This window comes from Cryptomeria japonica, chromosome 6 (assembly GCF_030272615.1).
Source record: "Cryptomeria japonica chromosome 6, Sugi_1.0, whole genome shotgun sequence".
NCBI lineage: Eukaryota > Viridiplantae > Streptophyta > Pinopsida > Cupressales > Cupressaceae > Cryptomeria > Cryptomeria japonica.
In genome coordinates, this window is record NC_081410.1 from 665172657 (window position 1) to 665244745 (window position 72089).

Genomic DNA, 72089 nt, shown 5'->3' on the forward strand with positions numbered 1-72089 from the left:
GATGTGATTGGATGCTTTTCTTAGTTTTAAAGGAAATTGAACTAAAATTAAGATAAAATCAGAAAAACCTAATTTGTTCTCTATTTCATTCAATTTTAATATTTAATTATTTTAATTGCTTTCTTTGAGATTATTTATCAATTTATAATTTGTTTTTTCAAGATTATCTCCAATTGATTTCTTTTCTCAGATTTTTAATTCTTTCTTGGTCAATTAATTCCTTTTTGATGATTTATTTCCTTTTTTGAAGATTTGATGTCAAATCGATTTATTTAATTAAATATGCTAGGATATTCAATTAAAATAAATAAGATAATTGTTTAAAATGATTTACTTGGAATGATTTAATTAATTAAATAAATATTTAATTAATATTGGTTGATTAATTTTGCCATGTGACATTTGATGATTAAAGAATTAATTCTGTGCTCAAGATTTATTTAATTGCCTTTGGTTAGGACCTTGGTGATGTTGTCGAGATTAGGGGCTCATAGTTTAGATGACCATTTTAGGGTATTACATGAACTAGTGATTACAATCTTATCGAGCAACTCAAGGTTACTCCTGCTAGTGATGAGATTTGCTCCAAATTGCTTCGGTGTATTAAGATATGCAACAGGAAGCCTTGCAAAAGATCTTGTTTCCTTCTTCTGTGAGACTAGCGGATGTGAATGCGTTGATGGATCATATTCGTGCGGATTCATCCAATATTACTTTTTATCCCCATGAACTTCCACCTCTAGAAGTGATAAATTTGGCAGATCCTTTAATGATAATTATTCATGTGATGGTGTTGGTATTAGACGAACACTTGTTGTTACATGTTCTATACTTAATGTTTGTGGCTTGGATTTGTTGCCAAAAATCAAGGTGGACCCAAACTCTTTGCAACCTCCTCCTTGTTTATTCGAGGATTCGACAATAGTGGTAAAATTGATGTGGGGACCGTCATATTGTCCTTAAAGGTTGGGCCTGTTACTATCCCAACCCTTGTGCATGTGATGTTAGGTCTTCTTTCCTATAACCTCCTTTTGGGAAGACCATGACTTCATACTTTGGGAGGTGTATTGTCTATGCTTCATGGATCTATGATGTTTGTAGCTAACAACCAAATTGTCACAATCAATGCCAACCCTGAGGCTATGGGTCTATGTCAGATAGCAGTAGTGAGTCAAGCCTCAGTTGCACCTTAATTTCAAAATTATATGCCTACTCTATCTTCTTCGGTGATGAATTCTACTCTTTTCATCCCCTAAAAAGGAAGAACAAAAGGAGGAAGTCCCTAGAAAGCAATATTTCATGGAGGAGAAATCACCTAGGGAGCAAGATTCTCTAAAAGAAGACTCCCTGAAGGTAGATCTCCTCAAGGTAAAAACACTTGATTCTACTTCTGTTAAGTCTTCTCCAGTTAAATTACCTTCTCCATCAAAGGAAAATGCATGCTTGGGTGATGATTAAGGCTCCTTATATTTTACCGACTCTCATGTTGGTGAATACAAGGTTGATCCTATCCATTTGAATTTTTCTAAGATCTCATTCACCTTGGCTACAAAAGATGACTATGCGTCCATAAAGGCAAGTGATGCTTATCATGTTGATCACCTTTTCTACATAAAACCTCCTTCATTTAAGGAATTGCAAGACATTTATGGTCCTAGATACAAGCTTGTATCACAACTTGGCTATGACAGGAATGGTTGTGGACCTAATGAGTAAGCTATTCAAATTCCTTTAGAAGCCAAACCTTGTCACCACAACACCGGATTAGGATATCACCCTATAGGTCGAAAGACGAAACCATGGTTAATTGTTAACATAATTTCAGCCAACCCTCTTCCTGTTAAACTTGTTCATTCAAAACTTATTGATAATACTCCTTTGCTTAATGAAATTCCATTGGACCTTTTTCCTTGAGAAGAGTCCTTGAAGGAGTTTCTAGGCGCGTATGATATTTTTCCCTCTTATCACCATAAATGTTGATTCCCTTATTTCTTGAATACCCAAGCATATTTTGGGGAATCCATTGAACAGGGGTAACCTCCTCTTCTAATGAGGAGCATATACTCATGTCTCATCCGGAAGACTATAGTGAACTCCTTAGTGGTGAAACTATTGATGTCATTATGAGTGATAAAACTCCTGACAAAGCGATTTAAGTCAGGAAGTTCTTATCTTTTGAGGAGTTTAAGGAATATTCTAATCTTCTACGTCAATTCCTTGACATCTTTGCTTGGTCTCATGAAGAAATGTCAGGCATTTATGAGTCAATTTTGGTACATAATAGATCACTAAGAGGGGGGTGAATCAGTGACTTAAACAATTTTATTTTAAACAGAGCTATACCGATTTGATATGAAACAAATAATATACAAACTGGTTACCAAAGCAATGCAATCAAGGTGTGCAAGAGAAATACCTAAAAGATTAATACTTCACACACATGAATATGCAACACATAACACAAGATGTATGAGGAAAACCCAATGTGGGAAAAACCTCAGTGAGAATAGTTGTTGAAGATCTTCTGCTCCAATCCAGCCTCACAATGTAAAAGATATAATTATAGTTTTTAGGGCACCAACCCAAGGAGCACTAACTCAAAGGAGAACCAAACCCTACACTGGTTATAGGCTACAACCCCTGCACTAAGCACCAACTTAGTGGAAACAATATAAGATTCATTTATACAAATGAAATCCCTATTACAAACAAAGTTTTACAACCTTACAATATACTGCTTTGTCGATTTCAACCTTACCGGTATGTGTTCTCTCCACGCACTCTACAACTCTTCTTTACTAATAAATTTTCTAAGTCTCCTCTCATAATGTCTTCACTCTTCAACTCACACTTGATCACTCTTTTTCAGGTTCAGCTTTTGTTGGTTTGTCACGTTTGTGTTCTTTGCTTCCTCCACCAGTTTGTTCCTTACACTGGTTTACTTTGCTTGTCCTTACCGGTACAATATTCACTCATAAACACATCAATTTTTTATCTCTTCAGCTCTCAAACAACAATTTCACATTTGCCTTCACACTTCAGCAACAAAAATCACAGTCTCAAGTCATCATATTTAAACTTGAGCTTTCTCACCAAGAATCAATTCAAAACTAAGGGCGGTTAGGGTTTCCTTCTTCTAACAAAATCTTCATCTAATCTATTCCGATCCATCTTGGATTGATCACCTGCATTGGAGGAATGCATCTGTATGCATATTCCAACATCCAATTCATATTTGCTAAAGATAGTAATCTCATCCACAATTTTCAGCCTTGAAATCTGTCGACTCATTTAAAGCCCAATTGTTTCCTTCTTGAGGTCTTCTTGCAGTCTAATTTCTTTTCTTCGATCTAGGCACCAACTACTCCCTAACCTTTCTCTGTCATTCTTTCTTCCTCAAGTCATATAAATCTGTTATTATCCCATGATTTGTGGCTATTTCATTAATGTTGACTATCTGTTTCAACAACCATGTCGATGGAAACTTCACCAACCTCTGCATGCTTGCCACCTCATCTCCACATGACATACCAATGGTCATACACTCAGCTCACCAACACAAGGTTGGTTTACACTTGAACATTCAACAAACTCATATCAACACAAGCTCTTACCAATGAGACCTTCTCCTCTTGCTAACCGATAGTGCACACTACACCGATAGCACATCTTCACCTCGGGTGGTTTGTGATCATTTTTAACATTCTGCCTCTTCATCATAAACAAGAAGCCATCCTCCAAACTGGTTCATGGTCTACTGGTTATCACTCAACATGCTAACACACATATGCATCTCACCACATACCGATGAAGTCACTGATAGTCTTAATAACTACTTGTCTTCCACCATACCGGTTGACATGCCTTCATGTTAATCTTCCTTATGCCGGTTCAATCTTCTTCATACCGGTTTGACATACTTCTACCGGTAGCCTACAATACTATTTGACATCAATGACAACTCAATGCCAACAATTATCACCATAAACATTGATTCCCTTATTGCTTGAATACCCAAACATATTTTGGGGAATCCATTGAATAGGGGACACCCTCCTTTTATAGTGAGGAGCATATACCCATGTCTCATGCGGAAGATTGTAGTGAACTCCTTAGTGGTGAAACTATTGATGTCATTATGAGTGATAAAACTCCTAACAAAGCCATTAAAGTCAGGAAGTTCTTATCTTGTGAGGAGTTTAAGGAATATTTTGATCTTCTACATCAATTCCATGACATCTTTGCTTGGTCTCATGAAGAAATGTCAAGCATTGGTGAGTCAATTGTGGTACATAATATTGCAATTAGTCTTGTTGCTAAACCGGTGAAACAAAAGACTCAAAAAATCAATCCTAAGGTGGCATTATTAGTTAAGACAAAGATAGAAAAGATTTTAAAATCTCATTTTATTTGTCCTATCGACTATTTGCCTTCGATCTCAAACATTTTTCCTATTAGCAAACCTGATGGTCGAATCCGCATCTGCATTGACTTCCAAGATGTGAATGAAGCTTCCCTTAAGGATGACTTTCCACTCCCAAATATTGACATGATCATAGATTCAACCATAGGTTATGCTTTGCTCTCTTTCATGGATGGTTTCTCAAGGTACAACCAAATTCGTATTAATATAGAAGATCAATATTAAATTTCCTTGACAACTCCTTGGGGAACCTTTTACTATGTTATTATGTCGTTTGGGTTGAAAAATGAAGGAACAACCTATCAACAAGCCATGACCCTAATATTTCACGATTTCATCCATAAGATCTTGGAAGAATATGTTGATGATATCTTAGTAAAGTCTATCGTGCACCAAATGCATATTAAAAATATTTTGTTCGTCTTTGAAAGACTTCGGTTATACAAAATGAGATTGAATCCCCTTAAATGTGTTTTTGGTGTTGATGTCACAAAAATTTTAGGATTTATTATCTCTCGTCGAGGAATCGAGATAGATCCACTGATAAAATTGATGCAATTGTAAACATACCTCCACATAGAAATATTTCTCATCTTCATAGTTTGCAAGGGAAGGTTCAAGCCATTTGTAGATTCATGGCGTAATTGGTTGATCGTACCCTTCCTTTCATGCAACTGTTAAAGAAATATGTTCATTTCAAATGGAATGAGGGATGCCACAAACCTTTCAATTCTATTAAGAGTTAATTGTCTAATCCTCCCATTCTAATGCTAGCTATGTCTGATAAACCTTTCTTTCTTTACATATTTGCCTCGTCTCATGCTCTAGCAACCCTGCTAGCCCAACGCAATGATGAAGGCTAAGAAAGAGAAGTCTACTATAGTAGTCACACTTTGATAGAATATGGGACTCAATATTATGCTATGAAAAAATAATGTCTAGCTCCCATTTTTTCAACACAGAAGTTAAGGCATTACATCCTCCATGCAAGAACTTGAGTTATAGCTAGAAATGATATCCTTAAGCATCTCTTTTCAAAATTTGATCTTTTAGAAAGGTTGGCTAAGTGGGTGATGTTGTTCTCTGAGTTTGACTTAAAGTTCATAACCCAAAATTCAATTAAAGAGCAGATCAAAACTAATCAGTTGGCCAATGCCCCATCTGTAAAATCTTTTCCTACCTTGGATCTTTTTCCTGATGAAGATGTATTAGTCACTGATCATGAATTTGTATGGGACATGTATTTTGACAGATCGAGATGCAAGACTGATTCAGGAGTAGGTGTGGTCTTGGTCTCACCCAAAGGAAAATTAGTCCCTCTCTCATTTCATTCAGAATTTCATTGCACTCACAAAATCATTGAGTACGAATCCCTGAATGTGGGGTTACGTACCATGATTGCCATGGATGTGAAAAACATCTACATCTATGGGGACTCTAAGCTTATTGTAAACTAGGTTACAGGTTCTTATTGTGTTAAACAACTGAAATTATCTTAGTATAAGGATTTGGTCACAACCATGCTGAAATATTTCACTACTTACACAATCGACAATATTTTATGAACAAAAAACCATTATGCAAATCCAATGGCAAGAGTTGCTTCCTCTCTCTTGGCCCCTGTGTCCTCTGTAGCCACCCCTCATGTCACCCTATCCGGATAGAGGAAACCATTGATAACTCCTGCCAACACTACTGGTAGTGCTAATCATGTTTGTGTCATCATGTCCCATGCCACATGTCCAACCCTCATCTCTAGTCCTGGATCCTGAAACACTTGTCTCAGGGCCTCCCTATCTCCATCTCGATCATACGGAATCAACTCCCCATCGATCGGTATCCATAGAATCCTGTATACATCCTCTAGGGTGATTGTCATCTCCCCCATCGGCAAATGAAAAGTGCAAGTCATAGAGTGCCACCTCTCCTCCAGTGCAGTCAACAATCCCATGTTCACCCGAAACTTAGGCACATACAGAATATGTCTCAATCCCATAGCCTCAATCATAGCTCGATCCTCGGTTGTCAACTCAGGTCGCAACCTCTAAGTCGACGAGAATCTCTCTCATGACTCTAGCATAGGCAAATACTCCTGTAGTCACACAAATCAATCATCTCAGTCCTAGTGACACTCACTATTCATCACAAAGTGTTACTTCTATCCTAGTGGTACTCCCTGTTCATCACAAAGTACTACATGTTTGGCACTCCCTGTTCATCACAAAGTGCTGCTCATATTTTAGTACTCCCTGTTCATCACAAAGTGCTGCTCATATCTTGGTACTCACTGTTCATCACAAAGTGCCTTGATCTATCTTATCCTAGGGCCTATGCTTGAGTGACTCCTCTTGAGTAGTTTCCTAATTGGCAATGTATGTTCTATCACAGAATTGTCAATCCTAGCCCTATTTGTTATCCTAGTCTTCCCTAGAGGACCTACTTGAGTGTATCCTCTCAGCAGCTTATCCAATCGATAGCGTATGTTCATCACAGAACTGCCGATTTGACCTAGAAGACACAAATTCACATTTTTGGACACAAACATGCTTTCATGACATAAATGCTCTTTTAGACCGCATAAACGTGCCTGGCACCAATGCAGACACGCCTACACATTTTTGACATTTTTTGGACCCTATTATAAGTGCATTTATTACTCTACCTAGCATGCATTAATGACAACAATAAATGCATCAAAGTACAAGGAGGTTTTGTGGTACTTACTGGCTCTCCTGCCTCTGTTGGCCTCTAAAATCGATGAACGCGATCGAATCTATGAGCCATTTCCATCGCTGCTGATTGCTACTGCTCTATCTTGCTCTGCACTCTGATCTCTTGGATGTGTGGATGTTTTCCCCTCGTGGTCTATCTTATAGACTACCCTAGCCCTAGTCTCCTGTGTCAGTCTTCATTATCCCATGACTCTGTCACTTTATTTGGTCAGTCCATTCTAGCCTTTCTTTCTTATCGAGAGATTGTCTATGGTCTTTTCACACATTTTCATCCAATCTCTCAAGGGGGCATATCATTCCCATCTTGGGGCAACTTTGTATCAGTTCATCTTATCTTCTTTGAAACAACGCGACAAGCCGTATTGTTTCAAAGAGGGGCAAAATGTAGACACCTAAAATTGTCCAGTCTAATTAAATAAATATTTTTATTTATTTAATTATTTTAGCCTAATTCATCTATTAATTAAATAAATCTTTATTTATTTAATTAATTCATTTATCCTCTTCTAGCCTTATTTCTCATTTAAATAAATACATTTATTTATTTAAATTATCCTTTTCCTAAATTAAATAAATATCTTATTTATTTAATTGAACCCTATTCTTCTATTAATTAAATAAATCTTTATTTATTTAATTAATTCATTAACCTTTTCTACCCATGACACATGTCATTCATCTCTTAATTCATACACTACCTACCCCTTTCATTATTTTATTATTTCCTTTACCTACCCTCTAATCATAGCTGACCTCCTTTTACACCTCTCAATCTTATCCCTCCATTTCTTATAGTGTCTTCTATATAAAGAGATGCTTCCTTCATTATCAACCCTAATCAATCATTCTAATCAATCTATGCATCTTAATCAATTGATTACATTCACTATGCATTCAGCCCCCCGTTGACTACTTGACTACAATACACTTTTGAACATAGGCGATCCTACTTGCAACCACATTTCATTCTTTGTTGAGCTCTTGTGCACATAAAATCTGAGAGCAAATATATCAAGCAAGATCAATGGAGATAGGAAGAATGGAGATCCAAACCCTATTGGACATGTGATGGTATAATCTTTGTGATTTCATTTGATTTGCATTGTCTTAGGTAATCTTCATATGTTATGGTGGATCTTTGTTGTTGTTAGGCTAGGGTTTTGTGGTTGAATTCATTTAGCCTTTCAATATCATTATTATTGTTATCCACTTTCACCATATATAGGCCCGAACTTTGGTCAAGACAAATATCATTTTGTGGTACAATTCCTTCGCTCTCTAGGTGTGACTGATCAAACCCAATTTGACAGCTTAATGTGTGCTCATATCGATTCTAGAGAATGGTTTACACACATCTATAATTACCTCAAAACTGGAAACTTTCCCAATGATGCCAACAAAAACTCACGTGTGTGAATTTGGAAGCTGTCCACTTGCTACATTATTTTATCTAATATGCTTTATAGAAGATCTTATAATGGTCTTCTTTTGCATTGTTTGACAAAAGCTGAGATACCCCTTGCCCTTTTGAAGACCCATTCAGGCCTTGGAGGTGGGCACTTTGGGGGAATATCTTTGATCCACAAACCAATTCACATGGGGTATTATTGGAAAATAATGGAACAAGATTTCTTTGCCTTTGTCAAGAAGCACCCCCAATTTCAACAACAGAGTAATTTGATTCGAGCCTCCGCACACGAGCTCCAAACTCAATCTTCTCCATGGCCTTTTTAGACATGGGGTTTGGATATCATTGGCAAGATATCTCCCCCTTTGTCTAAAGGTCATGTCTTTATTATTACTGCTACAAATTATTTCATCATGTGGGTTGAAGCTATACCATTGAGATCCACCATCGCTGACATGATTTGTGGCTTCATCATTTCCTGTTTTGGCTTACCTTCTACCCTTGTTTCTAATAATGGTATGCCATTTAAGAACAAAGAGGTTAAGCATTTCCTTGAGAAGTTTCACATCCGACATCATTTCTCTACACCTTATTATCCTCAATCTAATGGTCAAGCGAAAGCATCTAACAATACTATTGAATAGATTTTACATAAAACCGTTACTAAATATGCCAAAGACTGGTATATTTAGTTAGTATATGCATTATTGACCTATCACATGAGTGTTTGTATGGCTACCAAGATGACGCCTTATAACCTCATGTATGGCACTGATACTATCATGCCCCTTGAGTTGGAGATTCCATCACTGCGCATCTCCCTGAAAGGGGTTATCGATGATGATTCTTATTATACTCTTTGTCTTAATCAGCTTGAGTTGTTGGATGAACTTCATTTAAAGGCCCTTCAACACCTTCAAGCTTATCAATTAAATTCCTTATCTAAGAAATAAAACTAGAGTGTGCTACACTGAGCCTTTAAGATAGGTGAGTTGGTTCTTTGTGAGAATTAGAGAAATATCAATGCATCTCTTGACAAAAGAGGAAAATTTAGCCCAAATTGGTTAGGGCCATATATTGTCACCTTTGTTTATGGGTTGAGAGCCTATGGCTTATCTTAAATGGATGGTACACCCCTCAAAGAACCTATCAACACTGCGCATCTGTGTTGATATTATGCATAGAAAATAAGTTGTATGTATCATGTGCCTAACGGTATGTATATCTTCATCAACACAACATTTTCTCATTTTTGTGTTATGAAGTGACTGTGCATATTTAGGTCTCTGTGTGTGTGTGCGTATAGGTATATACGCATTCTATCTATATCTCAGCAACATCATGCAATTTAATTACAACACTATTAAATCATGATGTACATCTAATCTAAACCATCCACCACATGAGCATGTATACAATGAGCATATAAGATAAAAAGTTCATCCATCCATAACAACACAAGATAAGATCAGAATGATGAATATTTTATATATATGTTTATGGATAATGTCAATGTCAATGTCAATGTACATGTATCACATCACTACAAAAATATGTGATGCTAGCATACGTATCTATGAAATACAAATACATCCATATATACATCAAAATAATTCTATACATCCGATGAATAAAAACCATGGAAGAATCTCTACAAAAATATCTCACGACCTCAGTGGTGGACGGGTCCCTAAAGTCACAGGTGTTAGAGGATCCTGATCTCAGCATGAGGGTTGTCTCACTAAGGTGGAATGGGATCTCATAGTAGTGGTGCTCCATGAGCACAAGCCCCTCAACTCCCCTCGCAGCTCCACCATAGTCTCCCACTGCATCATGAGTTCCTCTTGTTAGTAGCAAGTAGGAAGGAAGACTAAGGAGGGGGGGGGGTGAATCAGTCTTCATTGGAATACCAAACTTAAACAAAAAACACAGATTTGATAAACTGCACTAATAAGACAGATAAGAAATTTGAAAGCACAACACACAACACCAAGATTTTGATGTGGAAAACTTGGTTAAGGGAAAAACCACAATGGGAACCTACCAACATTAAAATGATACTCTGCAGTAGTATGTAAAAATATTATAATGGGGAATGTACTTGCATTCAGGAACACTTCCTAGAGCTCATTGCTCAAATGATAATGTCCTGGAAGGCTACAACCCTTAGGGAAGTCTCACTAAATTACAATAAGATTTAGACTACAATCCGGAAGAAATGAATTGAAAGAATAACATCTCCAAATGCCAGATTACAGTTCCAGTTAAGCACAGTTTTCTACTCTGCAACACCAAACTCATCTCAATCTCAACATCAAAGGATAAATAACTTGTCTGCACATAAACCTCTCTTTGATAATGCTGACTTAACATTAACAGCTAAATTACATGAATATATCACCTATATATATATATATAAATCATCAACCTTGATAACAAGGTTAGCTAAACCCTCAACCCTCAATTAAAAAATTACATCACACAATACAAAGATTAGCCACTAGACCAATTAAATGGTTTACATAGAATAACATAGTCCTAAAAAAAACTCCCAAATGCACGATGCCATCAGAAATCACACCAAGATCAACCACAACACGCTACACCACCAAGTAAACCGCATAACATGAAATTCATCACCGATTTATAGAAACCATCAAAAGCTCAAATAATGATCAATGCGGATCACCAAAACAAATAGGACATGAATATGAAACACCAACAAAAATATTAGAATCATCAATAACAACTGCATCAAAACCACTTGTCAAATCTTGATTGATCAATATTTGAAAGCTCAAGAACACAAGGAATCGGTAACTATCACGACGAAAGATAACTTGCACGATCCATCTGAAATGAAGATACATAAGACCATCCCAAGCAATATCCCAAAAAATCACAAGATCTGGTCACACCAGAATATATCAGAGGATATAACAAGCTCTACAAAATAGTGATCAACAAAAAAAAACAACAAACTAGATCATAAGATCTTCCCAATCTGCAATCTCACCAGAGTAATACATAGGAATATGTTGACATCAATGACAACAACATATCCTAGCAGCAACAATGACCAACAATATCCAACAATCTCCTCATTTGGCATTGATGACAACATAGGAATGTGAAAAATAGTCAATGCAAAGAAAGAAGATATCTCCAGCAAACTGCCCCTAAGATCAAGATATATAAATTAGTTTCACATGTTCTCTCTCCCCCTTTGACAAAAATTCCAAAGAACAAAAAACCAAAATCACTTCCTTAGAATATGAAACATAAATCTCTCTCCCCAAAATACAGACTAATCCAGCAGAGGAGCAACACCAACTCACTAATCTAGATAAAAGGATAAGACTTCTGAAGTCCACTAGATTGATGCAACTCAATGCATCTAGTTCTCATTAGGAGGGGTGGATACCCCTAACTTTTCTCTCAAATAGATAAATATATTTGTAGGCAAAGGCTTAGTAAAAATATCAACTATTTGTTCCTTTGTAGATACACATTCCAACTTCTCCTTCTCTTCACTGACTTGGTCTTTGAAGTACTGATATTTGATTGACACATGCTTAGTCTTTAAATGTTGCATGAAATTATTTGACATGTTGATAGCACTGGAATTATCACAATATATAATTATAAAGTGGAAAATTGAACACTAGTGATTCCCCACCTAGGAGAGAGAAAGGAAATCACTATGATGATTTTCACTTGGGAGATACTTTATATTCAAAAGAGGGGTTGAGTCCACTAGATCCAAATACAAGGGAAACAAGGATGTGAATTTTAAGTGGATTGAAAGTGTTGGAATGCAATTTTCCCTCTTTTGTAAGTCGAAGAGTTGACTTGTTGACTATGTAGAAAAGAGAGATAAAATGAGTGAAATGAGGAGCTACCGGTTCGGGATCACATTGTAACTTTGGATCTGAGATACTTAGACTGATACATATATGCTCTATAGATCTGGAGAAAATTCATCAGGACCATGTTGAAAGTGCACACGGTCCTCTGAAAAATCTGCAAAACGAAAAGGGTTTTTCTGTCTCTGCAAATGAAGCCCACACCTGCAATTATAGTTGCACACCTACAACCTACACACATAAAAGAAGGGAAGAAGGGTTGTGGATAGGGGTTTTCTTTAGTCAAACCCTAGTTGAGGAATCAACTTTGAAAGAAAGTAACTGCAAATGCTTAAATGTAAATAATGGAAATGTATACCTTTTAGATCTACAATTTGTTGATGATGATTGCTTTGCTTCTTGAATGTAATCACAAGTGTTGCATTAAATGACATGTAACATGACAAAACCCTAACTCACACACATGCTTGCAAATGAATGTTGTAATGTTTCTCCAATGGATGAATGAAGAAGACACATGAAGGAGATGTTTTAAGATTTGAACACTTGAACACTTGATGATGTATATTATCACCTATGCTTATTTATGATCAAATTCACTTATGCAAATGAGAGGACTAGATCCCCTTTTATACCTAGCTCAGAGGATTCATTTTCATCTCATTGAGGGATGACATTGGAGGATTTAAGTCCCCAAGAAGCAAATTAGGTCCAAGGGTTAGATGGACCCATCTTAGGACCACCCTAGAAGGGAGGGTAGGGGTGCCACACCCCTGTCCAATGGGGTCCTACCCTATTTTGGGGCTTGGATAGGGTCTCAAGGTGATGCAGGGCCTGGAATAGGAGAAGATTTGAATGATGATTTAGAGAGGGGTCCCAATTAAGTAGGGGAATGCAGTCACAAAGGTGAGGGCCTAAAATATGGTCAAAATTGTAAGGGTCACAATTTTATGATGCTACAATAACAGTAGGCTCGTCATGAATAATTTTGATATCTTTCAACATTTGCTTCATCCAAACAATTTGAGTGCAATTACTAGTAGCAACAATGTACTCAACTTCAGTAGTAGATAAGGATATTGAATCTTGTTTCTTGCTAGCCCATGAAACCAGTTTCTTACCCAAAAAGAATGCTCCACTGGTATTGCTCTTGCGATCATCTACATCACCAGCCCAATAAGCATCAGTGTAAGCACACAACATAAAATCATCATTCTTCGGATACCATAGTCCATAATCCATAGTTCCCTTCAGATATCTGAATATCCTCTTCATGGTAGTGACATGACTCTCTTTTAGATCAGCTTGATATCTAGAAGCCATACACACATCATGCAAAATGTCTAGCCTAGTCTGTGTAAGATATAGCAGCCCACCAACCATAGATATGTACAAACTTTGATTAGCTTTTAGAGATTCATCATTCTTAGACAATTTACAACTAGTCACCATAGGAGTTCCAACCGGTTTGGAGTCATCTAACCCAAACTTCTTCAACAATTCCTTCACATACTTATTTTGAGATATGAATATACTTTTTCCAGTTTGTGAAATTTGCAAACCTAAGAAATATTTCATTTCACCAATCATAGACATCTCAAATTATTTTTGCATATCACCGACCAACTTCTTGCTCAAGTCATCATCATCTCCAAAGATAATATCATGAACAAAGACTTCAACAATCAATTCCTTCTTTCTGAGAAGTCTCCTCATAATCAATTCCTTCTTTCTGAGAATAACATTTTTATCCTTAGGTCTAGGCACAAGTTCCCAAGTATTGTTCTTCTCATTCTGATATAGTTCTTCTTCCATAGCTCTCATCCAATTTTCATCTTTGCAAGCTTTGACAACATCTTTAGGTTCAACTTTAGAAATCAAACATACTTCTTCAGTAGCTAACCTTCTTCTAGTCATTACACCTTTATTCTTGTCACCAATGATCTAATTTTTCAGAATGATTTAGTCTTACATACCTTTGAGTCTTCTGATTGTTCTGATTATCAAGTTCCTGCACTCCTTCACCAACAAAAACAATATATGGGTTAACTATCTCTACTAGATCATTCTGTTTAGGTTCTTTAGTCTGAATAGGCATTAAAACAATATGTTGATCATCATCATAACCACATGCTCAGATCTCTTTTCCAGGGTTCTCAACCACCTTCACATTTGCAATTTCCACTATCTTTCTAAGTCTCTTATTGTAGCACCTGTAGGTTGTTCTCTTTGTAGAATATCCCAAGAAAATTCCTTCATCACTTCTAGCATCAAACTTTCCTATATCCTCATCTCTCTTGATATTAAATTTTGTACCAAATACTTTGAAATATCTCACAGTAGGAACATTACCAAACCATAGCTCATAAGGGGTCTTACCAGTATCACCTTTGATGTGAACTTTGTTGAATGTGTAAATTGCTAATGGCTTCTTTCTAGTAGATCTTTAGAACATTTCCTTCAATCACCATAGTCCTTGCAACATCCAAAATAGTTATGTTCTTCCTCTCAACAACTCCATTCCACTAAGGGGTTCTAGGAGCAGATAATTGTCTTCTAATCGCATGCTTCTCACATAATGAATTGAACTCACCTAAATAGAATTCTCCACCTCTATCAGATCTGAGACACTTCACCTTCAATCCAGACTCAGTCTCAACCTTTTCTTTGAATATCTTCAATTTGTTCAATGGTTCTGATTTCTCCTTCAAAAAGATAACCCACATCATCCTAGAATAATCATCAATTAGTAGCATAAAATAAATATCACCCTGAACACTTCTAACCTTTGTAGGTCCAAATAGGTTAGTATGCACATGATCTAGTAATCCTTCTGATGTATACTGTTTTCTCTTGAAAGAAATCCTTATTTTCTTACCCAACTGACATTCCTTACATACTGGATTAGAAGGATTGACAATCTTAGGCATATCTCTAATAGCATTTGTAGAACTAATCTTAATCATTGATGACATATTCTACTATGCCACAGCCAAATCTGGTCAATTTGAGCAATCAAACAACTTTTCTCACTAGAATTCAAATGAAAAATGTTACCTTCAGTCTTAGTTCCAGATGCAATCTCTATATTGGAAGCATTTAAGATTTTGCATTTTCCATCCTTGAATTGTAGATCATAACCTTTATCAACCATCTGTCCAACACTTAAAAGATTATGATTCAAACCTTCAACATACAAGACATCATCACTATTATTCTTAGCATCAAAAGAAATAGAACATCTCCCATAGATCACACAGGCTTTGTCATATCCAAATATAATTATTCCACCATCATATCTTTCCATACTTACAAATTTTCTTTTATCATCGGCCATATGATGTGAACAACCACTGTCAATTACCCATTCATATTTCTCTTCAACTTTAGTAGCCATAGATTTCTCCTCAATAGTGCAACTATTGGAATCAACAGGTATAGGTCCATCTTCCTTAATGGCAATAAATACAACTTCATCTCCTTTTGATTCTTCATCTGTAATGCCTTCATCAATGACATAGTAATAGTTCTTCTGATTTTCTATACTTTTGGTTAGGCTTGTAAGGATTATCATACTTCTCATGCTTTTCATATCTATCATTCCTATCATTCTTATCAAACTTATCATTCCTATCATACTTAGCAATTCTCTTTGGGCATATAGAAGAAAAATGTCCTATCTTATTATAAGAGAAACATTTCAAAGGCAACTTTCCATCATACTTACCAACACCTTTAGGCAATATCTAGGCAATCAGTGCTTCAAGTTCATCCAACTCCCTTTCTTTCTCTTCCATCTCTTTTCTCTCTCTTTCATGTCTATATATTCTGCATTCATTAGGATCATACCTCTGCTTACCAGATATAGATGCAAATTATTTAAATGTTGTTTCTGACTTTCCATGTGATTCTCCAAACCCACTCAGCTCAAATTCAACAAACTTTCCAACCAACATATCTCTTGTCAATGTAGTCACACTTCGGATCTCATTATTAGTAGAAACCTTATGTTTATAGGCATGAGGCAAATATTTCATAACCTTAGCAATAATTTCATCTTCCTCAATGGTTCCATAGGCACATCTGATACCTAAGACAAGGTCATTCACCTTAGCCATAAAATATTGTATGTTCTCATCATCTCCCATCTTTAATGTCTCATACTTTCCTTTCAAACTCTGCAACTTAGCAACCTTCACATTTTTATCACCTTCATAGAGAATCTCAAGCTTCACCGAGCTCATGTGTGGTTTGTAGTCCCATTACATCTATCATCTCCGAATCAGTCAGGGCACTAAGCAATGCTTCCTTTACTCTAATATTATGTTCAACTTCCTTGATCTCATCAGGAGTAGATGGTCCATTCGAAGGAACAGTGTAGGCATTCTTTGTAATCTTCCAATAATCTTCACCAAGACATTTCAAGTGCACTTCAATCCGGTCCTCCCATATAGCATAGTTACTTCCATCAAATCTCGGATTGTCCTTCTTAAAGATAACACCTTGAGCTTCCACCCCTAATATCCTCAAGAGATTGGAATACCAACAACCATGAAGGAAGACTGAGAGGGGTGGGGGGTGAACTAGTCTTCATTGGAATACCAAACTTAAACACAAAACACAAATCTAATAAATTGCAATAATAAGACATATAAGCAATTTGAAAGCACAACACACAACACTAGGATTTTGATGTCGAAAACCCAGTTAAGGGAAAAACCATGGTGGGAACCTACCCACAATAAGATGATACTCTACAGTAGTATGTGAAAATATTACAATGGGGAATGCACATGCATTCAGGCACATTGCCTAGAGCTCACTACTCAAATGATAATGGCCCAAAAGGCTACAACCCTTAGGGAAGTTTCACTAACCTACAATAAGATTCAGACCACAATCATGAAGAAATGAACTAAAAGAATATCATCTCCAAATGCCAGATTACAGTTCCAGTTAAGCACAGTTGTCTGCTCTGCAACACCAGACTCGCCTCAATATCAACACCAAAGGATAAGTCACTTGTTCACACATAAACCTCTCTTTGATAATGTAGAATTAACATCGACACCTAAATTACATGAATATATCACCTATATATAAAAATAATCAACCTTGATAACAAGCTCGGCTAAACCCTCAACCCTCAATTACAAATTTCATCACATGATACAAAGATTGAGCACCAGACCAATATAATTGTTTACATAGCATAACACAGTCCTAAAACAAATTCCCAAATGCACAACACCACTGAAAAATCATGCCAAGATCAACCACAACACATTACACCACCAGGAAAACCATATAACATGAAAAATCATCACCAGTTCATAGAAACTGTAGCGTCGTAAATTGTACGCACTTGCTAGGGTGGTACAATTTCACACCTAGTTTAGCACCCGCCTTGGCGCATTTTGCATTTTGCATTGCATTTCCCCTTTAGCACTTAATTAATCAAATTAATTAGGTCTAAGGTTCTATTTTATCATCTCCCACATCATAAAGTTGGGCCCTCTCATTAAAGTGTGCCCTTTTCATTTTATTCCTCCTATACATCATTTAATCAAAAACCCTAATTAGGTCCTATTTTGAACTTGGGGGCTTGATTTCGGGGGTCAAAACATCTCGAAATCACCTATAACTTCGGGATTCTCTCTAAAATCATCATATCCGACGGCCCTGAAAATTTGGTGAAAAGTTGTCGGGACCATGGCGCCCGGAGTGCACATGGTCCCGGACATTTTTCCCAAAATTTTAGGAGCGCGATCCAATCATAAAATAAAGCTTAACCCCAAGAAATTGGCGGGATATTCAATCTCTAGGTCAGCCAAAAGTTGAAATTAAGACCTAGGGTTTCATATATAAGAGCTCTCTTTCTTCATTTGAAAGGATCCGAATTTTGGCTTTGGAGGACCTCATATGCAGTGAAAGAGAAGATCTTTGAAGACTTCAACAACATTCAACATTCCTCTATCAAGCACTTATCAAATTCATTCATCCATTTAGGGCTTGGAAGACATTGAAGAACAATAGGAGATTACCGACTGAAGATTGTCTTGTACTCCTCCCTTGAGGGTTGGGTATGATTTCATGTTGTTTTCATGTCTTTGCATAAGCTTCAATATATCCTTTATTCATGCTTTAGATCACTTTGCATCTTGATTTAGAGCATTTACATTATCATTTACAAGCAATTAGGGTTTACTTTCTAGGTTGCTCTAGTTTGCTTTCTTGCATTTTAGGACCTTGCACACACACTAGGTCTGCACACACAATACATTTTACAATACAAATTGGTTATGCGTGGAGGTGGAAATCACCGAAGTGGGGGTTTGACTAAGGCAAAACCCTATATAGCCGCCCAAACACCTTTTTAGATATAAGTGCAGGTTTCGGGACTCAGACGACGTCGCAAGTTACAGATCCGGAAGAAGTAGACGGAGACCGAACTTCACACCAAATCTCAGAGAAAAAGACCAGGACAGGGGCATGGGGCACCCTAGTCCTGCCAGGATAGGGGCACTGGGCACCCTGGTCCCTGGGATAGGGGCGCTGGGCGCCCTGGTCCTCCTGACAGCAGCTTTCAGCATTTTTGACAGCTTTGCAAAACAGCAGTTTCAGGGGCAGAATCAGGACAGTGGCGCCCGCGCCCCCGTCCTGAACATTTTTAGTCAGATTTTAACTCTGAGTACACATTTGCATTCTTTTCTTATCCTTGTGTTTACAGCTTTCCATTGTTTAAGTTCAATTCTGCAATCTTACTTGCACTTTGGGGTTAGGGATTGAACTTGCATCATTCTATCTATCATTTACAACAAAGGAATAGAAATCCTAATAGGTAGCCCGTGGCTCTCTCTTCCACAAAAAGAAGTAGCCAATTGTGTGATACCTCTAGGCTCTTTCGTATTCCACAAGTGTGTGGTTGAAAGTGAGATTAGGGCCTGTTTGCTTAGTGTCACTTTTTCTCCTACACATTTTGGTGAACCCGACGTGAATTCCAATCTTCTCTAATTCTGATTTAGGTTTTCAAATTTGAGTGTTTATGCTATTTCAAATTCAAATTTGTATTCACAAGCTTTAATTTCTTGCAAGATTCAAAAAATTTAGAGGAAATTTTTGCTAAAACCCTAATTTTTCAATTCAAAGTTGAACTTGTGGATAGCTTAATTGGGATCACTAATTTCAAATCTGATTTAGGAACTCATTTGAATCATAAATTTCATTTTCTAAATCTACATTCTAAGTGCTTGCATTGGTTAAAATTGAACATTTCCTTCTATTTTGCATGTGTTATCATTTGAAAAAGGAAAATTGTTGTCATGATGCATTCATTTCATAGATGTGATAATGGGTTAGCTTCCCTTGTTTCAATTTTTCCTTCTCCTAAAGAACCTCCCCCCATCTATAACAACACTTTAGTGCCTAAAAGATTTGCTACCAATCCCTTTGAGACTCTCCCATGCTCTAAGGATGAAGACTTTAAGAGTGATCTTGACAATTCTCCTAAAATGTGCCCTTCCTATTTAGCTATCCTAGAGGAAGAGAATGATATCATAAACACCTTTCTTAATGTTACTTCACCTTCCTTCCATGATGCCTCTCTAAGTGAAAAGGTATTGATGGACATTGACTTATTTTCTCCTAAAGTTGGTCCTTCCAATGGGGGCATGTTAGTGCAACAAGAGGTTATGAACACTTCTTTCAAAGATCTCCTTCCTAAGCATGAATCTTTGGAGAAATATGTTCATGTTCCTCCTAAAAAACACTCCCTTCATGAGGATCCTTTTGTGCAAGAAGATGACATTATCCCTACATTTCCTAGTGATGGCATTTCCTTTTCCAACAAAATTCCCACTAGAGATGATGAATTAATGATAAATGCTTACCCTTCTCCTAAAGTTTGTCTTACCCATAAGCATCCCTTAGAGAAAGAAGATGAAATAATAAGCAATTTCCTTAATTCTCTCTCCCCTAAAGATCATATTGAACATATTTTGAGGAAAGAGGATGAGTTTAACACATCTATTGATGCTCTTCCTCCTAAGGATGAGGAATTAATAAACAAAGTTATCTCCTCTCCCGAAATTGACAATACTTCAAACATTCCTTTCAACCACTTCACTATTTGGGATGAACCATTAGAAGAAGGTGTAGATTATTCTCTCTCCCTTGATAATTCCTCACCTTCCTTGAATCTCAATTATTCTCCCTCTAAAAATAAAGCATCTCCCTCTCCTCAACTTGGTTCTACTCATAAGGATACCCTAGTTCAAAGAAAGATGATTAACATCTCTTTCAAAGATCTCCCTCTCAAAAGTGAGACTTTAGAGAGTAATGTTGATCCTTCTCCTAGAGAGTTTATTCCCCATGTAGATCATTTGATGATAGAGGATGATATGACCTTTCCTCTTCCTACTAGAACATCAATGCCTACCCCTTGTCTCTCTCCTAAAATTGATTTAATCCGTGATGAGATTTTGGTGCAAGAGAAGACCATCAACAATTCTTCCAACATTTTTTTTCATTCCTCTAAACCATCCGCAATCAATTTGATACATGTGAATGAGACACCTAACAAACTCTCTTCACTATCCAAGGTGCTTGTCCTTCTCAAAATTCTCAACCTTTAAATAAGCCTATCTTAGTGGTTCAAGGTGGTTATGCTAATGATTCTTTTTGCACTCCTAAGAAACCTGTTATTACTGTGCAAGGAGGTTATTCCTCTAAGAGCCCTTATGAGTATGCTAAGCAATTGACTAGAGAGAGTTATCATGCGGTTGCCCATACTTATAATACTAGAAACAATAGGCAACCTAATCTTCCTCCAGTTATCCCAACTTCACTTCCTCCTTCCCAACCTATTCTTCCCCAAGCTCCACGTATTTCACAAGTTCTTGGTAAGGAATATGATCTCATAGAACAACTTAAAGCTACCCCTGCTAAGATATCCCTTTGGGATTTGATCCAAACTTCTTCCGCTCATCATGGAATGTTACAAGATGCCTTGAAAGATTTGAATGTTCCTCCACCTAATACATCTAGTAATATAGTGTCTTTGGTTAATTCTGTGATGAATCCTAAAGCTCAAATTGTGTTTACTCAAGATGAGTTGCCTACTAGTGAAATTCAACATCAATATGATCCCTTGATGATTGTGGTTATCATAAATGACACTGCTATAAGACGAACACTGGTAGATAATGGCTCTAGCCTTAATGTGTGTAGCATTAATCTATTGCATAAGATGAATGTGGATACATCTCTTATTGAGCCTGACTCTCGTCCCATTCGAGGCTTTGATAATGTGGCTAAGTCTTCATTAGGTATTATCACCTTACCCATCACAGTGGGACCTCTGACTTTGCCTACTCCTATCCGTGTTATGTCAGGAAATCTAACATACAACTTGTTATTAGGGAGACCTTGGATTCACGGTATACAAGCTGTCCCCTCTACATTGCATAGACAAGTTAAATTCATTTATAACAATAAGACATATACCTTGATAGGTGATACTAATTTTCAAGCTTGTTTGCAAACATCTAAGCCTTCCTCTTCTAGTAATGACTCTTTGAACAAGATACCTATGGATGAATCCTTACCCTCTGATAATCAAAATTCTTTGGATGAGTCTGAAGCTCCTGAAGAAGATCCTTCTCGACTTGAATATACACATAAAAAGGCTTTTGATCCTGAGAAGGTTCTCGCAGAAGACGATTGGGGATCTCTTGATTTTAATCCCACCTTTGTAGGTGAGTATAGGGTTCCTCCTAGAGAGTTTAAAGTTAAAAAGAAGGAAGAAACTAAAAATCAATCAATCTTACCTGAACCTATGAGCAATAATTTTGTGGCCGCTTCTCAAACTTCTTCTCCTCACACCTCTAATTATGAAGAGTTTGATTCTTTGTCTTATGAAAAACCACCTTCTCTTCCTGAAATGGCTGATCGTTATGGTCGTGGTTTTCGCATTTTTGCTAAGCATGGGTATCATGGAAATGGTTGTGGCGTTCATGAACAAGGGATAAAAGTTCCTCTAGAGACTAATTTTCACAATTATGCCTTTGGACTCGGCTATAATCCCTGCAAACGTACCAAAGCATCTAAAAGACCATCTCTCAATGTGAATGCTATATTTAGTAGTGATGATGATCTCACTTCAACTAAATCATCTTCTACTTCTATCAACTCTCATTCCCCTTATAAGGAAATCTTGGCAATGAACAAATCTCTTTGTGAATCCCCTCAAATTTCTAAATCCACTTATGAATCTTTATCTCCTATTCATCATAAAGTCCTTTCCTCTAGGGATAAGGCTCTAATACATTACACTCATCCTTCTTCTAAGATTTCATGTGACTTTTCTTCTTCAATTTTTATCACTTTACACATGTTTTTGATGTCACTTATAGTTGAGCATTTAGCATGTCATATTCAAATACCTCATTTAGTCTATCATGTCTTTAAATAACATTAATGGCTATTATGTTGCTCATCATTATGTGACATTGGTAGCTCATTTACTGGGGGCTCATTGTCATTCATGATGGTACCATTTCAAGTGCAATCATATTTTTTGAAGCAACATAATAGCCTAATTTTCTTGTTCCTATGGGGACAAGAGTGATTTCATACATCTCTTATTTTGCTTATGTCCAAATCTCTCCCTAGAAGATTTTGTAAGTCCTTCTCATTGAGGCAATGATCTTTCCTTATTTTTATCTAAGGATCCACTTTTTCCTATTTTGTGGATGGTGTGAACTTTATTACTTGATGTTATTCCTTGTATGCATTTGGTGTTGTTTGTTCAAGGATTCTCTCTTACAAGAGGTGTAAGCCCTTGACTACAACCTCTTTTGCACTTGGTAAAATACATCCATAATGAATTCACTCTCCCAATTGGGTTAAAAGGAGTGTCATCCTTCATTAAGAATCACTTTCACCTCGCAAAAGAAGGAAGTATTGCATTCTTATTCTCTTCTTTCTCTTATTCTAGAAGATGTTATATTTGTCTAAGACAATTCCTCTCGAGGATAGGTGTCTTTTGTATAAAGATCTCTTCTCCTTTACACATAGTACAAGATATCCCTTTTCAACTATCTTATCCTTGCTTAAAGAGTGTAAAACTCTCTTACTTGGATCTATGACATTGTTGCATTTTTGGGGTATCTTCTTTTGTGATGAAGGTAGGTATCCTTGTTCTACTTTGCTTATGACATAAACATTACACTTTTTGAGCAATGGGTCATTCTCGAAACCAGAGCATAGACTCTTAGAGCAAGATGTCTCCATGTTTTTTTTTCTTTTATGCAAGCTGATTATTCTCGGAACCAAAGCACAGACTCTTAGAGCGAGATGTCACCCTTTTGTACTATACATATACAGGTTGTAGCATACTCGGGCATAGACTCCTATGAGGTGCTTCTAACCCCCCTTACACACACATGCACGAGGTCGAGTGGAACTAGCGGCATAAGGCTAGACTTTCTCACTCTCCTCCCTTACATGGATCACCTAGACAGACTCTAGGGGCTAGTTTTCCATGTCCTTTTTCCCATGGATCACCTAGACAAGATCTAGGGGCGAGAAGTCTATGTTTTCTCTCTCACTATTCTTCTCATGGATCACCAATGTGTGTATTCATGCTTTTTTCCTTTCTTTTCTTCTCTTTGCATTTTGTTTCCATTTACATCCTTCATCTTGTGTTAGAGAACTCTCAAATCCTCACACTCTTTGTTGTGTTGGAATTGAGATTTAGTCCTCTTTCTTACCAAATGATTCTCCATTAGTTTTTGATCTCATATCAAATCTTCTTGTGAGCATTTGTCATCAATATTCTTTAATAATTCGAAGTGGTAAACATGATACCCTGTTTCAACTCACTAAAATTAGCAAGCCGAAACAGGGGGGGCATATAGCTACCCTCGAATTTTCATCACCTTCCTTAGTAAGAATTAGGTAATTTTGTGATCTAACGTGTGTTTTGTAGGGTGCGGTTCCTAACTATGTACTGAAGATACCGCTGGGGGCTTCGTCCGACAGACTTATGGATATATCCTTTTTTCAAATAATGTTTACTTTTATGTACTTTAGCTTGCATATGCACGTAGTGTTCATATGACCGCTAAAGTGGGGGCTAAATGTAGCATCATAAATTGTACGCACTTGCTAGGGTGGTACAATTTCACACCTAGTTTAGCACCCGCCTTGGCGCATTTTGCATTTTGCATTGCATTTCCCCTTTAGCACTTAATTAATCAAATTAATTAGGTCTAAGGTTCTATTTTATCATCTCCCACATCATAAAGTTGGGCCCTCTCATTAAAGTGTGCCCTTTTCATTTTATTCCTCCTATACATCATTTAATCAAAAACCCTAATTAGGTCCTATTTTGAACTTGGGGGCTTGATTTCGGGGGTCAAAACATCTCGAAATCACCTGTAACTTTGGGATTCTCTCTAAAATCATCATATCTGACGGCCCTGAAAATTTGGTGAAAAGTTGTTGGGACCATGGCGCCCAGAGTGCACATGGTCCCGGACATTTTTCCCGAAATTTTAGGAGCGCGATCCAATCATAAAATAAAGCTTAACCCCAAGAAATTGGCGGGATATTCAATCTCTAGGTTGGCCAAAAGTTGAAATTAAGACCTAGGGTTTCATATATAAGAGCTCTCTTTCTTCATTTGAAAGGGTCCGAATTTTGGCTTTGGAGGACCTCATATGCAGTGAAAGAGAAGATCTTTGAAGACTTCAACAACATTCAACATTCCTCTATCAAGCACTTATCAAATTCATTCATCCATTTAGGGCTTGGAAGACATTGAAGAACAATAGGAGATTACCGACTGAAGATTGGCTTGTACTCCTCCCTTGAGGGTTGGGTATGATTTCATGTTGTTTTCATGTCTTTGCATAAGCTTCAATATATCCTTTATTCATGCTTTAGATAACTTTGCATCTTGATTTAGAGCATTTACATTATCATTTACAAGCAATTAGGGTTTACTTTCTAGGTTGCTCTAGTTTGCTTTCTTGCATTTTAGGACCTTGCACACATACTAGGTCTGCACACACAATACATTTTACAATACAAATTGGCTATTCGTGGAGGTGGAAATCACCGAAGCGGGGGTTTGAATAAGGCAAAACCCTAAATAGCCGCCCAAACACCTTTTCAGATATAAGTGCAGGTTTCGGGACTCAGACGACACTGCAAGTTACAGATCCAGAAGAAGTAGACGGAGACCGAACTTCACACCAAATCTCAAAGAAAAAGACTAGGACAGGGGCGTGGGGCGCCCTGGTCTTGCCAGGATAGGGGTACTAGGTGCCCTGGTCCCTGGGACAGGGGCACTGGGCACCCTGGTCCTCCTGACAGCAGCTTTCAGCATTTTTGACAGCTTTGCAAAACAGCAGTTTCCGGAGCAGTTTCAGGGGTAGAATCAGGACAGTGGCGCCCGCGCCCCCATCCCGAACATTTTTAGTCAGATTTTAACTCCGAGTATGCATTTGCATTCTTGTCTTATCCTTGTGTTTACAGCTTTCCATTGTTTAAGTTCAATTCTACAATCTTACTTGCACTTTGGGGTTAGGGATTGAACTTGCATCATTCTATCTATCATTTACAACAAAGGAATAGAAATCCTAATAGGTAGCCCATGGCTCTCTCTTCCACAAAAAGAAGTAACCAATTGTGTGATACCTCTAGGCTCTTTCGTATTCCACAAGTGTGTGGTTGAAAGTGAGATTAGGGCCTGTTTGCTTAGTGTCACTTTTTCTCCTACACAGAAACCATCAAAATCTTGCACAACGATCAATGCAGATCATCAAAACAAATAGGAAATGACTAGGAAACACCAACAAACATGATGAATCATCAAGAACAACTACACCAACACCACTTATCAGATCTTTATTGATCAACATCTGAAAGATCAAGAACACAATCAATCGACAACTGTCACGAAGAAAGATAAATTGCACGATCCATCTGAAATGAAGATAGACAAGAACATCCCAAGAAATATCCCAAAAAATTAGCACAGAATTTGATTACACCAAAATATACCTGAGGATATACCAAGCTCTACAAAACACTGATCATCAAAACAAAATAACAAATCGGATCATAAGATCTTCCCAATCTGCAATTACCAGAGCAATACATAGGAATATGTTGACATCAATGAAAACAAAAAATCCTAGCAGCAACAATGACCTACAATGTCCAACACCTCTCATACCATAGCCTCTCTCTAGTGTGTTGCCTCTAAGTCCAACATCAGCTGATGCAGTCAGGGGTGGTCAAGGTAACCAACTGCGCCCTACTAGATGACATCCACCTATCAACGAAAGTAATCGACTTGGCTCTACAAAGCTTCACGTGCCCTCTCGATACTTTTAACTTGCATTATCACTTGTTATCTTGTGTTGATGATAGATCGTACCTCCAACAGAGTCTGATCCCTCTGCCCCATCATTGTGGCTAGATGTGTTGCTCCCTATACCAACTCCTCTTGTCCCTCCTCATATGATGTCTGTAGCCATTCTATAGGATCAAATAGGTGAGCATGCCTCCCTATTGTTTGGAGGGGCTGGTAGGTGTCCAACATTGGGCCTCAGATCTGCACAATAGGGACAATCTCTGCAAGTGCTTGATGGATGAAGCTTAGCTATTCAACAACGCCCTTAAAAAACACAAAATATTTCTAAATAAATAACCATAGTATCAAAACTTCTACATGTATATACATATGTGAAAACATGTAGTAGGATTTCCCCTCTGCCAGATTGGATCTTGTGGAGGCACCCTACTAGTTAAATCCCCTGTAGTGGGTGCTTGTGCTAGTTGCTATGCTTTTGGTGTAGATGGTGTTGCAATAGGTGATGGAGAGAGCCTCCTAGATGTAGGCACTCATCTCTTTGGGCTCGAGCTCCCCATCCACTATCTCTATGCTTACCTCTCACCCTCATCTCTTGAGGAGGGATGGTTGTCGCTATCCCCTCCTAAAGCTTCGACATCTCCTCCTACTACATTTGGTAGGAATATCAAAGTAGGCCCTACCCTACCCCTCCAGCCTGCAAAGTTAAGGGTGACTCCAACATCGTCAATGTCTAGTTGTAGAGTGATGTCATCATTGTAACTACTCTCAGAGTTGTCCTAAACATCTCCAAAGGTGGGGCAAGGTAGGTATTGGGGTCATACTATGCTCCTGGTCGAACATACATATGTAGGCGTTATGGGTGGGATGGTTTGCACCTACCCAAATTTCCGCATGCACTATTGCTGGTAGTATAGCATGGTGATGTGGTCTTGGCACCCAAGCAGGAACCGGTTGCGTTGCATCCATGGAAGCTACGTGCAGTCTATGGTCTAGATGCCCATATCTCAGAAGGGCTACTAGATGACATTCCTGATCCCCGGCTAATCTAGGGTGACCCTACAGTACCTAAGGTCCCCTATTTTCCACTCACGATGTCATAGTGGATAACCATGTACCCTCAACATATCTAATGGCATCAACACTAGGAAGCTTGTAAGGAAGTTAAGTAGCGGAACAAATTCCTACACTAACCTTGAGAGGAGGGTAATGCAAAAACTTTGAAAGATCATCACAATAGTTACAAAAACTTAACATAAATACTCATAAATAACATTCATACCACAACATAGTGATTTATGTGGGGAAAACCCTTTCGAGAGAAAAAAACCACACTCAAAAAGCCGTCCAATACATTATTCAGTAATTAAAAACAAATTATGATATACTTGCAGAGAAAGCTCTTTGTAGGAGTACCAGTAATCAAAGATTCAAAGGTAACTCAATAGCCATAAGAATCTTATTCACAACCTCTATCTCATGCACCTCATATATAAGAGATACAATAAAAGAAACCATCAAATGATTTTACAAAACCATGGGCTTAAACCACCCAATAAAGTATAGCCAACCTTATCTCCAATCTAGATGCCCTATTATGTGTTAAAACACACATCAACAAGTGCCCCTCCCTTTTAAAGCTTATTTTTGTGTCTGATACAAATTATATTTCTTATTTCAGGAATACAAACTTTTAGAGGCCATAACTTATGAATAGTGTGTCTGATTGACGAGCCATTTGAAGCACTCAAAAGCTCAAGAAGTGCTCTATTACCTCGTAAACTGCTATGTCATTTATGCCCACTTCTTAGGATATTTGAGGGCCTCTAAAGTCCTCAAAGTTAATTTTAAACTTTTCATTGGACCCCTCAAAAATGGAAACTTTAATATCTTCAAAACTAGTTGAACTAGAAGCTTTGGGGAGAATTTTGCACCATTTCATGCTGAAATGAAAACTTAATTTAAATAGTAACGTCATGTAAATGCAAGGTTGAAACACCATTTTCCCAAAAAATCTAATTGGTTGTGTTCATGGAATATGCTCAAAGGCCCACACTTGTAGCAAAGTGCATGGTGTGAGGCTCTAGTACTCATGGTGAATGTACCGGGAGAGCTCATAGTAAAGATGGGCAAGCATGCTCCGCCCCCACGTGTACATTGTCTAGTGCTCCATCTCTCAGATCAGGGGCATGAACCCAACAATCAACTTTGATCTGCAGCCATCTCTGAGTACTTACTGTGCCACGATTGCTATCATAATGCACCGTACCAGGGGAATCAAAACTCGGCCCTGGCCCAACACTCACAAATATACATGTCCAGTTGCATCAACCCTCTGACCAAGGGCCCACTCTTGCTTCCTACTAAGCTCTATTGCCGATAATATGGTGGGGGATACTCTCTCCCCTCAGATGGGTAGTCAAAGGATGTGGTGGATGTTGATCAGAGTCACAGTCATCTCCCTTGTGGGAAGATGGAATGACATTATATCTGTGTCCCACCTCTCTATGAGGGCTCATAGCATCAAGGCATGAAAATGGAACTCTGGCAAAGAAAATGTCCACCATAATCCTACTTTCTTGAGGAGTCATGTGTCTTCCATTTCCAACTCCTCTACTTGATCCCACAATGTATGGAGTAGATGTATGCTCCTGCATCTCGCGTAACATTTGCACATATATACAAGTATTCATTAGTCTCCATCAACAATTAGATTTAGATGCCAACACATCATTTAGATGCTAGCTTGTCTTATGGACGCTAGCATCCAGGTAGGACCACAACATGGTTGATAGATGACAACACATGTATCTGATGAATGTGCAGCATCTAGACCCCAATGTGCCTCTCGGATGCCTGCGCAATGCCAAAATAAAAAATGCTAAAAAAATGTACAAAATGGCACATGGGAGCACAATTCGAGGCATACTTGCTTGGGCTCATTGCCCTACTCTATTATGTTCTGAAGCTCCTTGATCCTACTTGCTTTGTGCTCTCATTTGCATGGCATTTTCACTCAAACTCTATTCAAATTGCAGTGCAAATATCCATGGTGAATAGTGAAAATGACCCTTCTCAGGTCCCACTTTCGAGTATATAGCCTAATTTTTGCCCAACATTTTTCTCAATCACTTTGGAACAGTTTTGGCTCATTTTCCTTCCTATTTCCCCCACCTTGTTTGGGGAAAAACATGAAGGGGCATATACTTGCTTTTATTTGATTTTTTTTTTCTATTTGAATTAACACCCCTTTAGTATTCTTCTTGCCAAAGTAGTTTCCTCCATTTTTTTGTGCTGACAAAATTTTGAATTTTGCAGTGTGGTATTCATCATGCTAAATACTATGCTTTCTTGTGGAGACTTGGGGGCATTGTCCATGATCACCGACTCGACCTTTGTGGCCTCTACAATATCATTTTTGGGCTAAGTATTTATTGCACCTATTGCATTCATTGCAATGCATGGGCTTAATGAATTTATCTTTCTGAAACTACTTTAGTGCACTTGATCCCTTAATTCAATAAATCCACTAAAGTGGGGGCAAAATTTAGTGTCCTAAATTATGCCTAGTGCATTTATGACACTTATACATGGCTACTGGTGCATTAATGATGAAATCATGATAAAAACCCCATCATTTTGACATCATGAGCCCCAAAGACAAAGTGTTTCTGTTTGGCCTAAAACTCCATTTGGTCTTATCTTTGGTAAGAGATAAGTGTGACGCATAGATGTTTGGATGCCATGCTAATGTCCCGATAAACCCACAAAATCTTGAATCCTGTTGTGAGTCAGACGCGTGTCTTTTGGTTTTCCTTCGGTTGTAATGACTCTTTGCGCCTCTTTCAAGTTTAAAAACTCTTCTTTGCTCATTTGGAAGGGTTTTACACTCTTAGTTCCACTCTCTTGGCTCTACACTCTTGTTTTATTCTCTTGGCTCTACTCTTTTTCTCTCTTGAATTCTCTAAGAACATTATCAAGCTATCTCTATCTACAACATTCTTGCAACTATCTTCCAACTACAAAGCACTCATTTCAAGCTTCATCACGCTCATATCTCGAGAAGGGGGGTTTGGCTTCACACCTTGTCTTCTCTTTATCATGTATATATCTATTTTTATCATTGCATATAATATTTTTATCATATCTCTAAGTGTATCTATTATCTAGGTGCATTTATTTTATCAATACATCAATTTTATCTATTTGCAATAGGGGTTTTCTTCCATTAAGGGAAGTAAAGTTTCTATTTGCATTTTATCATTTTATCTTTTATTGAATCTATCTATATGGCTTTTCATGGAGGTGGACACACCAAAACAAGGGTCTAACTAAGGTAGGCCCCTATACATCCCCAACATTTTTTCTCATCTCCATGTGTGTAGGTGACGAACAGGTTCCTTGTAGAGGAGGGAAGTTACTCTTGAGTCCACACACATATGATAACACGTCATGATAGATTCCGCACACTGCACTAGCATCCAAGACTCGAGGCCTTCCCGAATCTGTGGTATAATCTTCTAATCTGTGGTATAATCTTCTTTTAGTTTTGTGTCATTTTGTTAATTCAAATTCCTATATTTCATTGTTTTTGTATTTTAAATCTTTTAATTACTTATCTTTAGCATAAACATTTGTTTTGTTATCCCCTGACCTACCCTTAGCACCAGTTTAAATGAGGTAGTGGCATATCGATTTTTCCTTTGAAATTCATCATCTTGGAGATGACAAATCCCCTCATCTACAATGGTAAGGAGTATATTTTGTCCTTTTTTATTTTTATTTATAACCTCTTCATATTTACCTCTAGAAAATGCAATTACAAATAGCCATAAAGTACAAATATTTAATGTTTTCCTCACATGTCTGAGGGAATGTACTTTTGAAAGAACATGGAGATATATGAATAGCTTAGGATTACAAGGTTAATGTCACCTTATCCTAACAACTAATCTTCTAGAGGAGGTTCTTTACTCTTTATTAAATAAATTGGGAAATTATTTTTAGTTTGATCTATTAAATGAAGTAGATGAAATCAAGATTGACACCTATTTCTTTCATGAGGATAATACTCCTATTCCTAACCTCATAAAAGTTCAAGAAGATTAAAGGGGTTATGTAGTTTCTTATATTGTTCAAGGAATAAGAATGGTTCAAGTGTTGTTGTTATGCTAGTTTCTCCTAGCCAGGGGAAACATTAATTCTCTTTTGCTCTAGTTTAGTTGCACTAACAATGTAGCTAAGTATAATTCTTTTATCTAAGGTCTCCAAATTGCACAAAAAAGCAAAATCAAATTGTTACAAGTATTTAGAGACTGTGAGTTGGTTGTTGATCGAGTCAGATTCTAGAGCATAAATTAGGTCAACCTACTCAAATCATACAAACATAGAGTTTGGGATTTGATTGAAGGTTTTGAGGCCTTCAATATATAAAGTGTATCATCATAAATTGCACACCCCTACTTAGGGTTGTCTAATTCCATGCTTAGGTTAGCACCTGCCTTAGTGTGTCCCATTGCATTTTGTATTTACAAGATTCCTTTAGGCATTTAATTATTAATTTAATTAAATTTAAAATCCTCTCTCATCAATTCACATATCATAAAATTAGTCCCTTAACCCTAGGCACACCTCTTTTTATTTCCTAGGAAATTTCAATCTTCAAATCACATTTTCACATATCTAAACACCTTGTATTGACCTACCATGTTGGATTTGAATTTATAACCACAACATCTTGCAATTCTAGAAAATAAAAAAAAATCGACCAAACCAGAATGGTATCATTCTGGTCCCAATCTTTTCTCCTTAAATTTTGGGAGCTTAATTTGGTGGTATTATAATATTCAAATCATTCTTTGTGTCAATTTTTATTGATTCAAAGTTGGCTTATTATCAAAATTAAAGTTAGGGTTTCATTTATATAGCCTTTTCTTTCCCTCATTTGAGGATCCAAATCAAGCAATTGAAGGAGATTCTTGTGAAGTGAAAGTACAAGTTTTAGTGAATTCTACAATCAGCAAATTCATCATTAATCAAGTCTTCATCAACATTTTCATCATTCGTATAAGCTTTAGGAGATGTTGAAGATAATAAGGAGATCACTGAATGTTGGTTGGCTTGTACCTCTCCTTAGGGTTTGGTATGGTTTCATGTTATTTTCATATCTCTAGTTGAGTTTTAGATCTACATACTATCACATTTTTAGATCTACATTGCATTTATGGTTTGAAGCATTTACATTACATTTATTATAGGGTTTTTACTCAAAACATAGGGTAGAACTCTAGTTTACATTTTAGTTCATAAGAATCTTACAAAGACATGAGATTCTAGTGCACACACACTTTTCAATACAATATTGGCTCTTTGTGGAGGTGGAAATCACCAAAATAAGGGATTTGACTAAGGAAAAAGCCTATATAGCCACAAGTACACCATTTTCCATCTTACAAGTGTAATAAGTTTTTGTTGGAGCAGACAATTTTTGGAAGATCTCAACAATTTGTCATGGACCCATTACCAGAATTAGGACCTAGATCTTAGGGACCAGAGTATCTAACAACTTAGTTCTCTAGGAATAGGGAACCCTACCCCTTGGTCCTCCTTAGTGAAGTCTAGATTTGGCAGATAGGTTTCAGACAGTCTTAGTTTATAGATTTCCAATTTTTTAGATCGATACAATCACTGAGACCAGAGCACCCAACATCGTAGTCCTATTAGATCAAGCACAATTTTCTATCACAAGTGCATATAATATTCCCATTTCCAAATCTATGATTTTTGTCTTAGTTTTGTTTCTATATCAGACTATTATTGTTGTTGTTCTAGTTGTTTTCATTCATACTACTAGCTTAGTTAACCATTCTCCCAAATTTGACACATTCCCTTTCATATAAGCTAAGGAATAGAAACCCTAAAACTATTCCTTGACTCTGTTTCACAAGAGTTAGTCAAAGTTAATCTCTTCCTTAGGATATTTTGTATTCCAATGTATGAATGAAAGTGGGATTAGGCCCTCATATACCCAATGCCATTTTCATCAATCACATTTTGGTGAACCCGACCATCTTACATCTGCATTTTCTGATTAGATCTTGTTGTTGCATTTTTCTTTTCTATGAAAAAAATAAAAAATATCAAAAATATTATTATATGTATTGTGTGTCCTTAAGTTTCATAAGTACTTTTCATTTCAAACATGTAAGATCTTTATTTTCAATAATTTCATTTATATGATAATACATTTGCTTATTATAGTGTCAAAAATTGCATACCCCTTTGTAATTTGACCTACATATTTTGTAACCAATTTGGTGTCCATTCCCATAGCACCCGAGTAGGCTCACTTCAGTCCTTGAATCAACCTTTTCCCTCTCAGGATGCTCGAGATCCCCCCTTTCTGTCAGCTTCCTCGTGGTGTTAGTCTAGTTAGTGATGTGTCTCCTTTGTCTCTTGTCATTTTTGAACTTGATTCATTTGGACACTAGAGAATAACACATATGTCTATATTAGTGGCAAGAGACATTGTAAAGGTCATCCAATATTGTCATTTATGGTAACCCAAGTAAATTATTCCATTTGTAGTGTGTGATTTGATCCTATCGGAAGTCATAATGAAGATTTGGTTAAGTCCAGTGAGTTAGAATAGAGCATCCGACATAATGTAGTATTTTGGTTGGCATTTCATTTATGTTGAATATTTTGTGTTGTAGAACAAGATGAAGATAGATAGATGTCTAGAGTACCTTATTCCATAATCTTAGCCTCCGATGATGATTGTCGCATGAGTTAGAAGATCTGGTGTACAGGTTTTGGGGTTAAACAATGTGGTATGGATGTTTTGAATAGTTGATCATTGTGTGGAATTGATGGAGTAATTTTGGTGATTGTTTTTATGATTGAGGATGTTCAACCAACATTTGGGAAGAATGTGGATAATTATTTTTGGTTTGCATATGCATTAGTGTTCAGATTGAGCTGCCTATGTATGCACCTTTCATTATTTGTATAGTGTTCTTGAAGCCAACACGTAGAAGACCTAATTTCATGTTGCATAAATATGAGACCAATCGATATGAACATTTTGGATATCAGTGGGTGTGTGGAAAGTGTTTGTGATCAATTGTACACAATTTCATGTGTGCAAGTAAAGGATTTATGCTCTGGAATATTGTAGAATAGCGGAACAGAGCAGTACAAAAGAGTAGTGTGAGATTAAGTGTTTTGTTCTTAACCAAAACTGTACTTTGGCATTTGTAGATGCCATTTTTCAGTTCAAACACTTCATTTATCTTTTGTAAAATATATTGTAGGACAATGAGTCTTCCTAGGGTTGTAGCCCTTTCTATTTTAAGTAGTGAGCTCTAGGAAGTGTGCCTGAATGCATGCACATTCCTAATGTAATATTTTTTATACTTTTTATTCTTATCCCCACCGTGGTTTTTCCCTTAATCGAGTTTTCACATATAAAATCTTGGTTTTATGGCATTGTTGTTGATTACTTTGGGTTTCTATATATTTCCTTTGTTCATTTGCATTAAGTGGTTTAAAGAACAAGTTAATAAAGTTAAAAATTGCAAAACACTGATTCACATCCCCTCTCAGTGTTCCTAGATTCCAACAATTGGTATCAAAGCCTAGTTCCTTGGAAGAAGCCTAATAGGTTGAGGAGGATTTAGGAAGGCAAATCAATGGATTCCGGTGGTCTTCAACATCAACTTATTATGGCACTTGAGGATCTTGATCAATCCCAAGCTGAGGTCTGGCAATTGAAAGCGAATCTTAAGGATGTTGAGAACTTCATCCAGTCATTGAAAGATCAGTTGAACAAGTCAAGAAAAAAGAGAAAGGAACTTGTTGATAAGATGAAGGAGAAAGAAAGACAAAGCATAGATGATCAAGTCCTGAAAGAGAAATCATAAGAATGTCAGAAAATTGCAAATGAAAAGGAAGCCTTGAAGCATGAGATGGAATCTATAGTGATGGGGTTGACAAAGGAGATTTAAGGTAGAAAGAAAATTGAAGAAAACCTTGCTCAGCTATTGAAAGATAAATATAATGAATGCTACAAAATTGATTGTAAGAATGGCCAAATAAAGCTTGACCTGCAAGAATCCAGACAGCATGAGGAAGAGCTTGGAAAGCAGATTATTCTTTTTAGATATGATCTTGAATCTGCAAATGAGTACAAGGAGAAGTTCAGGATTAGTTCAACCAAACTTAATGAGATGCTTGAGAGCCAAAAAGATGCAGATGATAGAAGAGGTCTTGGATTTGAGAAAGGTGAAAGCTCCAGATCTGGTCAAAGCAATCCTAAGCCTCAGCATTAGAAGAACAAAGGTAAAAGGTCTCCTGTAAGGAAATCTAATGCTCATAAGTTCAATGGTAACTATTTTGTTTGCAATAAATTTGGTCATATGGCTAATCAATGCAGAAATAGAATGAATCAGAATTCTCCATCTTTCTCTGGTCAATGTTTTAAATGCAACAAGTATAGACATAAGTCAAATGAATGCATAAGTACGATGAATAACTTTCCAAATAAAAGGAATTTTAGATTTTATGCATGTGGTAGGTTTGGACATGTTACTAACCAATGCAGATCAAGAGGAAATCAAGGGAATTTTAGGCCTAGACAAGGAAATATGGTGTGCTACAATTACAACGAATCCGGTCACATTGCAAGATTCTCCAGAAGGAGAAATATGAATAGAAATGGTCTGGTAGACAAGAATAATAATATGCAGGAAGATGAAAAGGGAAAGAAAAAATGGAAGAGATCAAAGATCAGATGAAGAAGAGATGGGTTAAGAAGAGTGATTCAGATGTAGGAAATGGGTCTGCATCTGATTCTAGTGCTGCAAATTCATTTGGGAATTAGATTGAGGACTCTAACCTAACGGGAGTTTACATGAAAATTTCTCTCTCCCCTACTAGTAGTGATGCCAGAAGATCGACAGATTATCAATAGTTGTATTTTGATAGTGCAGATCTTTTGGAAGGAGTTTCAGAAGAATATGAGAGAATTTGAAGATCTGTAGAAGAATTCTTGAGAGACTATCTGTGTATGCAGGGTATCTAGATGAATTAGGGAAAAGTGCATTTATTACACCAAAATGTTAGGTTTCAGATAATAAAAAGTTATTTAACTCTTTCATTTGTTACTTTGCATTCAAAGAGAAGAGGTCTGGAGCACTTTGCAAGAAGATTGCCAAGCAAGATCACGTGTCAAAGCAATTTCCCAAGTGAAAACCTAATTCGACGGTTGAGGTATTTATTAGTGAAACCTTTCAAGTTTGAAATTTTTGAAATGGCTGCTTTTGGTATGGCAACTCTAGTAGTTGTAGACATTACTAAGAGAGCTCGACCAATTTTCAAGAAACACCCATTTATTTCTTTGGAAGATGATCCGAAGAGTGCATTTTCATCAGTTCCACACAATGTTTTGCATATCAAGGATATTATGGTTTGCACTCATTACAACCTCAAAGAGTAAGGAAGCTCTCATCTATTGAATCTCTACAACAAGCAGTTGATTGATGGGAATTTCAGGCTAAAACTTGAATTCAAAACAATGGAGGAAAAGGGTTTTGTGCAATTCATCCAATTTCCAATGTTTGATGAACAAGAGTGGGTCTAGTGTGTTCTTAATACAATGCATGATGAGTTCATGTAGCTAAATAAGCTATTCAAGATCACTAAAAATTCCATCAGGGCTGTAATAGGGCTGTGTTCATCCGGTGAACTGCCCTCATTGAAGTCGGTGAAGAACCAAATTGTCACGGATGCAACCGGTTCAAAGTTTGACAAAAGAGCCATGACAATCAATGATATTCTGAGGTATGATGTCAGATTTTCTTCAATGGTGATTGTAAACACCTAAAAATGTCTCATTGATCATGTACTAATTATTCCTCTAATTGATTAAATAATTCTATAATTCTATAATTAAGTTAATTAATCTTATTCTTCTAATTTCATATTTCCTCATAATCTTACTTATCATTCTATTTCTTATTCTTTCATCATTTAATTATTTTAACCATTTTCTAATGTTAACTAAATATTTATTATTTAATTAATTCTTATCAATTCCCCAGTTTACATAATCTTTATTAATTAAATAAATTAATTTTCAATTTATAGCTCTAATCATCTAACCATTCAACCCTTTCTAAATATTAATTAAATATTTGTTATTTAATTAATTGTGATTTAATCCTTTAACTTAAATAATCTTAATTATTTGATTAAATTACATTTGTAAAATTATTAAATAGTTTTTTTAAATTATTTAATTAGCTAATTAATTCTTCCATTTCCAAAACCCCAAATTCTAATTTTATTTAATTTCAAATTCTTCTAATTTCTTCTAAATTTAAGTACATGTGCATGATTTCAAAAATCAAATTGAAAATCAAAGTCAAGTTCTAAATATATTCAAATGCTAAATTGAATTTAAAATAAATTCAATTATTTGAATTAAATCTCATGCAAAGATTAAATTGAAAATCTAAGTTAAAGTGAAAGCACATGCTAAATTAATTAATTAAATCATTTATCTCTCCAATCTCTATTTCCATCTTCTAGATAGTTTTGTCATCTTCTTAATTTCCTCCAATCATTCTTTTTCTTCCTTCATTTAGCTTTTTCTCAATCAGTTCACTCAATTAATCTATTCAATCTATTCAGTTTCACCTCTAAATCAATAGTTCAACTATCAATTTTCATGTGAGCTCACCTGAGTTCCACCTATTGATCAATTTGTTCCACCTTTCAATCAATCTCATCCAATAATCTATAAATTGAGCATTTAATCTCCATTTGCAACATTCACGAACTTTGAAACTTTGTGTCAATTGCAGGTTGCCAGCGTAATATCTGAGAGCCATCATACCACAGAGAGGAGAAGAGCAATGGAAGTTATATGCAGTCATGAAATAGGGAGTTTTTGATTGAATTACTTTATAATTCCTATTTTGATTTGATTGTGTTATTTCATTGTCTGTTTGTTTGAATTCTTTGATTAGATAGGGATTCATGATTTCCCTTTGAATTCTAATTGATTCTTTAGAGATGAATTCTTTTACATGTGACATTTTGGTGAACCCGACGTGAAAAACAACTAATTAACCTTCTCTATTTTCTATGTTATTTTTGCAAATCATACAGATTTATTCCTTTTTTGCAGGTTTTGCACGGATATAAAAAATAGATCTCTTTGTCATGCATTCACAACTGCAGCATTACACAATCGAATAGACAGAACTATGCAATCAATCTTTTGAGGTTACACAATAGACCTTTCAGGGTCACGCAATCGACCTTTCAGGATCACGCAATTGACTTCTCAGGATCACGCATTCGCTTTGAGATTATTACGTATTCATTAGGAAAATTGTTGTTCTGTTATTTTTTTTTGTCATTTCCTTTTTGTTCTCTGATCTGTGTAATTCTGCATGAAATTGAGTAAATCTAGAAACAAATTATTTTTATTGCATTTTTTTTTTATAACAGTTTATGGCACGTAAGGTACAATTCAGGATTTCAGGTGCCAGAAGGACAAAGGAGCAGAGAAGACAAGCCAGACACTATTAGAGAATTCTCAAAGAAGAAAAGAAAATACAAGATTATGAAGATCAACTAGCCATCGAAAGATACAACAACTTAGTTCTCTCATATCCAGTGAAATACGATTTGGTTAACATTGAATGGATGATGAGAGATCTAGCTAGAGCCTCACAATCTGTTTTGCAAGTTTCTGATCAAATTTAGCTTCAATTTTTTTTATTTTTTGTGTTATCTGCCTGTGTGTCATGCAATCGCCTTTTTATCATCACACAATCGACCTGTTAGGATCACGCAATCACCTATTCAGGGTCACACAATAGCATAGGTATCATAATGCATTCGTTTCTGTTAATTTTGGGTTCTCTCTTTTTTGTTGATTTAATTTTACTACTAATCATCTATTTGTAGCCTGTGGCAAATTTGTAGAAAGGATCGGATTAGTATTAGATTAATTGCACTCATGCTCTCACACTTCATTTTTTGGGGCTTAAAATCAACATTGGTTAAAATTGACATGCATGTATAACACTTCAGTTTGGGCTTAAAATCAACATTGGTTAAAATTGACATGCATGCGTAACACTTCATTTTAGGCTTAAAATCAACAAGGGTTAAAATTGACATGCATGCCTTCACATTTCAGTTTGGTGTTTAAAATTGACATGTACATGCATATTCAACACCTCAATTTGGGATTTAAAATGAATGTGAATCAGGCTGCACATAGATTAAATAACATTTGATTTTCTTAAGGGAAAGAAATTTTATCATGTCTGGGGTGGACCTACTATTGCATTAACTAACTTTCCACCCGCCTTGATGGTCTTGGGAGAAAGGAAGGAGGTGACAAAGACACTCAATTTTATTTTATTTCATGTAGAGAGGGGTATCTTTGAATGGGGATTTCATCACCCCACATAGGTACTTTGAATCAGGATTCGTTGTGGATATCATCTCTCCCAGTGTACTCTCGAGTGGGTTTTTCAAGCTGCTATATAAATATACTGGTCAGGCAGGTAGAGTGTTGATTGAATTTGATGTATGTGGGGGCCTCCCTGCATCGATAAGCTTAACTAAAGTCTTAAGTGGCTTTCTCTGAGAATCCATCATTGTATCGGGACCCCTCAAAATTTGACAATAAGAACCAACTTAGTAGCCCAAAACCCTACATTCAGTAATTCCAAGAGTGCGGATCGTACCCCATAGATACCCTTCATGTACCTTTCATTATGATACATAAATCCCTCGGTTATAAGATCTTTGGATCTTCGGGGTAAGAGAGACTGACATGCCTGAGAAGTGTGTGTTGTGGAGTGGAGCCAATGCTGTCAGACTCTCTATCTATTTGTTTTGTTTCAGTATTTCATAAGGGCCTCATTTGAATGGTTTCCAATTTCTAGCCTAAGATTGTCCTTTGTGTCTTTTTATGTATCATTGTATCAGACCAGTATTGAGTCAGTTATTTGGGCTATTCTAGGCCCTATCCTTGGTATCTCTGAATTCTCTAAGATTGTTTGAAAAACTATTTTAGTCAGCTATGTTTACCTCCAAATGATTATTCTCAGACTTGGCAAAACACAAAACTTGTCCTAAACACGGAACCCTTGAAAACAAAGTCCATTTTTTGAAACATCAAAACTCAAGGTTTTACATACTTGTGACCATTGGAAGTCATTGCATAGTCCTCATTTACATCCTTACTATCATCCTATGTCCTTGCATAGCCCTCATTTACATCCTTACTATAATCCTAAGTCCATGCATAGTCCTCATTTACGTCCTTACTATCATCCTAAGTCCTTGCATAGTCCTCATTTACATCCTTACTATTGTCCTAAGTCCTTGCATAGTCCTCATTTACATCCTTACTATCATCCTAAGTCCTTGTCTAGACCTCATATACGTTTGTCTTAGTCCATTGTCATTTGGATAATCATCCTACAAAGTCATAGCATGCATCTTAATGGGTTTCCCAAGTGATGGTTTGCTCCCTTTTGAGCAACCTAATCTAGTGCCAAATGGCGATCCGAGAGAAATTATTGATGGTCTAGCTAACTTAGCCTGAGAATCAAGGAGAAATGCACCCCAGTATATAGGACTCGAGTATGAGATAAATATCGAGTATAAAATTGCTTGTAGGATTGATAGAGAAATTGTTGCAGAATGTCTAAGAGAAGAACTTGAGAAACTTGCATTGCAGAAATATCGAAACGCTCAATAGGTCTCACATCCAAATCCTCAATAGAAAGTCTAGTGTGGTCTTGCATATCCCATACTTAGGTCTAGAGTCTAGCATTAGTTGTTGTCTTGCATAAAGTTCTAGAACCACCCTCATATAGAAGTCTTAAATGCCTATCACAAGGTCACAAAAGGAAAAAGGTATAATGGACTCAAACAATGACCAGTTTGTGAACCCAACATGGAATATGGACATATCAACTAGTCAATGGTCAAATTCTTAGGGAATGCCCACAATACATGAACTACAACAACATTTAACACGAGAAGAGATTGAATTAGCTCAACAAGAACCACATATCCTTATGATCTTAGATGCACTTATACATAATGATAGGGACAAATATCTCTCGTTGTTATTACAAAATGGGGAAAAATTACCTGAAGATTTTGATGTCACAAAAATCTTACCACTAGGAAATACTCTAGGTCAATATAACAGTCAAATACCGCATATACCACAAATGCAAACAATGACCTCCAGTTTTCCTTAGAGTGCACCTATACAAACAAATGTTAGTTCAAACATGAACTCTTAGTCGATTACATCATCTTCAACAATAAATATTAGCACACCAACATAGACCATACTGATAATATCAAGTGTCTTAGCACTTGTTCAAACACAAATTCCTCATACAATAAGTGCAACCCAATCTCTGATTTTTTATTCTATAGGATCAACATATAGTCCTCAAAATGCAAATCTAGGTCTTACCAATACAAAAGTACAACTCAGCCAAATATGGGTTCACATATCACTTATTTCATGGTACCTAGTGGAATGTACAACACACAAAATTATAATCATGGTACCTTCCAACAATCCTCTAGTTATGCTACCACAAATCCTTTTGTGGGACATACATAGACACAAGGTGTACCTTTGACCCAAATAGATATTATGACACAACAATTACAAAATTTGCAACAACAAGTGATGACTATGCAGACCACTAATGATAAAAAGAGCTACACAATGTAGGACTCATGTCCTTATCCTTTTGATCACACATTATACAAGCCGCCTTTCCCACCACATTTTGAAATGCCAAAATTTGACAGATATCAAGGGAAAGGTGATCCTAGAGACCACATCAGAAATTTTTTCATGACATGTATAGAGGTTGCAACATAAGCACTTACCTAATGAGGCTATTCCCTAAAAGTCTAGGAGGCTTAGCCTGAGAGTGGTTTTCACATTTGCCACCAACTATCACATCATGGGGAGAATTAGCTGAACACTTTATTGCAAATTTTTCACATAACATTGAAACCCCAGTCACTTTAATGGACTTGTGTGCCATGAAACAATATGAGAATGAAACATTTGCATCCTTCATACAATGACGGAGATCTTTCTATAGGAGGTGCAAGACTATTATTCCAAAAATAGAGCAAGTGGATATGTTCATAGAAAACTTAATCCCTAAGATCAAGTACCCAATACAAATGCAATGTTTGACCATATTTAAACAAATCACTGAAAAAGTTCTAAAGTGTGAGAAAGGACTAGTGGAACAAGGTCTCATTAAGTATGGCAACAATAACAACAACAATGATAAATCCAAATTTTGGTCAAAAAACAAAAAATGTGACCAACGATGGTGTTGTAGACGCCCGTATGGTGAATAGAACTCAACTAGTTTTATCTCTACAAGGTACAAGTCAATCATTACATCCACATATGGAGAATAACCCTACCTCAACAAACGTAAATGTTATGCAAAACATGAACACAAAATACCCCAGGGTAAATGCTCCAAGAAGGAATTACACACCTCTAGGGGAACCTATTGAATCAGTGCTAAAAAAGTTAATACAAAAAAACATAATCACTTTGCTAGAAATAAGAGTATATGAACCAGGTCCTTTCAAAACTACACGGTGAAATGATAATGATTTCTGTGATTATCATCGTACTAACGGTCACAAAATGATGAGTTGCTATAAGTTTAAAAACTTGGTCCAAGATATGATAGACCAAGGTGACATCACGATCGATATGGATAAAACTTCAGCAAACATGAATCACAATCTTTTAGGATCCATTTATCAAACATGACAAAGGGAAGGCTACTACATCAGGAAAACAAGATAATACAACTAACTACACAAAAGTCTCATATGATTATATTATTCATGCCATTAGCTTAGGAGATGTAGTAAAAAATGATTCACAAGAAACACTTGATAGAGATGAACACTATCCAGGGACTCACATAGATGATAACCAAATTTGCATGCTGTCAGAAGCATTGAAATATGATGAAGACAAAAATCTTTGTCTCAGAGACTAGGGGCATGACGAACCATTTCATTCCAGATGGTTTGAAGATGAACTTATAGCACATATCATGGATGTTTACACATGAAGACTATGAGGAGGGATATAACATAAACCTTGACAAAACAACATATAGTACCGACAATTCCTACACAAGAGATGATACAGTGGCTATGATCACAATAACTCCCAGAGACAAAGACTGCGCAGTAGTTACTCACAGATCAAAGGTAACTTTACAAGGAGTACAACCAAACCTACCACCAACAGTAGCGACTTATAATATTGTTGAGCAACTCAAGAAAACCCTAGCATAGATATCACTTTTTGAACTCTTGCATATTTCACTCACTCATAAATCCATTCTTGACAAAGCACTTCAAGATTCAGTAGTGAACAAAGATATAGATGAAAATGCCTTCCAATCCATGGTAGGGAATTTGGCACAGGGCACTCGCATTGCATTGACATTGACTGGTAGATTGGCTAAGTGGGTCATGATCCTAAGTGAGTTTGATATAGAGTACATAGATATAAAGGCCATCAAAGGAAAAATTCTATAAGGTCAGTTAGTAGAGGCTCCGTTACAAGACAATCACCCATTAATTATAGACTTTCTAGATGAATAGATATTTACATTGGCATCATCTATAATATGGAAATTATACTTTGATGGGTCATATACAAGTCATGGATCTAGAGCTGGGATTCTGTTCATCACCCCTCAAGGTGATTCTATTCCCAAGTCATTTAGGATAAATTTTCCATGTACGAACAATATAGCTGAATATGAAGCTCTCCTCATAGGACTTCGTACAACTGTGTAGTGGAGAATAAAAGAATTATATGTCTATGGTGACTCGCAAATGATTGTAAGCCAAGTCAATTATGACTACAATACTAAAGATGATAAGATGCTACCTTATAAACAAATGGTAGAATGTTACAAAGAGCATTTTAGAAAAATCACTTTCGAACAAATTCCCAGGATACAGAACAAGGCAGCTGACAGCATGGCTACAATAGGGTCTCTTATAAATATGCCTAATAATGAAACTTGGTTTGAGTTTATTATAGAATAGTTGATGATACCGACATATGAGACTCCCTCAACAAAATATGTATGTGCAATTGTGAGTCTAGAATCCCCTTGGTACAATGATAAATATGCATATTTACACACCCAGTACATGTCACCAGATCTGTCCAGAAATTAAAAAAAGACTCTTATTCGTCAGACATCTAGACACACTATTATAGCTAATACATTGTATAGAAAGGGATTCAATGGAACTCTTCTCTGATGTCTAGATGACAATGAAGCAAAACTTGCTCTAAAGGAAGTCCATGATGGAATTTGCGGGGCACATAAAAGTGGCCCACCATTGTCAAAGAAATTGTTAAGAACAGGTTATTACTAGCCAACTATGAAAAAAGACGCCTATACATATGTGCACAAATGCAAGCAATGTCAAATCCATGGAGATCTCATTCATGAACCAACACAAGATCTTCAACCTATTACATCACCATGGTCATTTTCACAATGGGGATTAGATCTAGTGGGTAAAATCAATTCGACTTCTTCCAATGAGCACAAGTTCATCTTAATAGCCACTAAGTACTTTAACAAATGGGTCGAGGCAATTCCTCTTACATACACCACTGGAAAGGAAATAGAAAATTTCATGCTCATTTATATTATCTATAGATATGGGATTCCAATGTTGTTCATGACAGATAATGAGCATCCATTTAAAAATCAAGAAGTGAAAGAATTGTGTGACAAATTTCAAATATAATAGAGATTTGCCATGCCATATTATCCGCAAAGCAATGGACAAGCAGAAGCAACGAATAAAAAAATATTGAAAATCCTTAAGAAAGTTGTCACTAACATAGGACGAGATTGGCATCTCCAGTTAAATCTTGCTCTTTGGGCTTACAGAATAGGAGTACACACCCCTATAGGAGCAACACCATATTCCTTGGTCTATGGTATAGAAGCAATACTCCCCATTGAAATAGAAATACTGTCTCTAAGAGTCTCTTTACAAAACATCATATCAAAGGAAGACTAACGAGTAGCAAGATTACAAGAGCTAGAAACGCTTGATGAAAAGAGACAAAATGCTTTCAATCATCTTCAAGGTTATCAAAATAGATCGAGATGGAGTTATAATAAATGAGTCTACCCACAAAATTTTGAAGTGGGAGATCTAGTTCTCAAAGAGAACCAAAGAACCTAGCAAAACAAGAAAAGCCAGGGAAGTTTGAACCTAACAGGCTAGGTCCTTTTATCATAACAAGGGTTATAGGCAATGAAACATATAATTTGGCTACCATGGAGGGAGATCCACTCTCTGACTCTATGAACAACATCTACCTTAAACGATATTATACCTAAGGGTTGGGTTAGTTTAGGTTTTACTTTCCACATTTCATATCATTTTATTCAAAGCATTGCATTACATATAGTTTCTTTCTAAGCACATCATATTTAATTTCATATAGCAACACCAATAAAACAAGACAATTGTCCAAGTTTGTCATTCATTTGCATTTAAGAGAAACAAGGGTCATTTCCTTTCTTAGATATTCGGACATGAAGTCTTTGAGGTTCTAAGGTCATTCATTGTCAACATTACCTTGTGACAATGCTTTACTTATGGTTGGGTAATGATTTCACTATTTGAGACATGTTAACCCAAAATCTATCAATTGCTATATCTCAAACACAATAAAAAAATCTCTAATTCATTCTAGACACCTAGTTGATCATATGGCTAGTGAAAAATCTAAAATTCTACTTCAGCATCATTGTAATTGTCACACCCAAGTAGGTTTCATTACTTACAAGTCAAGGCAAGAAAATATAAAAAGAAAAAGTGCTATGCCAAATATCCATCTCAAGGCGAAAGAGCAATGATATATAACTGAAATATCACACATACAAAGTGCAACAAAAAGCTTGACTATGGGAACATGCAAGTAACTCCATCAGGGCTATAAGCGCCTCTTGGAAATGGAGCAATATTTAAGAAATTACAGTCTATAACCTCATCGAAGCTCTAAAAGCTTGCTGGCAGTGAGGCTCTATTTGGGATTCTTTTGAAGTTAGGATAATCCATGTAGCTAGTCATATAGGATGCTAAGGATCTTTAGTGAATACAAAAGAGGTAATTAACTCATCTGCACACACATGGGCAAAAGAAGATCAAAGTTTCAAGAACCAATGTGGAAGTTTTCTGTGTCTCCATTTGTAAATCCTAGTCACTAAGTGTGTTGATTTGGATGTTCCAAGGGACCTTAGGGATCGATTGACCTCTTATGTATGAAATGTTTTGTACCTACAATTTCAATTGGTGCATTACAAAATGCCAAATAGACATAGTCGACCTTGTTCAAATAGGAAAGGCATCTTCATCATGCATCTTCCATTAACATAGGCCATGTTGAAAATTCATTGTCTTCGCATGCATTTCACAGATCATCATGTCATATAGGTCTGCACATTGGGGGCATAACTGGAAAAATCCAAACAAACTCATAAAAAGTCTTGAAAAAATCCAAAAACAGTGAAAAACTTAAAAATCCAAAAACAGTGAAAAACTTAAAAATCCAAAAATAGTGAAAAACTTAAAAAATCCAAAAATAGTGAAAAACTTAAAAAAATCCAAAAATAGTGAAAAAATCAATCAAAAACATTCAAATATGTGAAAACTTAAAAATACCAAAAACATTGGAAAGAGTAGTGAAAATACCAAAAACATTCACATAATGTCCTTTGAAATTACGAAAAACATCTGGAAAAAGTCTTGAAAAAATAAAAAATATTCAAATATCGATCCACATAATCGAGAAACATCGAAAAAGCTCTTGGAAAAGAACTAAACAATCAAAAATCAATTAAAAAACTTGCAATAAAATGTCTCACAAGAAACAAATACCCTAGAAAATATCGAACAAACGCTTCACACGAAGTTAACAAAGGATACAACTATCTAGTCAAACATTTGCAATCAACTGATCGAACTGTCTTATCAATCGTATCATATCCATATCAAGTGATAATTATCTTATCTTAAACAAAAGAGGATACACTCAAAATCAGACAAGTCAGTCTTAAATAGGGTCCACAGCTTTATGAGATCAGACATTATCAACCAGCACATCAAGCAACTAAGAGCGAAGGCACAAGGTCAGTATAGCTGCTAAATTTTGTCTGGGTTAGTCTTTATCTTTTATCAGTTGGCAACAGATTATGTTCCTATTATACTCAAGGATGTCCACAAGTGACTAGAGGAACCATGATGGGCATTATCTTTTTCTTTGTTTGTTGTTTGTGGTGTGAATCGATGAAGTTTTAGGCAAATTGCTCTAGTGGGTATCTATGGTAGGAGCATTCAGCCATTGAATGCCACACACACCTCGACCCCTAGTGTATTTCCCAGAATGGAGGGGTTCACTGTTGGCATTTTGAGTTTGTTGGTACTTTGCATAGAGATTGCATTAATGATATGTTGTCATTGATGTCAGTTGAACTGATAATGGTATTTATGTTATTGTTGATATTGTTGTTTTTGATATTGGCTAGTAACCAGTAAAGAGAGCTTTATGAGATAAACCGGTGAACCGATGTAAAGGGTTAAACCTTTCTATGCATTGTAACTGGTAAACCCTATCAGTTGTTAAACCCTAACTGATCAAGTTTGATGGTTTATTATCTAATGAGCAGTAATGATGATGACATGTGATCGTTGAATGAGGATATGTTCAAATTGTTTTGGCGTGTTTGTTTATTGTCTAGGAAAGGAGAAAAGTGGATTGCATTTAATGCATAGCTTGTGTTGAGTTACAAAGTTTGATGAAGTGGTGATAATGGAGTGGTTGGAATTTTCTTGAAGAATGTGAAGAGATTGTCATGATTTCTAACGGTCAAGATTGTACCGACTTGTTTGTAATCTCGATGATGAGAATTAGGTTTTTGTTGTGTTACCGACCTAATTGATTTCTGATGCTCTGCAAAAAGGATTAGAAAATCTGTTTGATGGCAACACACACAAGAGCACAAGAAACAAACGTTAGTGTTAGCAACAAAAGATTATCCTAAACAGGCATATCAAGAGAGATATTAAGCATGAAATAGAAAGCATATAAACATAGAATGAAATAGCTAATTAAGATGCTCATAGTTGCTCCTCCCTTGTTCCTCTCCTCTCCAAGTCCCAAATGAGTGTAGCTCTCAGCAGCTTTTTGCACTATGGATGCTTATGGAGGATTGAGATTTAATACTAAGCTTCAAATATGAAATGAAAAGCTAAATACTATGCTAGAGTAGATAGTGATGCTATGAAAAAGCTCTATGCTAATGCCAGTATAACAACAATACTCTAAAATGCTTCCCCTTTTGCTTGAGGAGAAGGGTTCTATTTATAGAAGAAATAGGGAAATGAAGGGTTAAGATTGAGCAATCTTAACAAGGGTTAGGATTGAAAGTTGGGGATCCATGTGCACAATTGGCACCAATAAAATGGTGACAAGTTTCAACATAGGATTGGGTTGAGAGAAGAGGTTGGAGGCATTAAAGGCCTGAGAAGACCTCATGGTTATCTAGAAGGTAAGGGTCAAGTCTAAATTAAGATTACCCATTGAATTAAGAGTTAATCCAAGGATAAACCTTTGTGCAAATGTTTAAGAGATAATCATGGTCAAAGCATTAAAGGCCTGATGAGACCTTTGGGTTGGGTAGAGGTTGAGTCAAAACAAATGTTTTAACCATGTGGGAGGGTTTGAGGTAACCATTAATGGTTATTGGAGACTTTGGGGATTAAGTGGTTGAAGGTTGAAAGCCTTCAATGGTTATCAAAGACTTTGAGGGTTAATTTGTTGAACACACAAAGCATTAATTGCTTTTCAAAGACTTTGGAGTCTTTGAGAAGTGACTCCAATTTGCTTAGGAATGTGACAATATTTAAGGGATGGATTAGGCTAATTAGGAAGGGTTTAGAAGAATCTAGAAGGAGTTTAGGCATACAAGTGGATTTTGTAGGAAAATGCAAGTGGGAGAAATTTTGGTATTTTCAATTAAAATAAAATCATTTATTTCAATTAAATGGTGTAAGTTGAATTTGGATAAATATTTAAATAAATATTAATTTATTTAAATGAGAAAAAGAAGATAAAGCATTTAAAATGCTTGAAGACTTTGAGGGAAACCATTAAAGGCTTGAAGACTTTAAGGAAAACCATTAAAGTCTTTAAGAAGACTATAGAAGGAAGCCATCAAGTTTGAAGACTTTAAAGCCATCAAGTTTGACTACTTTAAGAGAAACCATTAAAGGTTTCAAGTGGGTGAGGATAAATAGGATTTTAAATAAATAATTTATTTAAAATAGTTGTGCAACTTGCTTTTGTAGGAAAATACAAGTGGGTGGAGGATAAAGGTGATTTAAATAAATTATTTATTTAAAATAATTGTGCAACTTGCTTTTGTAGGAAAATACAAGTGGGTAGAGGATAAAGGTGATTTAAATAAATGTTAATTTATTTAAATGTGAGAGGTGGGATTTTGGGGGATTTAAATAAATATTAATTTATTTAAATGTGAGAGAATATTTTAATTAAATAAATATGATTTATTTATTTAATTAATGGTCTGAATTTGGTTAAGTGAATTAAATCAAATAAATTGAATAATTTATTTAATTAATAGGAGAAGAGGGTTAAGATGAATTAATTAAATATATTAATTTAATTAATTATTAATTGATGGTTAAATAATCAAATAAATATTAAATATTCATTTAATTAAGTGGACAGATTTATGTGACTACATTTGCCCCTCTTTGAGACGGTGCAGTTTATCGCGTCGTTTCAAAGAAAGAAAAATAGGTGTGAAGAAATGCCCCATAAAATGTAAATTTAATGGGTGGTATGCCCCCTCGAGAGATGGGCCGAATTTTATTTTGAAAAATCGGGCGATCTCTCGAAAAAGAATGCAAAGTGGAGGGGAGGTAGAATAGAAGAAATTAGAACTAATGATGAAAGAATGGGAGAAAATGGAGTGAATATGAAGAAACAACAAGCCAACGAGTACCCTGAGGTCATGCAAGAGATACATAGCAGATGTAGTATGGGGTTTGGATTGATGCTATACAATTGATCAAAATTGTTTGGACAATCTGGTGCAATCGGTTTAATTGCCCCGGTCAAGTCAAAGCGTGACAGTTGATGTCAGTTGGTCACTTGGACATGATAAAGTCTGAGTAAGTGAATCAAAGTGACCTGATGTGACTTAGACAATTGATGTAATTGCCCGATGAAGTCAAGGTATATGAAGAAAAATACTCGTTGAGACGTAGACAATTGATGTAATTGTCCATTGGATTGTGTTTGATTGGTTGATCAATTGATAGTATGTGCGTGTGATGGATGGTTGTGGGGAATCATAGCAGCCCCGTTGAGACTAGGTCATTATGATAAATGCCTGATGTAGTCTAGGATTACCATGATCGATTACCTGTTGAGACCCGAAGATACTTGATCAGAGTATCTGTTGATAGTCTAGGTGTGTGGGAGTCGATGTATCTGTGCAAAATAGAGTAACTTTCTTGACTTATTGGATGACTTAGGATAGGAAACACAATCCCTCCTATTTAGAGATGGATGGTGATGCACGTGGCTTGATTGGGTTGATGGGAAATGATGAAGGATATGTGATGCTGATTATCGAGATGGGGAGGGTGGGGGGGGTTCAATGTTAAATAGAAGAAATGGAGGACCTATTACATTCCTATGGAAGAAGAGGAAAATAGAGTATCCATTGTCATTACTATGTATGAATGATATGCAGCTATTTATGAATGTATGGATGGATGGAATGCAACGAAATGCAATATATACAGATGAGATGAAATGACGATCCATGGTGCTTTATTTTTCATCATTGAGCTTTAAAATGTTGTAAGAAAATACAAGCAACTTGACATAAAGATTCAAGATGACCAGAGTATTTCTTACATGGATTTTGATATAGCAAGTTAATACAAGCAACTTGATATAATGGATCAAGTTGACCTGAGTATTGCTTGCGGAACAGACAAGGATTATCTCCGTTCATGCATGACTTGGATCGTCCTCCTTGATCTTAGGCTGATCAGATCCTGAGACAAGTGCATACCGTACTAAGAGATAAAACCTTTATCCAATTTGGAGGAAGAGGAACCAAAGAATGAGCATTGCACTTGCAAACAAATAGTATATACATAAAGAATAAAGAATATGGATCCTTGGTAATGGTTCATGCTCATATGGTCGAGGTATACGCTGTAGTCAGCAAGCCGTAATGATCTATGACTGTATTTTGCATAAGATCACGTAGCTTAGTGAACTTCCCACGTAGACACCATTAGTACATGCCCCAGAACTTCATCGGAAATAATGCGCAAACGATACAAAACAATGCTGAAAGATCCCGATACAGATAAACAAATGAATTACTCACGAATCAACCAAGTATTTGATAGCTTAACATAATTTTCTTGTCAAAGAAAACGTCATCTTGTCTTTGTTTTGGTAAGGAAGGATGCATCCTCGTTTAAAGACAGGTTTGGATTTGTTAATGTCGATTGTGTGGTTTGATTGGTAAATGGTCATTGTGTGAGTATTTTGTCAATGTTTATTTTGTATCTGATCGGATAAATATGTACAAGGTGTTGCCATGTTTTTGTGTGATTTTTGATGGGTTTTCCGATGTTTTTTGGATTTTGTGAAACAATTTTGAATGTTTTTGGTATTTTGAGAGTCATTTTTGAATGTTTTTGGATTTTGCGAGACATTTTTGAATGTTTTTGTATTTTGTGAGACATTTTTGAATGTTTTTGTATTTTACGAGACATTTTTGAATGTTTTTGCCAATTAATCACCAGTAATGTAGAATCCACTTCCATCATCTAGATTGTAAGGGCATTGCCCCCAAGTTGGACATGATTTATGAAAAAGCGGGATGCTAGACGCATGAAGTACTTTCTTGGATTACAGATCAAATAACAAGCCATGGTTAGATGGATGGATGTGTGTATGTATGAATGTGATCGCAATGAGCCTGAAAGATACTGGAGCCATTGCCTTTACGAGTGGTGCCTATTTGCCAGGTTTTCGCCATCGTACTTACCCAAGGTGCCACTGGAGTGGTTGTTCACCGTTTGGATGCATGATTTTTCTTTACTTTTTTGAATGTTTTTGTATTTTCTTTAGGACATTTTTCTGAATGTTTTTGATATTTTCTGATATGTAGGGGAGCCTGATGCTTTGTATACCTTAGGTATAAAACCATTTGAGGTGCATGCTATTGATTGGATCTGCGAGCGGTTCTCCGTCTGATGTAGCCAACTGATATGCCCCGGACCCGAATACAACAGTGACAACATATGGGCCCAACCAGTTTGATTCAAACTTGCCTTGATGTTCTTTGTTTGGTTGGTTGCGAGGATTTTCTCAAAGAACAAGATCACCTACCTCAAATGTACGAGATCTAACTCGGTGATTGTAGCTTCTACTCATGCGCTGCTGATAGGCTTTGAGGTGATTGTATGCAGCTTGTCGCTTCTCATCAAGTAACTCTAAGTCCTGAAGACGGGATACTCTGTAGGCTTCATCATCGATGAGATTATGCAAGGAAACTCGTAAGGATGGTATCTCGACCTCAATAGGTAAGATAGCTTCAGCACCATAGACCAATGAATAAGGAGTTGCACCTGTAGGGGTTCGAATGCTAGTTCGATATGCCCATAATGCTGGATTCAATTGAACATGCCAATCACGACCGGCATCATTGACTGTCTTCTTTAGGATTCTCAATATGTTTTTATTGGATGCTTCGGCCTGACCATTGCCTTGTGGGTAATAGGGAGTGGAAAAGCGGTGTTGGATATGAAATTTCTCACAAAGCTCACGAACATCCTGATTTTTGAAAGGAAGACCGTTATCTGTGACAATGGACATGGGCACACCATACCGGCAGATGATGTAATTGAGGATGAATGAGGCGATCTGCTTGCCGGTGACTTGGGTAAGTGGAACAGCTTCGATCCACTTGGTGAAATATTCGGTGGCGGTAATAATGAATTTATGGCCATTGGATGAAGATGGATGGATTTTACCCACAAGATCAAGACCCCATTGACAAAAAGGCCATGGTGTTGTGATTGGTTGCAGTTCTTGAGCTGGTGCATGTATTAGGTCGCCATGAACTTGACATTTTTTGCACTTCCTAACAAAGTAGTAGGAATCCTTTTCCATAGATGGCCAATAGTATCCAGCTCGCATGATCTTCTTGGCTAGTGATGGACCACTTGAGTGAGTCCCGCAAATTCCTTCATGTACCTCTTCCAAAGCCTTTGTTATCTCACCTTGTTCTAGACATCGAAGGAGAGTACCATCAAGACTGCGTCGGTATAGGGTTTCGGCAATAATGGTATATCGAGCAGTTTGGCGAATGAAGGTTTTACGTTGGTTATTTGATTGGTTGGGAGGAAGGGTGTGATCGTGGAGATAGGTGTAGAACTCACCGTACCATGGGGATTCAGAACCAACAAGGTGACATATCATGTCGGATTCGGGGATATCATAAGCAGGAATCCAAAGCTGTTCTACCAAGAACTCGTAGCATGTTGAATTCTGTGGAAGATCTAAGAGAGATGCGATGGTAGCCATGGCGTCAGCAGCTCGATTCTGATCTCTTGGTATCTGCTCAAAAGTGATAGTAGTAAATGATGTCTTTAGAGTGTCCACCATTTGCTTATATGGCATGAGTTTATCATCCTTGGTTTGATATTCATCTGTTGCTTGTCGAATGACTAGTTGGGAGTCGCCATATACTTGTAGTTCTTGTAATTTCCACTGTACGGCTAGCCTGAGTCCTGTGATCAAGGCCTCATACTCTGCTATGTTGTTGGTGCATGGAAATGTGAGCCTGTAAGACTTCGGGATGCTATCACCCTGAGGTGTGATAAACAGAATGCCTGCCCCCGAGCCGTGCCTAGTGTATGAACCATCAAAATATAGTTTCCATGGTTGTGTTGTTGTGATCATGAATATCTCTTCATCTGGAAAATTGGAAATGAGAGGATGATCGCCTATGAGTGGCGCATCGGCCAACTGATCTGCAATAACTTGACCTTTGATAGCTTTACGGTCCACGTACTCGATGTCAAATTCACTTAGAATCATCACCCATTTGGCCAAGCGACCTGTCAATGCTGCTTTGCTGAGTAAATACTTGAGTGGATCAATCTTTGCGATGAGTTGTACCTTGTGTGTCAACAGATAGTGCCGCAATTTAGTGGCTGCCAGGATTACTGCTAGGCAAGCTCGCTCAATAGGTGTGTAATTGAGTTCATAGCCAACCAGTGTACGAGAGATGTAGTATATAGCACACTCTTTGCCTTCTGCATTATGTTGTGCCAATAATACACCTAATGCTGTACTTGTTGCTGAAATATAAAGTAACAACGGTCTACTTGGATCTGGTGGCATCAACAAGGGTGGATTCATGAGATAGTCTTTAAGTGCCTGAAATGCTTGTTGGCATCGAGCATCCCACTGAAAGCGGATGTTCTTGTGTAGCAGGTGTGTGAATGGGTGACACTTATCAGCCAATTGTGCAATGAATCTTCGGATGGATTGAAGTCGTCCTTGTAGTGTCCTTAGCTGATTGATATTCTTTGGAGGTGGCATGTCCATGATTGCCTTAACCTTTGCTGGATCGACCTCAATGCCTTTGCTTGAGACAATGTATCCTAGAAGTTTCCCGGAGGTCACTCCAAAGACACATTTCTTTGGGTTGAGTCGAACATGATATTGTTCCAGTCTATCAAAGATTTGATCTAAGATGTGGAGATGTCCTTCTCTAGTAAGTGATTTTGCTAGTAAGTCATCCACATAGTCTTCCATCATGGTATGCATCATGTCATGGAAGATGGTGGTCATTGCTCTTTGATAGGTCACTCCTGCATTCTTTAGACCAAAAGGCATTACATTCCAGCAGTATGTGCCCCATGGACATGTGAAGGTTGTCTTATGTTGGTCCTCTGGTGCGATCTTTATTTGATTGTATCCTGAAAAGCCATCCATGAGTGAAAGCATGGCATGTCCTGCTGTCAAATCTACTATGATGTCGATATTTGGTAGAGGGAAGTCATCCTTAGGACATGCCTTATTCAGATCTCTGAAGTCTGTACAAATGCGGATGCCCCCTTTTGGTTTGCCGACTGGCACAATGTTGGAGATCCATTCTGCATAATCAATTGGTCTAATGAAACCAACATCCAGGAGTTTCTTGAGTTCTGTTTTGACTAGCACGGCAATCTGAGGATGCATCTTACGAAGCTTCTACTTGACAGGTTTGGCTCCTTTTGCTACTGTGAGATGATGCATGACTAAATCAGGATCAAGCCCAGGCATGTCTGCATATGACCATGCAAAGTTGATCTGACGCTGTTGGAAGAACTCTATAAATTGAGGCTGTTCCTCTGGAGTGAGAAGAGATGCCAGATGTATGATATGAGGGTTTTCAGGAGTCCCCACATTGTATTCTTTAGTCTCCTCAATGAGAATCGTCGATCGTTCCTGTTGTGTACTAGCAGGGAGAATGTCAAACCCTTCATCCTCAAGTGCCTCAGAGAGGTTTTCACCGTTGGATACGCTCTTTCTTTTTACTTTTGTTGGATCAAACAGTGCCACAGTGTGGTTTTCACTGGAAGATCCATGTTTTAATGTTATATTTTTGCAGCTAAAGGGTTTGGCATCCACCCCGAAGTATGCTGCGCTATTAAGTTCAATGGCGAATCCAGCTTTGTGATCCCCGCTTGGTAGATTATCCCTTAATTCCAAAAAGTCAATGATAGCCTCATCCTTTTGGAAGAGGTCAAGACATGGGGGATTTGATTGGTTCCATTCGATGAGTTCAGGGTGGATAATGGGCATTACTTCATCGATTAAGTTAAGTGCGGGAGATGTATCAGTGAGGGTTAAGACAGTGTGGTGAAGGTCGTTGATGGTACTCTCCCTGTCAGAATCAGGCGTAGGATGAGACGTAGGGTCTGTGGAAGATGTTTCCAGCTCAGGTACCCAAGTGGTCTTTATCTGTGCTTCTCCGTAAACAGGGATGTCTTTGCGGGGTGGAGGTGGTGATGTGTCTTCCTCATCTGAAGTGTTAAGTTGCACTGAATCGAATTCCCACTCATGTGAGTCGGTCTCTGAATCACTCTCCAGCATCCGATTGCTATACCATACTGGGATGTCTTTGGAGTTAAACACGGCAGGTGTGATTGGTTTATGTATCCTTGTAGTGATCGGTGTTGCAGGAATTGTGATGGGGTTTAATGGATTTGTCACTAGAAGTATCGGTAATGGTGACTCAGTGGCTTCTGCTGGAATTACTGGTGCCATAGATGTTGCTGCGGGTTCCAATATAGTTGCTGCTACAAATGGTGTTGCTGATAGGATTACTGGTTCGTTTGATGGGATGAGTGACATTGGTGATGGTGGAGTTGTGAGCCTTGAGGGGGCAGTGGGGATAGTGCTTGATGGTGCTTTGATTATGAAAGGTATCCTCTTTGCAGTAGGTGGGCAAAATGGTTTGCTGGGTTTTCCTTTGAATCTGAGTTTAGGAAGGATCTCTTTTTCAAAGCCTAGGCCTATATTACCTTTGGGCTTGAACTCTGGCAGCAGCGGTTCCTGTCGTCCTTGTTTGCAGGATCCCAAAGCACTTTGACCATCATATCCCATTCTTTGCATAATGAGGAGGCCTTTGCCATATTGTTCCGTAGGAAGTGTAACTCGCGGTATGTCAGTGGTGATGGGATCTTTATAGATCCATTCCGCCAGGTCCTCATCTTGTGTTTCTTCCTCTTGACTCTTTCCAAGAATGAAAGGTGTCAAAGCACATGCTGGTATGTTTAGTGGTTGCTGGAGTAACTGCTGTGGTTTACCATGAGTTCTAGGAGAAGTGGGCATTTGTCCCACACAAAAGAGTTGACTTAAGTTATATTCCCCGGGACCTTCCTCTGCTACTTTCATCTTAAGCTTCTCTTGCTTGGGTATAGGGGTGTTCGAACTGGCAAGAGAGGCGGGACTTACATATGATGTGGAGGAAATGGCTTCCCTATTATTAGGAACAGTAATTTCTGGTTGATGGCTGATATTATGGCAAAATGCAAAGGGATTTGCATCGCCCAGGATTGTGATCTCTGCACCATTATGTGGGAACTTGATACATTGATGGTAGGTAGATGGAACGGCTTGCATGGCATGTATCCAAGGTCTCCCTAATAATAGATTATATGGCAGAGGAAGGTCCAGAACCTGACAAATGATATGCTTTACCACAGGGCCCACTCGGATTGGTAGTACCACAGCTCCTTTGGATGAACGCTCTGCATCATCATAGGCCTTGATGGTGATCTTCTTGCGAGGATCCACTGATTCTATTGCATATCCCAATGCTGTGACCAACTGTAGTGTACAGATGTTTAGGCCTACTCCATTATCTATCAAGACTCGCTTGATCCTATGTTGGTTGACAAAGCCTTCAATGTGGAGTGAGGCGTTATGAGGTTGTTGGAACGAAGAGTTGTCACTTTCGGAAAAAGTGAGACAAGGTGATGACTTTAGATTTCCAACCATGGCTTGAAATTGGTCCGTGTTCAGGTTTGCAGGGACTGACGCCTCTTGGAATGCTTGATCCAAGATTGTTTTATGAGATGGCGATAGGCGTAATAGTTCTAAAATGGATATGAGCGCAGGCGTTTTGTCTAATTGTTCCACAAGATTGTACTGCTTTGGATTGGAGGTGGTGCCTTGTGGAGCTGCCTTGATGGTGACCTTGCCACGACGTGTAACAACATTGCAATTTGAGGTGGAATTTTTGAAGGTTATGGTTGCAATTTGTTCACTGGCATCATACAGGTGATTTACAGGGTAGTTATACGCAGCCTGCGTATAATCAGTGGTATCAGTGCCTCGCCGGGAAGTGGAAGGACCCCTTTGATCTTGTGATGGAAGTGGATTCTTAAACATTAAATGATCATTATTTGTCATTTTTGGATCATGTCCTTCAATCTCAATTTCTCCTCGATCAATAAGATCTTGAATGAGATCTTTCAATCGATGACAATTACTTGTCTTATGTCCTCTTCCTTGATGGAACTCACAATGTTCAGTATCTCTCCACCATGCCGGTTTGACTTGAGGCTCATAGTTTGATAGCTTAGGTAGAGTGACCAAATTTTGAGAGAGGAGTTGTCGCAACACTGTTTCAATGGGTTCCCCTAAGGGAGTGTATGTGCGTTTTTGTTTTTGTGGACGAGGTCTTGGTTCATCATGAGATGTGATGCGACCTTGATTAAGAGGAACATTTGTGTTATTTTGAGGTGGAGGATTTTATCCTGCAAACCGAACCACAGGTTGTGCATTTTGGACAGTCCGAGCATCCACAACTCCATCATTGACGATGTTCTTATTCTTGTTCCAGAAGTTCGGTTTATCGCTATTGAAGCGCGGGCGAGGAGCATCTTTTGGTTCATTAAAGATTTTGATGAGTGCCCTTTCACATTTTATACCCTTGGTGATCATATCGTTAAAAGAGTCTGTGTCTTTGACATCCAGGTGAAATTCCATTTCTTCGTTTAAGTTGGAAATGAAAATTTCCACTAGTTCTCGTTCAGGTAACTGAAGAGAACGTCTGCTAGACATTTGGTGCCATCGTTGCAGGAATACTGCGAATAATTCACCTGGTTTTTGTTTGGTGTTGCATAGATCAGCCATGGTGATGTCACGTTCAATATTATAAGAGTAATGAGATAGGAACTTCTGGATGAGTTCCTCAAATGTTCTAATGCCACCTGGAAGTCGGGAAAACCATGATGTGGTTGTTCCTCCCAAGCTTTGGGGAAAAAGGCGCATTAGGTATGTGTCCTCATAAGCTACTTCAAGACAAGCAGAATGAAATTCTCGGACATGATCACGGGGATCCCCCTTTCCTCTATATTTTTCAAATTTGGGTGTTTCAAACCCGCGTGGAAAGGGTGGCATATAAAGATTCCTATCAAACGGATAGGGACAGATGTCGTTAAGTGAAAATTGATTGGTCTTAACACCACTATGAAGTTGTTGGGCGAGATTCGCGACTTGTTGCCGCAACATCTCCATTTCATTTGGAGGAGGAGGTGGTGGGTTACCTCGAGGGATGTTATATCTGATGGGATCTCTACGTCTTTCCTCCTCATGGCGACTTTGTCTTTCTGATGCTTGTCTTAATTGGGCAAGATCAAAGTCTGAGGGGAGTTTGGCTCCTTCTTGAGCAAGTCTTAAGAAGTGAGCATCCGCATTGCTCCTGAGAATTTCATCAAATAATCTGTTAAAGTGAGGGTTATGCTAAACCCTTTCGATTGTTGAAGGAGTGGGACTACTTGGGTTTTCATCATTTACATTTCCTCCAAGTGCTTCTTGAAATTCATTGAGGTTGTCCTCTTCTTCCTCAATTTCTATTTCTCGTTGCCTTGATCGCGATCGAGTTTGAGCCATTTTGTTTGCAAGTTTGTGTTGAAGTTGATTGAAGATGATGATGAGTTGTTCGATGAAAGATGGATGATTAGTGGATTGTAGATCTCTAGCACTCTAAAGGTAAATGTAACCAGAATTCTTTCTTTGAATTGCTTGTTTGTTTTGATGAGTTTGGATGTGATAAGGTGTAGAGAAATCTGAGATGTGTTACAGATTTTGACTACCTAGCAATGAGAGGATTCACTCATGAACTAGTTTTAACCTGCGTAGATGTGTCTCTTAGGATGAGCTTATCCTAGATGTAGAAACAATCTAAAAGTGATGTGATGTGTTTGATTTCAAGCAATATCTAAAAAAGGAATCTTGGGACAAGAACCTCTTAATGTTTTGAGAGTTTTGGGATGAATTGATGATGGAAAAATGATGTATGAATGAGATGATGGATGTTTTGTTTTCAACTTTAATAAAAACTTTGTGTTACAAATGGAACAAACTCTACTTCTTCCCTTTCAGGCGTTGGTGGCACTTCTCGAGCTGTGTTGTAGGTGATACAGATGTTTGGGAAGAAATTGGGATTAATCTTTCCTCCTTGATTTTTGTGATAACTCAGAGCTCTATATTGCATAAAAGCTCTGTGGTTCAATGATTCTGAATCAAACTCGTTTGTTTTACCTTGAAGGTATAGACGCATGCGATGTAGAAAGACTCTATGGGAGACAAAGATTTGTCGATTGATATAGAAGAATTTCCTCCTTTTGATCAAAGCCTTTGAGCTTAGTGGTCTTCTTTTCAAAGTAATATTCTGATGACACTTCTTCTTTCGCAAGATGTGAAGAATGGTCATAAAAGTTGTGACTTTGTGTTGTTTGCACTTTGTTTTTGGTATTTTTGGTTGTGTTGACAGATGTTGGATGAATACTTTGTTTTTGGGAGTGATTTTCTGATTTTTCCTTTGACAAGAAAACAAAGCAAGCACACAAACACAAGAATGTTGCCTAAAAAGGCACAAATGAGTATGGGTCTAGATCAACCCAATCCTTGGACTTGTTTTTGACCCTTCCTTTTGATTTATTTTAAGGTATAATTCCAAAGCCTGAAGTCGGCTCAATTTGCTCTAGGTCTGTAAAACGAAATGAGTGTAGCTCTCAGCAGCTTTTTGCACTATGGATGCTTATGGAGGATTGAGATTTAATACTAAGCTTCAAATATGAAATGAAAAGCTAAATACTATGCTAGAGTAGATAGTGATGCTATGAAAAAGCTCTATGCTAATGCCAGTATAACAACAATACTCTAAAATGCTTCCCCTTTTGCTTGAGGAGAAGGGTTCTATTTATAGAAGAAATAGGGAAATGAAGGGTTAAGATTGAGCAATCTTAACAAGGGTTAGGATTGAAAGTTGGGGATCCATGTGCACAATTGGCACCAATAAAATGGTGACAAGTGTCAACATAGGATTGGGTTGAGAGAAGAGGTTGGAGGCATTAAAGGCCTGAGAAGACCTCATGGTTATCTAGAAGGTAAGGGTCAAGTCTAAATTAAGATTACCCATTGGATTAAGAGTTAATCCAAGGATAAACCTTTGTGCAAATGTTTAAGAGATAATCATGGTCAAAGCATTAATGGTCTGATGAGACCTTTGGGTTGGGTAGAGGTTGAGTCAAAACAAATGTTTTAACCATGTGGGAGGGTTTGAGGTAACCATTAATGGTTATTGGAGACTTTGGGGATTAAGTGGTTGAAGGTTGAAAGCCTTCAATGGTTATCAAAGACTTTGAGCCATTTAGTGGTTGAAGGTTGGAAGCTTTCAAAGGTTATCCAAGACTTTGAGGGTTAATTTGTTGAACACACAAAGCATTAATTGCTTTTCAAAGACTTTGGAGTCTTTGAGAAGTGACTCCAATTTGCTTAGGAATGTGACAATATTTAAGGGATGAATTTAGGCTAATTAGGAAGGGTTTAGAAGAATCTAGAAGGGGTTTAGGCATACAAGTGGATTTTGTAGGAAAATGCAAGTGGGAGAAATTTTGGTATTTTCAATTAAAATAAAATCATTTATTTCAATTAAATGGTGTAAGTTGAATTTGGATAAATATTTAAATAAATATTAATTTATTTAAATGAGAAAAAGAAGATAAAGCATTTAAAATGCTTGAAGACTTTGAGGGGAACCATTAAAGGCTTGAAGACTTTAAGGAAAACCATTAAAGTCTTTAAGAAGACTATAGAAGGAAGCCATCAAGTTTGAAGACTTTAAAGCCATCAAGTTTGACTACTTTAAGAGAAACCATTAAAGGTTTCAAGTGGGTGAGGATAAATAGGATTTTAAATAAATAATTTATTTAAAATAGTTGTGCAACTTGCTTTTGTAGGAAAATACAAGTGGGTGGAGGATAAAGGTGATTTAAATAAATTATTTATTTAAAATAATTGTGCAACTTGCTTTTGTAGGAAAATACAAGTGGGTAGAGGATAAAGGTGATTTAAATAAATGTTAATTTATTTAAATGTGAGAGGTGGGATTTTGGGGGATTTAAATAAATATTAATTTATTTAAATGTGAGGGAATATTTTAATTAAATAAATATGATTTATTTATTTAATTAATGGTCTGAATTTGGTTAAGTGAATTAAATCAAATAAATTGAATAATTTATTTAATTAATAGGAGAAGAGGGTTAAGATGAATTAATTAAATATATTAATTTAATTAATTATTAATTGATGGTTAAATAATCAAATAAATATTAAATATTCATTTAATTAAGTGGACAGATTTATGTGACTACAATTTCTATTTAAGGTCGATGAAGTTGTTGTAAAGGTTGTTGGAAAGATTCGTAGAAAACCTGTTGAGTGTGCAGTTGCCCAACCAGTGAATGGATCTGCACTTTGAGTGAAGGTAGATTGAAGCTTAGAAGGATCTGATCAAGAAAATATAGTGCTACTCAGACAGATCAAGAAAACTTGTTGTTTTCTAACAATTACAACAGAAGTAAAATCCCTCAACTGGGTAAGCTCTAACAAGCTTAGTTACTCATTAAATTCTATAACAAGGAGGTCCATTAGCTTGGATTCTTAAATCCTTCAGCGAGGTTACTCCTAACAGGTAATTGTGCTTTTAATCAAGGCATATTTATAAATCCCTTAACTGGGTGATTCCTCACTAAAATTAGTTCTTAATAGGACTTATTGTAAAGCTTTAACAGGCTTGGCTCCTAACAAGGCAAACTTCATAAGAGTTTAGATAGCTATCCTTGTGAGTCTCATCTCACTGTGGTTTTTACATATTTGGGTTTTCCACGTATAAACATTTGTGTCAAGTGGTGAATTCTTTTGTGGTTGCGATCTTATTTGTTGCTTTGATTAATTTCTGATAAGGCATGGTAAGTAGAAGCATTGAGAGATGAATATGTTGAGTTATGATTAAGCATTGTTTGTGTTCACAAGATTGAAGTTGTTTACTGTTAAAGTTGTCATAACAGTTAAACCGGTTGATGTCAAGTATTCTTATGAATATTGATCTTAACTGAGATATGTTTAATTTGTTTGACTAAGTTTGAGTTTGGGAACTTTGTATCATTTTTTCAATGTACTGATTCAACCCCCCCCTCTCATTATTCTACCAGATACTTATTCTTTCATCATACCATCAATTGGTATCAGAGCAAGTTAGGTCCTCTTAATATAAAAGCCTAACAGCTTGAGGAAAAGATCTTGTAGATCATGATGAAGAAAGAAGGTCTGAAGTTCAACAAAGATAACTATAGAATATGGAGTGATAGAATGAATATTTACATTAAGATTCTTGGTAGTTAGTATTGGGATCATATAGAAAATAAGATACTACACCTACTGGACCCCTGACTGATGATCAGAAGAAAGAACAACAAGAAAATCACTAGGCATTAGAAGCTATTATCAGTTCCCTGTCTGATGTGGAATATGTAGATGTTCATGGTCTTGAAACTGCATATGAAGTATGGAAGAAATTAGAAGAGATTTATCGTAGTGATGAAGATGTTAAGATTGCCAAAGAGGAGAGTTTAAGAGGAAAGTTTGATGACATGAGGATGTCTGAAGGTGAGAATATCCAACAGTATGGTCAAGGGATTAAAGAGATAGTTGGTGAAATAAAGAGTGAAGGAGGGAAAGTGGAAGATGCCACAGTAATTAGTAAGGTACTGAGAACCCTACTACTGGTCTATGCTATCCGAGTTGCAGATATTTAGGAGCTGAAATCCATTAACAAGACAAAGGTAACTCTTGACTCTATTATTGGAAAACTTACTGCTTTTGAACTAAATGGCTATGATGGAAGTGTATAGAAATCATAATCTGCATTTAGAGCTTCTATCTCTAACCCATCTGTGAGAAGAAGTAGAGATACCGACCATAACTATGAATCTAGATCTAGTAGAGATGTTGAAGATGAAGCAACTTAGTGGAAGTTGAAGCATTGTTGGCAAAACGACTGCCTAGAGGCACTGGTAAATATAGAGGTAAGCTACATTTAAAATGTTTTGCATTTAACAAGATTTCTCATATAGCAGCAAACTTCCCTAATGGTGAAAATGAATACAAGAGAGACAAATTTAAGAAATATAAGGGTAAAGGCAAGACAGATTGTCTTGTAGCTATTGACAGTGGTATTACTAATGAAGAATCTAGTGATGATGCTAGTGAAGATATTGTGTTTGTAGCTATTAAGGAAGAAATATCAAATCAGAAGGCACTAGTATCTAGAATGGATAACTCTAATGATTGGATCATTGATAGTGGTTGTTCACATCACATGACCGGTGATCGGAGAAAATTTCTTTCCCTGAAAGAATTTGATGGCGGTGTTGTCAGATTTGGAAATGACTCACCTTGTATGGTTAAAGGTAAGGGAGTTATTTCTCTTAATGGGAAGAGTAGTGTTGATGATGTCTATTCGGTTGAAGGCCTAAAGAACAATCTTTTAAGTGTGGCACAACTTAACAACAGAGGATACCCACTGGAGTTTATAAATGGAATGTGCAATCTTTGACAACAAAGCTGAATTGATTGCAACCGGGAAACAAACCAGAGGTAATATATTTCATCTCAATCCTAAAGTTACTGTAAAGCGGAAAATCATGATCGAACCCTAGTTGCTCTCCCCTCTTCCAACTCCAAGGAGAGAGAAGGGAGATTCACTAGGGTTGATGGTTTTCACTTAGGGGAGAGACTTTACATTCAAAAGAGGGGTTGAAACCCACAAGATCCAATCCCACACAATGCAAGATTGGATGCTAAATGTGTTTCAAGGGTTAAGAAAGCAAGGCTACCATCTTTTGTAAAGAATGTTGATAGAAGAATTAAGCTAGGAATGCATAGAAAGTGACAAAGATTCGCTTATAAACTGAGATAGGGATATAGGATGAAGCTGCAAACCTGGAATTAGTAGTAAAATGTCGATATGGCACTGTCCTGCAAATTTGAGAAAAAGTTGTCGGGACGATGGCGCCCGGCGCCACGGTCCTCTGAAAAATCCGCGAAACGAAGGGGGATCTGTTCGTCTCTGCACAAGGATTCCAGATCTTCAATTTCAGCCGCGTACCTGCAACCTTGTTGTAAGGATGTTTGTATCCTTATGTGCGAAGGTATAGATATTGTATGTTGTATGTTGTAGTAGTATGTAGTAAGTGATCTCCTCTTCAATGGTTGAATCCTTGTCTTGAATGCAACACTTAGCCTTGAATGGAGACTTGAAATGATCAATTGCTTGAAGGAATGCTTGAATGCTTGAATGCTTGAGTATAGTTTCCACGCCTTTTCCATCATGTCGAATGAAAGAGGAAAATGTAGTTTATATACTTGTCATTTAGGGCTGATAGACTGATTTTCCCGACCTTAGGCCAACCAGGAAAGATAATTTTCCAATTTGCAAACATAAAGACCCGAAGTCCAAAAGAGACCGGGCCCAAAATAGGACCCAGGGACCAGGGCGCTGGGCGCCATGGTCCTGGGGGACCAGGGCATTGGGCGCCCTGGTCCTGAAGGACCAGGGCGCTGGGCACTCTGGTCCCACCTCCCGGGACAGCAGGGTGCAAAGGAGGTTCAGGCCAGGGTGCTTGAAAATGCAGTTTTTGGTGTCATAATCAGGTTTCAGGGTCTCCATTTAGGTTGCATGTTGCGTCGCCATCGTGAAGACCGAAATGCAGTTGAAATTGCAAGTGTCACAATTTTAGGACGCTACATTTAGCCCCCACTTTAGCAGGAGTATGTATGCTCATACTTCCGGTAAAGTACAAGGAAACAATATTGAAAGACTTTCACCACGTCAAGGAGGCAAGACACACCAAGCCCCCAGTGGACTAAGGATCTTACGACTTCGATTGACAAAGTAAAAGGGAAGATCACGAGGGAGCACCATGACTGTCCGTAGTAAGGTTCCCTCACTATGAGTCATGCAAGAAAGATATCAAAAATTTTCAAGGCAAAGCTAAATTTGTCAAGAAATTTTCAAGTATCTTGAAAAGATATGAACGGGATGTATGCTCCCCTATGTTAGAGTGATTGCACATGCCTCACCGGGGGTGATTTCTTTAAGGTAGTGATACATATAAGAATGAGAAGGGAAAGGAGCATGTTATCACAAGGATTTAGCCCCCAAGTGTGAGATAAGCCCAAGGATAATAGCCACAAAACACAAAGCACAAGGTGACTTCACTTTCCTTGGGGTCAGTATGTTGTATGATAACTCATGTATATCATATGTATGTATGCATAATTGTTCTTCATTCCCCAATCAAGGAAGGTCACCTAGAAGAAGGGAACACATGTGTCTTTTGAGTCAACATGAGAGAGATCGAGAGATCTCAATGCTTTGCATCGTCCTCAAGTAGACAACACTAAGGACAACAAATAGAAGAATGAGAATAACATATAGAAGAAGTAACACAAGAGAGGAGGAGAGAATCTGCTATGCTAATGTAACTAGTCTAGCACGTCATCTACCCCCCGATCTTGCTGATCAATGTTTCGGGAAGGCAGGGAACACGGTAGAGGAGGAACATTCAACACAGTAGATGGAGCTTGTAGACACCTAAAAATGGTCAACGCTTGCGAGGTCATACTTTAACATTTGCGCATTGCCTCATTTTAGGTTTTTGCGTCGCATTAACATTTCTCCTATGATTCGCACTTCGTCTTTATCATTTGCGAACATCGAGTCATTCTTCTACATTCTTCAATCATTTCATCCTCAAATTTGGTCTTGTCGACAACATTATCCAGTCATGATTTTGATCGATTTTACTCTGTCGCATCAATGTGCGTATTCATTTGTCATCAATCATTGTTCTCTTATCAATCTTATCATCAATCTTATCATTTTGGACATCGTCAATCCTAATTAGGGTTTTGTCCTCTTTTCGATCTTGTCGATTTATCATCAATCCTTCAATCTTGTCATTTTAACGATCGATTTGTCATCGATCGTTGTCATGTTCAATCTTGTCATCTTGCGATCAATTTGTCATTGATCGTGGTCGTTATCAATCTTTTCAAATTCGCGATCGATTTGTCATTGATCGTGGTCATTATCTTGTCATCTTGCAATCTATTTTGTTGTCGATCCTTGTCCACTTGTCAATTTTGTCATTTTGTGACCGATTTGTCATCGATCGTTGTCTGTCTCAATTATGTCAATTTGGATCAATTTGTCATTGTTCCTCGTCAATTGGCGCATTTTCTCAATCATTTTGTCGCATTGGTCATTTATCAATTCAAAATCATGATCGACATTAATTATCTTCAATCAGGACCTAATTGTCACCCTCGCATTTCTAATTCGCCTTCTAAGGTTTTATGATTTATTCATTTAACCTAATTTGTCATTTCTTCCTTTAGGATTAAATAAATTACTTATTTATCCTAAGTCTTCTCATTACAATTAAATCTTTATTTAATTGGCTAATTATTCCTCTTTGTGAATTGATTAATAAATGAAAAATTATTAATTAATTCACTCATTCCTAAATCCTATTTTTCATCAATTTCTAATTCCAATTTCCTAATTTGTCATCAATTTCATTTTCCTAATTTTCAAATTTCTAATTCCTTTTCCCTCCTAATTCATCTCCTAATTCTATGGGAGTGGCATTTCAATTTGTCATGAAATTGTCATAATTGATTAATCAATCAATTTTGACATGAAATGTGTCATAATCAATCAATCAAAATTGTGCATGGAAATGCATAATTTGTCATAATTTGTCATATTGATTTGCAATTTCCATTTGAATTGCATCATGCCAATTTTGTCACTTCTCCAATTTCTCTATAAATTGGATAATTTTTCTTCAATCACCCCCTTCAATCACTTCATGAATTCCAAATTGCTATCAAACTACTAAATTTTCGTTCTAGTACTCTTGAGCTTTTTGCTTTCAATTGTGTGAGCACTTGTAGGTGAGATCCACAAACCCATTGAAGAGGAAAGAACAACAATGGAGCTGCATGGAAGGAGTATTCAATCTTACATCTGGTTTGCATAATGTTTTCTTTTGAATGCTTCATTTTCATACCTCTATTGAATGTGCTTTGGAGTTAGGTTCATTTCAATGAGTATTCCTTTGATTAAGCTATCATATTTTGTGTTTTGATTGATCTACTTATGTTTTGATGATTCCTAATTCTTACGCTACATTAACTGGTGAACCTGACGTGAAATACTAACCTTCTAACCCCTCTATTGTGATTTGGAGTGCTTCTAAGTTGATTTGCAGGTCAAAAAAACTCAAAAACAGGGTCGTGCAGGGTATTCTGAAGACTTCTGCGCTTGTGTGAAGCATCTTGCGCCTGTGTTGAGACATATTGCGCCTGTGTTGAAGACTTCTGCGCTTGTGTTTAACATCCTGCGCTTTTGTCCTAACTTCTACGCCTGTGTCAAGTCCAGAACAGAGGTGAAAAATGCAGTTTTTAATTGGAAAATTTTATATGTTTTAGTAAATTGCAATTTTGAGGGTCTTCGGTGCATTTGTGGACAAATATGGTGCCCGTAAACATGATGAGAGATCATTGATGTTTCTGAAATTTGGTTCTAGATTATTTGAATACCTTTCCAATGCATCAAACAGTTTGTAATTCGGAGCTAGGATGAGAAAGTTATGCCTTCTCAAAGTGGACTGAAATTTTGATAGTTTTCATAAATCAAATCATCTGTGCTTTGGATTTTGGTACTAATTATTTGTGCAGGATCTTGGCATACGCATGACAAAGACTACAAATCAGACTACTAAAATGTGTTATGCAGATTCGATGGTCAAAGACAACAAATCAAACTTCTGACATGTGTTTTGCAGGTTGCCTTGGAGAAACAACCAAATTGTGTGTTTTAGTTTTTAATTAGGCACTTAGTGATTTATAAATAGGTGGAAATGAACCTTTGTTTGCTTTGTTTGTTAAGTATGACATTGGAGTAGGAGAGTATGCTCTCATCCTTCTTAGGGTGATCAGAAATCCAGATCTTCGATACCATGCTTGTGTTGTTGATTGTTTGTCTCCATTAGAGGGCTTGCCTTCCCGACCACTTTGCTTTAGCAAGCAAGTGATAATCGTGAGAAGGGGACGACCCAAAGTGAGTACGGCTAGAATTCCTTGGCATTCTAACTCACTATAAAAAAATACCTGATGGGCGAAAGCTTTGAAGGAAGTGTTACGTGGGAATTGCAGTTACTTGGGAAGTGATGACCCTTGAACTCTTTCTCATATCAACATCTAAGTAGGGCCTTTTGGTCTAAATCGTGCTTGCGCGACTACATTTGTTTGGTATCTTGATGGGCTTAATGTCTCAATCATGCTTGCATGACATCAAGGAGTAATGCTTAACATAAATCCTTATTAAACACCTTGTTTTTAGAGGCCAAAAACCCTTCTAGTTGCTTGAGAAGGACAAATTCAGATACTTGGAAGAGATACTAAGTTCGCCATGGGGAGATTCCATGGGGACTGATGCTTGGCTGCCCTGAGAAGTGAGTGTCGTGGAGGGGAGCCCGTGGGGTCAAGCATCTATGTATTCTCCTTGAATCCCATAATGAGTCTACCTCTCAAGTACCTAATGTCTTTGCCTACCCTAAGGAATGTGGAAATGAGCATGATTGTCTTGAGTCTAAGTTATAACATCTTGTATTCTTTGATTGTCAAAAGTTGAATGTTATCCCATTTCAAGAGAAAACACATTGATCAAAACAAGATTAAACACAAGAGACATTCATCCAACAAAAATTCAACAAGATTCAAAGATCATCTTCCTAAAACATGGTTGTCAAACATTTGTCAAAATCTTGTCTCAACATTCATGTCACTTACATTTAGGTTCATCCTAGGTTTGCATTTTGTAAGATCATTGCCAAGGTTAGGTTTCACCTAAGTCATACTCCTTTGCATATCAATAAGGGTCATCCATTTGCATGTGTCCTCTTACATTAAAGTCATACCATTGTCATACATTTGCATTTGCATATCCCAAGTCTCTTCATTAAGCCTAAGTCATTGTCATATTAAGATCATTTGCATATGTCCTCTTGCATAAGAGCAATATCATTTCATAATTAAACCTTAGGTTTCATCTTAGGTGGACATTGTCATACATTTGCATTTGCATATCCCAAGTCTCTTCTTTAAACCTAAGTCTTTATCATATCATATTAAGATCATTTGCATATTAATTATCCTTTTGCATATAGTATCAAACCTAGGTCTTGTCATACTTGAGCAATCCAAATCTTTGGTAAACCCTAAGTCATTGTTAAGAAGTCTAGACCTCATCAAGTCTTTTGTCCTTTTTGTCATCAATATCATTTCGTCAAACCTAGCTTAGTATCCAAGCATATAGGGGAGACATTGTCATCTTGTCCTTTGTCACTTGGTCCTTTTGTCCTTTGAGGTCTAGACATCATTTCAATTTCCTAAGGGTCTCTCTTAGATTTGCATTCCAAAAGTTTGTCAAAATCTTCAAAAACACCAAAAACATAGATTGCATTTTCATTTATTTAGGTTGCATTTAATTGCATATCATACATTATACTTGAAAAATTCCAAAAATATTGCATTTGCATAGTGACATGTCTATTGAAACAAGGTTCCAAGCACCAATGATGCAACAAAGTTTGACATATCAACCGACAATGCAATCAAATTTTAATCCAAGGCAATCACAATTATATCCAACCCAACAACAAGGCAATATCGGTCAAACTTATCATGATGATTCAAATGTCCAAATACAAAAACTAGAGGAGAAACTAGCTCAAGAAAAGGAGATATTGGAGCAAAAAGTGATAAACAGTGAGAAGATAAGATCTCAAATGTCCAAAATGTTTCAAAAATTTCCAGGTCAAAATCCAAATTTTGAGCCAATTGATGTAAGATCTCTTCTTGAACGATCAGACATACCAGCTCTCCTCTCCCAAATAGAGATGATGAAACAATTACAAGAAAGGAGACAACATCAATTTCAACATTATGTGCCTCCACAACAAGAACAAGAAGGTGTTTACTATCAATCATATTTTCAACCATCACAACCAATGACACAACCAATTGTTCAACATATGCAACCAACACAACCAATGGTTCAATTTC